Source organism: Parasteatoda tepidariorum, chromosome 9, assembly GCF_982258835.1.
Source record: "Parasteatoda tepidariorum strain Cologne lab strain chromosome 9, Ptep-v5.0, whole genome shotgun sequence".
NCBI classification, from domain to species: Eukaryota; Metazoa; Arthropoda; class Arachnida; order Araneae; family Theridiidae; genus Parasteatoda; species Parasteatoda tepidariorum.
In genome coordinates, this window is record NC_141763.1 from 34824230 (window position 1) to 34896318 (window position 72089).

Here is a 72089-nt window from a genome sequence, read left to right on the forward strand (position 1 = left end):
TCCTGGAAATGTTGGAAGTTACATTCGCTGCTTCGAATATCCTAGAATTGATTAATAAAATATAAAAAGACATTTTTTAATCTTATATCTTAGTATTATAAAAATAAAACTTGCCTCATTAGACTTGAAAGGAGAAAATAAATAGCACCTTTATAAAAAAAAAAGGCTGATTTTTCTTATTCTTCATCATTTTAATCGGATTTTCCTAATGAATATGTATTCTTGGGCAATGAAAAATGTGATAAAAACATCTGATTTAAGAGAAACCTTTGGTAACATTTAATTTGTAATACGGAAAAAAATTGGACAGGATAGTTGTATAGACGTAATATTTAAAAAATATTATATAAAAAAATATATGAAACTGCATATTTGTGTGGTAACAACTCAAAATAAATAAAAATGCAGACAAATCAGTGAGAACATCTGAAATTAGAATCCATTAAAATAATAATAATAATAGTCTACATTTATAATACGCTAACGAAATGAGTGAAATTCTTGAATTGAATTATTTATAATTCTTTTTAAAAGCTATTGGAAAGTATTATTATAATTCTTTTTAAAAAGCTGTTGAAAAATATTATTTTTAATAGTTATAATCTTCGGAACGAAAGATCAATCGTTACTATTAAGCAATTCACGATTAAATTTTTTAGTGTACATTTTCTTGCAGTGTCCTGATCTACAATGAATAATATTTAATTTAGAAAATATCTTTTTTGATTACACAGCTGAAATAACGATTTCATAAAAATTTAAATAAAACACTTTTAAACTCCTTCTATATGAACATGCTTCGCTAATTTATGAGCATAAAGTATAAAAGAATTCCGTAGCGGTTTCCGCGCAAAAAATAATTAAAATACGCGTTATCGTGGCAAAAAAAACTTACTATATACATATATATATATATATATATATATATATATATATATATATATATATATATATATATATATATGCGTCTATCGTTGTCGCGCTTTGTTCTGACATGGGACCTAGAACTGAAAGTTCCCGTTTTATTTCGCACTTTGACAGCCAATTCTACCTCAGTTCTTGAAGCTGCACTTCTAAGAAATTTTTTTAATCATAAATGAGATTTCGATTTTTCATCAGGAGTAAAAGGAGAATAGCGGATGAGAATAGAAAGCTTTCTGATTCGTGGGGATTTAAGTATTTTTTTGAGGAGTTTACAAAGATTTTTACAAGCCTAACATGCAATTCAACTATCAGTCCTTGCAAGGTCTATAATCTAAAAAGACACGAGAGCAAACATTCAACATTTTCTGATTTGCTAGGCAATGATCGTGTAAAAAAGTATGAAACGTTAAATCGCTCCCTTATAGCGCAGAAAGTTTTCTTTAGAAAAGCCACCGCTGGATTCCGTTGAAGGCAATCTAAAAATCGCGGGCCTCATTGCCTAAAGGGGTGATTTTTGAGAAGAACACTTAATGATTGCTGCTGAAAAGCTTTAGCCTGATACTGCCAACAAATTTTTAAAAAATAATAGCCTAAGTAGAACATCAATTGAGAAGGGAATGGAAAATCTGTGATTCGACTGAACAGCTGAAAATGCTGCATCTAAATTTAAATATTTTTCTTTGATAATTGAGGAGTCCACGGACATCACCTCGACGGCACAGTTTTTACCATTTGTTAGAGGCATAATTGACAATTTTGATGTAACCGAAGAATTACTTGGAATGAGCTTCATGAAGAGAATAACAACTGGTGCAGATATTTTATCGTCAATATTAAATTTATGTGTATGCAAATCTGAAAATTTTAATCTTAACAAAATTGTCAGTATTACAGAAGGTGCTTCATCAATGACAGGGGGAAATAATGGAATGGTTAGTTTACATCATGTATATTATGCAACGGATAATCAACTTCATACTGCTTTACCACCTATGGATCGCGTACAAAACGCTGATGTGTTTTAAGTAGTTGGCACATATTTTGCAGAACCAGTTACTTTATGAAACAATTCTAAAACATGGATTTGCTTTTTACCTGTGCTATATACCGTGTCTTTCATCTCGAACTTGTGACGCGTCTCCTTCCTTGTGACGCTTTCATCACTTTGTTGCACTCTTGATGGTTTACAGTGACAATGGCGCGCATTTTACTGGAGTTGCAATTCATATATCTTGAGTTGATTTCATTGAACTCTCTTTTAAGGTAGGATAATTTCATATCAATATTGGATAATTTCCCAAAGTACTTTTTTTATATGTTCATCTGATATTTTAAAATATGAATAAGACATTTTTCGCAAAGACCTGACACAAAAATGAAATTCCGAGCAACTATGTGCACGAGTAAATACAAACAAAGCCGTAACGTCAAAAAAAAAGAAATAGTCACGTCAATGCTATGACGTCAGAAGAGGATCTCAAGACTTCCGGTAGGGTTTCTTCTTTTTATGGATAGATGGTGTTCCAGACGCAAGTGCGTGAACACAGATGCAGTGATTACCAGACGCAAATGCGTGAACGCAGATGCGGTGATTATTTATTATATTATTTATTATATTATTTCTTACATTATTCTTTTGTTGGCAACATGTATATATTCTTTGTGTACTTTTGTGATAGTAAAAGAGTTTGTTCTATGAGATACTTGTTTTAGTGTTGATTGTAATTAGAAACATTTACGTTTACAACCAACATATTTTGGTGCCGAAACAACTCGGTTTAAAATTAAATACGAATCAGATGAATAATTTACGCAGTCACTCTTTTAAAAACTAGCGAAACTTCAAACATCAGTACTACTCAATGATGGAGAAACAAAACGATAAAGAACTTGGCAATAGTCTGGCACTTTTGAAAAGAAAAAGAAGAACAGTGCGAGGTAATGTTACTCGATTTATTACTCAATTAAATTCCGATCTTTCTGCAACCTCTGACACTTTAAATGAAAATGTTGAATATATTAGTCATCGGCTTTCCGATTGCTTGTTAGAAATGAAGAGATTGGATAATGACATTCATAGTTTATTAACAGATGGTGATTATGACAATGATATCATTCAATGTGAAGAATACGTGGATAATGCCGAACTCGCTATCTTTAAAGCAAAAAAATTTGGTAGTAGAAATAATTTTGAATTTAATACGTTCCAATCGCCAGAAGTAACCGTTTCTCAAATACCTGTTACACAAGTACCCGTTATGCAATTACCCGTTTCTCACTCTCACACTGTGAAACTCCCTACTATTAAACTGGATACTTTTCGAGGTGATATTGAACAATGGCAGTGTTTCTGGGAACAATTTCAATCTTCTATTGACGATAATAATAGTCTATCATTAATTGATAAACATGTGTTTTTGCGAGGATATTTAGAAGATGAACCAAGACGGTTAGTTGACGGAATCAGTGTTAGTGCCGGCACATATGAAACTACAAAAGCTCTTCTTCAAAACCGATATGGCGACAAAAACAGAATAATTCAAGCCCATTTAGACTTTTTGGAAAATATTTCGCCAATACGTAATCCCACTCCTATTGCATTGAATGAAGTATTTATAGAATGCAACAGAAGACTAAATGCTTTAACGGCTTTAGGAGAGGATATCAACGCTTACGGGCGAGTTTTAGCTCCAAAAATTTTACGTGCCTTTCCGGATGATATTTGTCGCCGATGGATCATTTACGCAAAAAGAGAGAAAATATCTGAAGGTGATATGAATAAACTAGTGCAATATTTATCTGAAGAAGTAGAAGGTGCTCTCACAACACTAAAAATTCGAGGTGAGCAAAACTTTAATTACACATTTAAAACATCTACAGCAGCCTTGCATGTGAATTCTAAAAAGATTAACCAGACTAAAAAACCATCTCCATTTTGCCCCTTGTGTGAAATTAACGGTCACTGGCCGCAAGATTGTACAAATATAACTGATATTGATACTCGAATCCAAAAATTAAAAACCTCTGGTAGATGCTTCCTGTGTACTAATCGTGGCCATAGTATAAAAAATTGCCTTCGCAAAGATAAAGCGTTCTGCATAAGATGCAAAAAGAAGCACCATGTCTCTATTTGTAGAAACAACAGTTCAAATCAACCTAGCCAATCTATTTCTACAAATAACATAGATACTCGTACACCTAATTTTACTCACTTACAGACTGCTCGAGTATATATAACTGGCCCAACTGGCATTACTAAGCTTACAAGATGCATTTTAGATTGTGGAAGTCAAACCAGTTTCATTCATTCACATCTTGTAGACTACCTTAAATTAGATGTTATTAGCTCTGATTCACTTGAAATTCATGCATTCGAATCATCATCAAATCAGGCTCAATCGAGACGCAAAGTAAGATTTAAACTATCAAGTATTTGGAATCAGTCAGAAATTTATCTACATGCATTTGAAAGTCCTAATAGATATGCAGTTCATCCATCAGTTCCATTAGAGATTGCTTCTACGGCTCATAAGAAAAAATTTAAACTTGCTGATCCGAATGACACCATTCAAGAGATGCCTATAGAAGTTTTAATTGGTGCAGATTTTTACTGGACGGTGGTGAATTCTGAGATTCCTTTCAGACTTTCGGAAACAATTGTGCTCATTCCATCAATCTTTGGCTGGATTTTGTCTGGATCCAGATCTCATACATCTGTCGCTTCTTTATCGTCAGTTCATAATATCAGCATCACATCACCATATATTTTGGATGATCAAGTTAGGAAATTCTGGGACTTAGATACTTTAGGTATTAAAGCCATGCAAGACAGAGAAATGTCCATTCGCAATTCTGAAATATTGGAAGACTTTCGCAGTTCTTATGAAGTCCTAGAAAATCGTCGTGTTGTTAGATTACCTTGGAAGAAAGACGTTACTCTTTCTTCAAATAACTATCACGTAGCATCAAAACGCTTCAATACATTGTGCAAGAAGCTCCAAACAGATCCTAGCTTAAAGGAAATGTATATTACACTCATTGAAGATTACATAGACAAAAGGCAAGTTGACATAGCACCGGAAAATCATGATAAAGAAGAAAAAAGCTATTACATACCCCATCATGTAGTCATTAAAGAGAAGAACGCAGAAATTAAGGGACGAATAGTGTTCGACGCCTCTTCTCACACACCAGGCCATCCATCATTAAACGATGTTCTAGAACAAGGTCCCAACTTACTTCCAGAAATTTTAGCCACTTTATTACGATTTCGTCTTCACAAACAAGCAATTATTAGTGATGGAAGTCAGGCTTTTTTACAATTAACCTTGTGGGAAAAAGACAGATGTGCTACTAAGTTCTTGTGGTTCAAAACTAGGAAAAATGATGATGAACATTTGCAGCTAGAGAATGAAATTGTGGTCTATCAATTTACACATTTGCCCTTTGGATTAACCAGCAGCCCATTCCTTCTTTCAGCTACACTTGACGAATTATGCTGCATGTACTCCAACATTTATCCCACAGCAGCTAAACATCTAAAAGGCAATATTTTCATGGATGATTTCGTTGTGGGAGTTGATTCAGAAATCGAAGTGAAGACCCTATTTCACGAAATGCAAGAACTCACGAGTCTTATAAGCCTTCCCTTAGCGAAATGGAGTACCAACTCACAAGTTTTGAAAAACGAATGGAAGAAAGAAAAAATAAAGTTTAAAAGTAAGACTCAAGTCTTAGGTGTTCATTGGGATACAGAAGAAGATTCGTTTCATCAAAATATTAAGGAGCATGACCGCGATTTATTTAAGGAACCGGTCACTAAACGCTTACTTCTGAAAACAATCTCAAAGATTTTTGATCCCTTGGGAATTTTCTTACCATCTACTGTAATAGGAAAAATTCTCTTTCAAGAAAAATGGCTATGCGGTATTGAATGGGACGAACTTTTACCCCCATCTATCGCATCAAGGTGGTCAAAATGGATTATAGACTTACCACATTTAAACAACATTCGAATCCCCAGATGGATTGGAATATCTTCTGCTGATGTTACCATTCACGTATTCTGCGATGCTACGGAACGAGCTTACGGAACAGTGTTATATGTACGATTCACAGAAGATACTAAATTTCATGTTCGAATGGTTTGCAGTCGTAATAGGCTTTCTCCTCTGAAAAGAATAACACTTACCCGCTTAGAGCTGTTAGCCGCATTATTGAGTGCTCGATTACTCCATTATTTTTGTACAGAAACTAAACTGGATAGGAACGCAGCGACACTTTGGACTGACTCAACAGTTGCCTTAAATTGGATACAAGGTGATCCAAATCGTTGGAAAACTTTTGTCTGTAACCGAACGAACGAAATTCTCAATTACACAAATCCAACACAATGGCGGCATTGCCCTGGCAATGAAAATCCTGCCGACCACTTGTCTCGTGGTGTTGCACCAACAGAGCTTAAATCATTGGATCTTTGGTGGCTAGGACCAACCTGGCTAACACAATCATCAGAGTTTTGGCCTTCAAAACAACTGAGTTACGCTAATCCAGATATTCATGCTGAACTACGTAAACCATCTTCTCAATCTTTATTGATAACTCCTTACCAACCTCTTATTGATATATTACAGTTCGCATCGCTCAAAAATGAGCAAAAACACCCTTTGCTTCTTGATGGTTCTCATCCTTTTGTACATCTTTTCATATACCACACACACGTGAAGCTTCATCACTTAGGCGTTCAAATTGTACTTTCAGAGATTCGTTCCAACTTCTGGATAATACGAGGACGTGAAGCCATTAAACGAGTGCTCTATAAATGTCTACCTTGTAAACTCTCACAGGCATCTAGAAGTCAACAAATCGAAGCTCCTTTACCAAGGGACAGAATTACACCTTGCCTTCCATTTACTACTATTGGCATAGATTTCGCTGGCCCACTTTATGTTCGTAACTTGAAACCTTTAAATACAGCCTATATCGCACTTTTCACTTGCTCAACTACTCGTGCCGTACATATCGAATTAGTCTCTGACCTCACTACTGACAAATTTCTCATGGCCCTAAAAAGATTTGTAGGCAGAAAAGGAGTTCCTCATACAATATACACTGACAACGCCACTACCTTCCATGCCGCTAATAAAGAGCTATCCATTTTATGGGACAACTTAACATCATCAACAGTTCAACAATATTATGCCCAGACGGGAATTAAGTGGAAATTCATTGTTGCACGAGCGGCTTGGTGGGGAGGATGGTGGGAACGTTTGATCGGACTAACAAAAAGATGTTTGCGAAAATCTCTAGGTCGAACCTTGTTAGATGAAGAAGGTCTTTCTACAGCATTAGTTGGTGTTGAAGCCGCATTAAATAGTCGATCGTTAGTTTATGAAAAGGGAAATGATGATCCTGAAGAAACATTAACACCATCCCATTTTCTTACCGGTAAAAGACTTACAACCATACCTTCACAACCTGCAGCATCTAGTAGAAATCTCCCGACCTGTTCAACTGATCATTCCTCTTGAGATTGATCAGGGTGGGGAGGATGTTCCAGACGCAAGTGCGTGAACGCAGATGCAGTGATTACCAGACGCAAATGCGTGAACGCAGATGCGGTGATTATTTATTATATTATTTATTATATTATTTCTTACATTATTCTTTTGTTGGCAACATGTATATATTCTTTGTGTACTTTTGTGATAGTAAAAGAGTTTGTTCTATGAGATACTTGTTTTAGTGTTGATTGTAATTAGAAACATTTACGTTTACAACCAACACAGATGGTGAATTAAATGACTAGAGCAAGTTTAACTCAATAAAGCCTAATGCACTCTTTTTCAATTTTTAATTAATATTCGATATCATAAAGTAATTTTCTAAATTACTTTACGATTAAATTACCTACCTGAAAGCGATTATGCATTTATTTTAAAAGAAAAAAAAATCGTAACATTTTGGGGCGCAATGGAAAACTAAAGAAACTATCAACATATAAAAGTATATGAGATACTGAAGAAACGTTCTTTTACAATTGTATCTATATGTTATTTTATACATACATGACAGCCGTTTCGCACAACATTAATCTTTCCCAAAACCGGATAATTCCCAAGCCAATACCGAATTCTGATAAAAATGCACGTCGGAGAGTTTTTAAATCTAGACACAGCTCGAAATGCGTGTTTACGAAAATAGACTTAGTCATTTATGAAAATGGACATCGCATTTGATTCCGTTTTTCAAACTTCTTCTATGAGTATTGTTTTCTTAGAGACAAAAACACTAAAGAATCTAAATAAATTCGTATTGTGATATCGCCCATTTTCATAAATCACTTGGTACATTTTATTAAATTAATCTATTTCATTAAAAAAAGACTTTAAAAGACAACTGTAAGTAATCAAGAGCTTTAGCTTTTACAAGAATGCCACGGGTGCTATAAATTTATAATAGTGTTTTAATTTATGTTGTAGAAATTAAGAATCTTAAGACTCACTTTATGAATGTTCTGAATACGAAGACATCGCTTTAAGAGTTACAGCTGTAAAATGCCTAGCCATCCCCGACATCCGGGACCTTGTCCCATATTGATTATGCTTAGCGTTTAAATACGCAAGGAAAAGTAAGTGCGTAATTCCTCGTTTAGCTGTTGAATTTCAGTTGGAAATTGAAAATGCGTATTTTTTGCTGTGTCCGTTTTCTTAAACAAGCACTTCGAGCTATGTCCATTTTTGCAAACACGCATTTACAGCTTTGTCCAGTTATGCCAACACGCGTTTCGAGCAGTGTCCATATTTAGAGACACCCATTCCGAGTTGTGTTCATTTTAGCAAACACGAAAACTGCGTCCTGATTTAAAATTCACCGTCAGAGCATGAATAGCACGTGCTAAATATCAGTATGAAATTTTTATTTTTATTTGTGGACAAAAATATATAAAGGATTTATTTAACATACTGTACTAAATATTAATTTTGATACCTAGCATGAGTAAGTTGTTATAGGCAAATATCAACATAATATAATTTGTAAGTGAGATAATTTTTCTCCTGATTATGCACATTAAAGTAAAAATAAATAAATAAATCCTAGTTATAATGAACACAAATTTTTCTTTATAAAACATAATTTTTTATTGCAAGACAGGTGGTGCTCACGGTGAATTTAACTAACGAGGAATTATCACTGTGGCGAATTGTATTCTCATAGAATGAATTATTCCCACAAGAATACGTCGACGCATTATTATAAACTGTTCCACGACTGATTGTGTCCACGCAGATCTGTCACCCGGATGAATTGTGGGCAATCAATTGTCCAACATCAAATAGTGTGCGACGAATTAACACGACATCGTTTACCTCTTATAAGACAAATTTTAGTCCCGTATATTTTAATATAATTTTAGAAACCTGTACGAATCAATGTAAAAAACAATAATATCGCTCATGGGTCGCAATAGTGGAACAACTAAAAAAAAGCACGGGTTTTGGACTAAGAACTGGTGTAAATATGAAAATACACATTTTTTTCAGTAGCAATACTAGCACAACTCATAATTCAACTTGAAGGTAATCTTCGTTTAAGCAAACTAAAGCAATAACTTCTTATGCATTTTCCTTAGCAATGAAAACTTTAAACCCACTTTTCTCAAAACATGATTTTTTGAGTTGTGCAACTATTGCAGCCCATGAGCGATATATCACATTTTTAGATATTAAATATAAGTTAAAACAAAACAAATATTTTGTGGAAATAATAGAAGTTAATCATATCTAACTATTTAAAGTGTGAAACGGATTTTAATTACATCATCTTTCAAAATAAATATCTCAAAAAAAGAAAGATTGTACAAATCATTTTACAATAATAATTCCTAATCTCGAAAAGTGCTAATCAAGTACTGCTTAAATTTGATAAAGTAATTATTTTAAAAATTGCTCTTATCAAGGATGCAACGTTACAAGTTTTGTGCATTAATTTTATCTGATAGTCTTATGTCGTGGATTAGGAAAATTCATAATAGTAATCCCTTTTCCAGGGATACAATGCAGATGAGTTGATAAACTCAAATCCTAGTTGTAAATTTTTTTGCAGCTTAGTACTTGGATGATATATTTGACTAACAGACTACGTTATATGTATCATTGAACTTGTTTATGACTGAAATTCTCCCTTCATCTGTCCGAAAGTGAAAACATAAAACTTAAGGAAGAGATGCATGCGTAAATATAAAAACTTCATAACAAAACTCGATTTTAAATTGAAATTCCCTGATTCTAATTATGCATCTAACGATTGATCAAGAAGGAAACAGTAACGTAGAAATATGATGAATCGTCATGGGTAAAAGAAGTAAGTTTTATGCTAAAATCCTTTGTCATATTCATAATATTTAATAAATATAAGTGTAAAAAGTTATTATTAGATTCAGAAATTTATGAATATATATCTTATTCTTTTTAATTAATTGTTCTTCTAGCTTAAAAAAAGTGTCAGTAACTTGAAGGGCCTATCTCAATACAGTGACGCATTTTTCTCAAAGTTGAAATCACCATAAAATTTTTGAAATTTAAAATCGGAGGATTTGTTTATAGTAATATTCCTTATGAAAAATAATATCGTTTTTGCCCATAAATCGGAGGATTTGTGTGCAAAATCGATATCAAACATCGATAGGTTATATCGATGTTTGATTCACCTTTATCACCACTTTTAAAAAACCGTTGGCAAACCTGTATAAACTCGTTTACCCAAAGACTCCATGTAAAAAATTAATTTTTGCAATTGCTTACTAGTTTTCATTATTTAAATTATTAATGGTCAAAGATTGTTAACAGTAAAAGGTACATAAATTTTAACGTTATTTTTAAGTCAGCAATTTTAAATCACGAAATCCATAATTTATACGTAATCGGTCAAGTAATTCTTGAGAAATGAAAATTTAAAAATACGACTTCTTTGAAATTTGATTACTCAGACGCTATTCAACCAATTTTACTCAATTTTTTTTATTTGAAAACTAAGGGACCAAAACTATTGGGACAATTTCTAGATTGCGGCTATTGTTTATATTGTTGAGGGTCAAAGATTTAAATCTGTCGGGGGAAAAAATATATGTTTAATCAGAAAAAGTACGTTTTTGTATCTGATTTCATAACTTAAAATATTGTTTGCACACATTAATTATCTTATCTAAAGTTAGCCCCCGGAACCATAAATGATATATCTTATTAGTGATATATCTTATCAGATCAAAAGTTAACTCTGAAGGCTTACAATGTATTGTTAGAGTAGGGCTATGTGCTAGAGTTCAATACTCTAGGTTCAAATCTAGATGATGGTTAAATTCGATTCACATAGTCAGAAGTGCAGGTGAAATTATCCTCAGAAGTGAAGGGTTAGAGTCCTTCGTTTCGCTGACGTAAAAAGTTTTCGATTATTTTTTCAATTCTGAACCAGACCTGAAACAATGATGCTTCGTTTGAGATAATTTCCTAATCCTTTTTATGAGATTTAAAAGCTGAGTAATCAAGTTTTTTTTATACGTTTTGCCATGATTTATAATATTGCAATAGCTAATAGAAGATGTTACCAAGCAAACTTTCGAATAAATTCCATATCTACTGTTGCTCATTTGTCTGCGGACACGTCCTCGACGAAATATTTACGAAACGTGGAAAACGTAGAATCTAAACATAGAAAAACATGGATATACCAAAGACAAATAAGAACATAGAAAAATATGGATATCGCCTAGAAATCGCAAATATTTTCTGGTAAAAAAGTGACAATGTATTTTGTGCCATTTGTGTTATGGTGCTTATTCTTAAGCCGTAAATAACTTTTGATCTTTTTAAGGAAGTTGTATAGTTGAAATTCAATTTCTCTGGAACTATTCAACCGTTTTCGCTCAAATTTTGTATTTTACCATGTAAACTGACATACTTTAAACTGACGTAAAAAGTCGTATACCTAACAATTCAAATTTTTTCGACTATTATTAAATAAAAGAATTAGATTGTGAGCTAAAAATTTTAAATTCTCTAAAAAAGTTATCTAGCTATGGTGAAATATGCTATAAGTAAAATTAACATTAAGAGATCCAAACTTGGGAACGCTCTGACCAAACTATGGGGACCATATTTCCCAGATTACATCTTCGTCTTCTTCGTCAGCACTACGACTTAGTGCAGGTCAAGGCTTTCTCAATTAGCTGCCCCCGGGCAGGGCGACTTTGAGCTAGATTTTCCCACCTGTTTATTCCCAACAATTTCAAGTCCTTCTCAACACTGTCCAACCATCTTGTAGCTGGTCTCCCTCTTCTTCTAGTTCCTTTCAATTTTCGAAAAAGTAAGTTTTACCCCAGTTTTCACCCAGCCATCTGATCTTGAACGCCTTAATAACCCTCAAAATATTAAGTAATCTATATTTATTGTATATCTCATGATTATATAAACTTCTCCAAGCATTATTTTCCTTAACTGCTCCAAAAATTGACCGAAGGAGCTTTCTTTCAAAAATGAGTTGTCTATTTTCCTCTGTTTTATTAATTGCCCATGTACCATATAGAATAATTGATCTGATTAAGGTCTTGTATAGATTTACTTTTGTACCAATATAGAGGAATTTCGATTTTAATTGGTTCCTCAGACCAAAGTAGCACTTATTAGCCATCAAAAGTCTGTTCCTAACTTCAGACCTTATTACATCTACCTCCTATTTTTTGGGTATCAGAAATCTAAATCCGTCAAAAAAAGGTATGTTTGTTCAGAAAAAGTACGTTTTTGTGTTTGATTTGATTAAAATATCATTCTGCACTTATTAATTAGTATATTTGAGGTCACCCCCTCGACCCATTAAGAGAGTTTTAGAACTTGAAGATCCGATCATCAGATCAAAAGTTATTCAGGATGATCCTTTTTTTTCTTCCTTGGCTCACTGTGCGTCGAATAATTATCGAAGTTCAATCACAAAAAAGTAAAAAATCGTTATTCAATCAATTGCAAATAAAAAATTATAAAAGTCAACAATTTTGAAATTTTTATATCGATTCCTGCTTCACTTTTATGCATGCAATAAAAATGAGTACAGACGAACTCGTTTATTACGAAGGCAGGGCGATGATAATAATTAACCCTGGTTAATCATTATAAACGAGTTCTATTGCATAAGCCTTAAAAATATAATAATTTCTTCATAGTACATTTCTATAACTTTTTTTTTAATAAATATTAATTTTTTTAAATATTTAAGTAGTATCGATTCAAGTAATTAAGAAATTTTTTCAATTCTCTTTGTTGTTTCAAGTTAAAATAATTCTTTCGTGTAAATATATATGGCTGATAATTGTAACTTAAATCGAAGACCACCTGTAAGGAGATTTGATCATCAAAAACAACCTACGCTTTAATTCATCCTTCCAGAATGTTAGAATTTTTTTTTTCTTCTTAAGATCAGTAATATTTACTGAAGGCTGACAGACTTAAGGTGATGCTTATCGGTTATCAAAAGGGAATAATTTTTCCTTATTCTTTGCAATAATCGAATGTGACAGATGAACTGATAAAAACCGGAAATAAATAGTCTTAAAAACATTTGCAACTTGTCTTTTCTCCTTAGAAACACAATATTCCAAAGGATACAGAATTACACAAAATTGCAGTCTTAGATGAGAGAGTTTACAAAAGAAATTCTATGAAATGATTTAAGGATATGATTATTTGAGAGCTAAAGTCATCGAGTTCGTATCTCGAGCAAGTTGCTTCGATTCATATTTGTTTACTTTATTGAGCGTTGCTGATGAAACATTACCGTGAACTACTCGAGTATTTTTTTTCCGTGAAAGATACGGTAATCGATTCAATCTATTTCATTGCATAATTTTATTTATTTATTTACTTATTATTATTATTTTTGATAGAAATACTATAAGATTTCTAGCCCCGTAATGATATTTCAAACAAGCGTGCTATACTACTATTCAAAGCAAAAAAAAAAAAATACTATTTCTATTTGGGAGATAAAGTCTTCCAGTTGGTATTTCGGCCGAGTTGCTTTGAATCGCATTTGTTTATTTAGCGTGGGTAGTGCAGGATAGAAACCACTGGAATATTTTCCCCATAAAAGGTACTGCAATATATTTCATTATTTAGTTTTATTTTTTACGATAATATATTACTGTAAAGTTTTTAGTGGTTTGTTCGTAATAATAAAATTGCATATAAGCATGCTATTACTACTATGCATAAAATCTAAAACTCTTACTATATTACTATAAATATTTAAACGATATTCTAAATCGTTGGAATTTTACTTATTTTAAATTTAACATTATTATCAAGTGGGTAATTTCCTTACTTATCAACTAAATATTACTGGTTTTGTATGATCAAGTCTTAATTGTCCAGTTTTTTTTACACGGCTCTAGTTTATATTCTCTAGTCTGAAATATAAAACTTCATGTTGTTAATTTTTCAATTTTCTACTTACTACACATCATTGCTTGTAAAGGATATTAACTAGTCTAAAATATTAAGTTTCAGGTGGTCAATTTTCCGATTTTCTACCAAATGCACAGCTTCTTGGGATATGATCTTGCAATTAAAAAATGTCACTTCAAGTAGTTAAATTTACAGATTGTACTTGGATATCAATCTGAATAATTTAAGGCGAAATTTAATTTATTTTTATTTAAAATCTAACCTACCTTTTACAATAATGTTAAGATGTTCTTATATTTAAAAAAATTATTTAAAAAAAATATTGAAAACAAGTTTTAATCTTAAATTTAAATATTGAAATATTTGTTATATTTTATCTAGTTATTATTTATTTATAAACGAATTTGAAAATACACTCTGTTCTTTGTCGTCAGGTTTAATCATGAATAATATACCTTAATTTAGTTCAAGTTGTATGTTATATAATTAATAAATCATGCTAAATTTTATTTACAATATTCTGTAGTTACAATATTATTTAAAGGTTAAGTTAGAGTTTCCCATCCTATGAGTCGTCAGAGCTCAAAAACAACCATCAATATTTTTATTTTAAATTTTGTTTATTTTTCATGCGTTTAAAGTAAAACATTGAGACAAATTTAATCTGTTATTCAAAATAACTCCTATTGCAATTCCTTAGATTCTTTCAACCATCTGTTTAGTCACTAGAATTTCGAGAAACAGATATTCGTTGCCTCAAACGTCATAATTAATATGAAAAATTACCCAGAATAATTCATTCAAAAAAATTTTTTTGGGTCGGTGTCGCTTATTTTCAATTTATAAGATTGAGATGCTCAGGGTTACAATATCAATTTAGTCACTGACAAGAATTATTTCTAATTTGTCATAATTTTACTTTTTGTAATAAATAAGTGATCACTAATATTGTAAATTTATTTTATAAGGAATTATTTATTAAAAATTTGCGAATTTAAAATTATATATGTTGCAATTTAATTAAATAGTGGTAAGTAAATAAATATTTGATTCATAATTTTGTTACTTGGTTTATTATTCAAAGGAGAAAAAAAAACAAATATTATACCCGCAGTTAACTTCAAATATAACGCAATTTTTATGTGAAATCAACTTAATTTGCTGAACATAAATATAATTTTTTTTTTAAATAAATTCATTTTTCAAGTGATTTTGACTACCAGTATTTAGAATAGAGCTATGCTGTGACTATTTTCTTCATTCCTTTAATTTTTACTAAGTACCTAATTAGATAATAAAGAATATAACCCTCAGAGTTAGCTACGCTGATTCAAATCATTTGAATAAAATAATATAATATAGAAATAATATATATAGATATAATAATATAACAGAAATAAAATAATAATTACGACTGAATAACTGATACATTTGAAATGTATCAGTTATTCAGTCGTAATTATTATTTTATTTCTGCTGAAAGAGCTGGTTTTCCTTCGGGCTTAAATCTGTAAAATGGGAGTAATGGACTTGATGATTAGGTAAAGGCCATGTTTGACCTAGGTATCCAGCTCCATTTGATAGGTGAATTTGTGACTAAATGCTTAGCAAAATTTGAAAAATTATTTTAATTGTTATTTCCTTACCTTTAACGCCGTGGGGTGTTGGAAATTCTTGATCACTAAATACGGTTTTTTTCTGATTGTATTAATAATAGCAAATTATAATTTTTGTGTGTCTCAAAATTGCTGGAACTTATTCCGAAATTTAAGACATCATTGCTGATAATCGCAAAACTATTTTAGTCAACTTCCAGTTTAAAAAAAATTGTTAGGTACAAGTTTGTGCTTAACTATATATTTGACATATAAGTGACAAAATCGAAGATTTCAAATAAATAGTTTGAATATGCTAGAGAAATAAAAAGGGCACAATATATATAATTTTTTATTAAAATAAATCATGTTTAACTGCCATTTCTCAATAACTGTTCTACTGATTTCTTTCACACATTGGATTTTATTAATAAAAAAATGCATATTTTTAAACAGTGTACTATTCTTTCGACTATATGGTAAAAAATTTCCGATTGTTAACACTTTAATTCCTTGACCCAAACTTTTTATTAAACATTTTTCATACTTTTTTCATTATTTTGTATTAATTTATGTCAAAATAAAAGCAAAATATTATATTTAGCATTTTAATTATTTATGGTTATGAAATACAGCACGAAAAATCGCTGTATTTTTCTGTTTTAAAGGAAAAACCTTCCAGACAAAGCTCACTTCCAAAGAATAATTTTTCAAAAACAGTTATTCATCATTAAAATTTTATTAATTTAGAAAATCAACTAATGATAAATTTTTGAATATGAATGAAAAAAAATTTTTTTTTCAAACTCCCATTAAACCCATCTGCATTAAAGGGTTGAAAAATAAAAAGTAATTATCTTTAATTGCATTCCCATTTTTCGCAGCTTTAATCGTGTTTTCACCTGTAGATTTAGAAAATACCATCGGGAGAACGTACCCTACTTTCAAACCACTACATTTAATATCTTATCATTTGCACCTGGTCTACTACACTTTAAAGGAGAACTTGTAACACATTTATGAATTAATTTTCACTCAAAGTAGTTTAATTTTAGCTTATAAATTCTGTTTTTATTAAAAGGACCAACACTTTCATGAGGTTGTTCCCAGGACAATAATCAAGATTTTTTTTATTTAAAAAATCAAGGACTAAGTTCAAAGGACTCCATCAGCGCATCAGATGTTTCTTTCAAATGCATTCAAACAATTGATTTCTGAAATGATCACAGAAGATACTTCGTGTGAAGTAAACATTTGGTTAAGGATAAAAAAAGGTTGATACTCATTAACTCCCCGTACTCAACAGGTAAGATAGAGATAAATACCCAAAAAAGAGTGAGATAAAGTTTGCTGCGTATTTGTTTTCTTAAGAAAGCATCAGTCCTTGTTCAAAGAAAAAAAGGTGATGATGGGCATAATTTTAAGTGAGGACTGCACTAGAAAAATCCCCAGGTGCTAAGAAACGTTTCATTTCATTTCTGCCGAATGTTTAAGTTACGATATCAGACCTATCAGCATTGGAAGATAACAGATTTGCTGATGACCTTTAGGTAGTTTTCAGTGGTTAATTTCTGTTTTTGTTTGTTATTGTGGTTGATGTTTGCTATTTGTGCAATTAAATAATAAATTTTTTTTAGAAATTTCGTTATTGGAGATTTTTTGTGCCTTTGCTTATGAAATAAGTTAAATTCATGATATAAAATATCAGATTCATCGGTGTTAGAAAATAAGATTAACTAATGACCTTAAGATGATTTTCAGTAGTTGCTACTATAGTATTACATTTTTTTTTTAAGTTTCGCAATTGAAAATTTATAATATAATTTGAAAAATAATATATTTTGGTAATAATATGTTTGAAAAAATAAAATATTTAAAATATAATATATATTTTGGAGATTTTTGTTATGTCTGTAAAATTAATTTATCTTATCTTTCTAAGTTTATTAGAATTGTAAAAGATATATCTTTATAAATTAGATCTTTACAATTATATCTTTTAAAATTGGATTACAAATGTCTGACTTATCATTATTGAAAGATAAATGAATTGATAATATTTTGGTAGTTTTCAGTGGTTGGTATTTATTATAATATATTTTTTATTATTAATTATCGTCATGAAAACTAAATATGTATATAATATTTTGGAGATTTTTCTTATGTTTCATAAATAAGATTAATTAATCATTTCTTTCGAAATTTGAATATCTGAATTCACTATATTTTGTGAGTAAATGTCTTACCATTTTAAATATCTTAAAATGTTCTTTAAGCATATTTTTACGCTTTTGAATTCTTAACAAATGCCCGACTGTCTAATAGAAAAGAAAACTGAAGAATTTTTGTCATATCAAGAATAAATTAGAAAACACTGTTTAACTTATTTTTTTCATTTATCGCAGATTATAATAGCTAAAACATCTAGTTAACTTATTGAAATTGTAATAAATATTGTATTTAATTTTATAAACAAAATTAAAAGATTGTTTCTTTAATAAAGCTCGGCATGTAAATTAATCTCAGATGTAAAAATATAAAATTATTTTAAACCTATTTTATATATTGCAAGAAATAAGTTTAAAAAAATCTCTTGAATCCTCGTTAACTATACTTAAATCAGTGTTACTCGCAGACTACGAAAAAAGGTGGATATTTTTATTATCCTTCATTTCTGACAAATAAAGTGGCATAACTTACGGAAAATGCTCTTAATTTTTATTAAAATTTAGATTAATGATAACAATTGAAATTTCAGAGTTATTAGTTATTTTTAGACTTCAGTTATAAAAAAGTATAAGTTACTTTTCAGTTTCAAAATAGCAGCTAACTTTTTTTTTGTTCTTTTCAGGGCGTAAAGGGGAAAAATTATCACCTCATCAATAGTTTCTAAATAGCCATGCTTTGGAAAAAAATATCTATGAGTTTTGAACTGTTTGAGGTTGATGGTGCTACTTACTAGTCAAAATGACTATCACTTATTCGCTAGATGTAGCAAACACTCGTTTTTGTGGATTTACAAAACTTTTAGGACGATGGAAAGGGAGTATTTACAAGATTTTGTGGAAGGAATTCATAGTTTTTTCACTAGGATACAGTCTTCTCAGTATTATCTACAGACTCATCCTTGACGAGGAACAGAAAAGGTGAGTTAAATTCATCATAAATCATTGGTTTTAAAGTATGCAATTTCAGCTCTTTCAGATTAACTATACCATATGATTGAGATACTCAATCTGTGGTTTACGTTCCATTTTTGGTCCGTGAGATGATTTAATGTCGTCTGGAAAAGTGTTATAAAAAAAACCCGTCTGAAACGTTTATTGAAATTAGATTCTCAATTGAAATTGATTTTCAGCGTAACAATATCATAGGATAGGGAAACTCAATCTGACGTTTACGATTGACTTTTGGTTCGTAAGATGATTTAATGTTGTCAAAGAGTGTTATCAAAAATAAACGTCGGAAACTTTTATTGAAATTAGATTCTCAATTGAAATTAATTTTGACTTCTTTTCAGCCAAAATTTTTAAAATGAAATGCAAAATCAAGGGTGTCGTGAAGATGAAAATTCGACCACAGTAAATTGGGCACTCTCAAGATATCTTGCAAATAGCTAAAATATATTCTATTCATATTTAAATGTCTTTCGAAGGAATAATACCCTTTTGATAAATTTTTCTCTGACGCTTTAGAAAAAAAAATCTTTTATTTTATCATATTCAAATATTTATCAATAATTGATTTTGTAAATTAAGGTTTTTCAATTATTAATCAATAATTGATATTGTAAATTAAGGTTTTTCAATTATTTATCAATAATTGATTTTGTAAATTAAGGTTTTTCAATTATTTATCAATAATTGATTTTGTAAATTAAGGTTTTTCAATTATTAATCAATAATTGATTTTGTAAATTAAGGTTTTTCAATTATTAATCAATAATTGATATTGTAAATTAAGGTTTTTCAGTTACTTATCAATAATTGATATTGTAAATTAAGATTTTTCAATTATTTATGAATAATTGATTTTGTAAATTTCGGAGCTGAATAACTATTTCTTTTCGATCTAAATAAGTGCAAGTTTGAAAAATTGTTTGGAAAAGAGACGTGTTTCGAAGATTTCACCTTTAACGCAAGAAAAGATACCCGTGTTTCATGCTGTATTTCATAACCATAAACTATTAAATTCTCGATATAATATTTTTCGCTTATTTTGACAAAAATTCTGAGACAAAAAGTTAACCCTTTCGAAATATTTCCTTTCGAACTATAAGACAAATATTTATTGATTATATATAGATTAAAGGAAATGCGTCAACAGCATTTTATTTTACTTACTATTATAATTTTATTGCTTTCTTAAATATTTGTTGGCGTCACAACCATAATATTAACCCTAATTAATTAATATGTAGATAGAGGTTAAATTTCACTGATTTAAATGTGTGTGGTTCGCCATAAATTTAATTAGGCTTCTAATAGTCCATAGATATGAAAATGTTGAGAATCACTGTCATTGAACCCATTAGAAACCTTAAGAAAATTGGTGTCCAATATAAATAAAAGCTAATTATTAATGAGTCGGGTAAATTATAATGAAGTAACAAAAATAGCTGAGATTTCTGAGTGTTGGATATCATAAACGGGTTGCGGAATAAAGCTTGTTCTCGTTAGTTCAGTTCATCAAAATATTTCAATCAATTTTTAAAAATTAATAGAGATTGAGGTCTTCTGACTCCATTCTCTTGAAATGTTTTATATTTGTGAATTCATTAATAACAAGTCTCCACTGCTATAATCTGTATATTAGTTTCCTTAGAATGACTACAAAACGCATTTATATGACTAACTATAATTTTTCAGTGAGATCAAACGATCCAGTGAGGGTTTTGGAGTATTTTCAGTGTTTTAACCAAAGATTTGAAGTATTTAGTGCTTAATGATAACATAACATCTTAATCAGAAATAGAATAACAATTTTTTAAAAATATTTTGTTTACTTTGTTCTTATTTAAAATGGAATCCATTTTGACAAAGAATAAAACAGAAATCTATTGATTCACCCTTCAAATTATTAGCATTTGTGTTTTTCAATCAGTATGTGTGCATTGCATATCTTGGAACGCAAAAATATCCAAAAACATGCCGATTATCAAGTGCTATTGTTTATTTAAAAAAAATTTTTTTTTTTAACTGCAAAAGTTTGCGATCATTATAATTGGTAGTTTGATAGGGGAAAATCATAGTGATATGGAGTTAAATATACTCTTTTTGATTTATAAGGTAGTTACAATGTTATCAAAGTAATTGAATCATTATCTACCACTAATTATTTAAGATTTTATTTAAATGTATTATTACTAAAACTCGTCGACATGGCCCAAACCATGATCGTGACGTTACAGCTCTCAGAGATAGTAACTTGCTCGGCACAACAAATATATATTTTAAAGTGGTAGTTTATCAATTGTGATTTTTGATTTAATAAATTCAATTTAGTAGATTTTTTTCCACGACTAAATAATTCGTAAGCATATATAATTCACCACTTTATTGTGCTTATGTCATGCCTATACCTTTTAAAAAGCAAGCAAATATAGTTAAATATTTGCAAAAGTTACTTAGTAGTTACATCCCGTTTTTTTTTTTTTAATTATTTTGGCGTGTCCGGAGCACTTGGCATCTCTGAGCTCTGTTTTCCATTAGCTTGACTTATTAGTTTTCCATTAGCAATGGTTAAAATGTGCAATCACGTTGACTTAATGCCCAGATTTTTCCTACCTAGCTTTTAATGCTTTTTCCCGCTAACACTAACCGTGCCTTTTCTAAAGTTTTCATCTTTGCTTTCGAATTCTGCTTTTTTCCTGTCAATTTTCCGGAAAATTTCTTAAGTTTTTAATAATATTATTCGTATAATATTTCTTTACAATATAGAAGATCTGCAATTTTTTTTTAAAATTTAACACTTCCATTTTGCCACTAATCTTTTCGTGATTTCGAAGAATTCAAAGAAAGGCGTGTGAATAAGAAAGTACTTGTAAGGTATTTCTAACGAAAACTTATGTAAGGAAGTAATTCTCTAGGAAAAGATAAAATAGTTCAAAGTTGTAATTGCTATTAGAAAAGAAATTTAAAAAAATGGAAATATTATGAATAGAAGAAACGGGAAGTAAAAAAAATAACGAATCTGGGAAGGAATTAATTATTTCAGAATCAGAACATCTAAAATTCAACCAGGAGAAATAAATAAATTATAAATAAGTTAAAAAGTACATACTAAAAGAAATTAAATAAGAAAAGAACTGTAAAAATAGTCAGTTATAAATAAATATTCAAGAAACAAAAAAAGGAAATATTTGAAATAAAACTAACAGAACGTACTTCAATTCTAACTACCTAAGAAAAAAAAAACATGCAAAAAAAATCAAGAATTTGTTCGATGAAATATGAGAATAGGCTTCAGTGTTAAATAGTTGAATTTTGACCTAACTTTAGTATAACTAAAATTTTGCACTTTTTAGGTACTTTGAACGAGTAGTTCTTTTTTTCGAAGATTTTATTGATCTGATACCTTTGTCTTTTGTGCTTGGATTTTATGTGTCCCTTGTCATTGGAAGGTGGTGGGAGCAGTTCGACGCAATACCATGGCCAGATAGGTAAGTTGAGCTGTTTGTTATGCATTTAGTACTAAAAGTACAGATATATCAATTTAAGAATAGATTTAGATGTTTTAAACAAAAGTTACTTTTGAATGCTCAAGATAGGTCTAAGCAACTTCAAGTAAACTTCGAGGCATAACTCTTTTTTTTATAAATGCCAGAGCATAACATTTTATCACGTGGTTAATGCAAAGAAACCTGTCATACATTTCATTTTTGAAATCCATAATGACGTAGAAAAGGATTTAACGTATTTATGACTTATTCTACAAAATTTAACATTTGTATATAGGCAGATCTTTGATTTTTAGCTTGTGTCGCATACCGTGTTCCCTCAAAGTTCAAGGCTGTCTAACTACGCACTAAGTCATGTCTCTTCACAACATTATAAAATTAATTTAAAACATTTTTCATAACATGGCTTTAAAATTTTGATGAAAAAATAATACTTTGCGATTTCTCATGATACTAGCCAATATTTGTAAAATTGTTTCATAAAATATCTCTGAAGGCAAATTTTGGCTGATACTGAAGGTAAGTATGAAATACTTTACAATGTTTTGCTCAACTCTCATGAATGTTAGTGCATGCCAACTTTATTAGTCCTAAAATTAAGCTCTAATGTTTAACATATACTATATACCAGAGTTGGCCGTTGATTACAGTAATCGATTACAACTGTAATTGATTACAGATAATTACGGCTATGTAATCAATTACTTGTAATCACGATTACAAGTAATCAATTACTTGCAATCGTGATTACAGCTTTCAAAAAATTTTGATTACAGCTGTAATCATGATTACAATTTTGATTACAGTAATCAATTACTTGTAATCATGATTCCAAGTAATTGCGATTACAAGTAATCACAACAGAAACGATTACGAGTAATTATGATTACAAGTAATCAAAATATATGATCACATGTAATCATGATTACATGTAATTGTGATTACTTGTAATCAAACTATACGATTACAAGTTATTACGATTGTATAGAGTCAAATTTTTTATGTAAGTATTCATGTGTTTACATATTTTTATGTACATGGAATGTACGCACGCATGAACGTACAATTTGCGATTCCTATACATACAATGTATGCACAAACGTTGTTTGTACGTACAATATTCATAATTATATTGTAATATACTTAATGCAATGCGCATATGCTTAGTACATATAATTATGCATTTATGATACATGTACGCATGTATGTTAGTTTGTACAAAAAGGCAATGTTTTGTATCTTTGTATACATAGACAATGTATGTATGAACGTATATGAAAATAATGTTTATGCGTTTGAATGCTTTTATGTACTTAAGTACATATATTGTATAAATTTACGATAATAGCACGTATATACAATGTACGTATGTATATAAAATTGTACGTATTTACGTACAATATGTAAGAATGTTATTTAAAGGTGCAATATATGCACATAGTTGCGTAAATAAAATGCGTACATGTATAGATGCATATTTATATGTACATCGATATATGTGAACGCAAGTTATGTACGTATTTACGTATGTACTTGTATAACTACATACTTTGTTAATACTTATGCGCATGTTATGCATGGATGCACAAAATAATAGTTATATGCACAATGTACGCATGTTCATACAACGTATACATGTTAATTACAAGTAATGTACAAATACATGCGTACATTTAAATATATGTAATTACAATATACACATACATTGTGCATACATTAAAAAAATTTATATGAGTAAAGTTATTAAAATTTGTTTTAAAATTTATTCTAAGGCATATGAAACTCGACCTCATATTTTTTAGAAAGGAAACGATAATTTTATTTTGAATTTCTGAATATTAATTCCACACATAAAATTTACCGTTTTTCTTACCATTTAAAAAATTTCTATGAATTATGCATTATGTTATAAAAAAAATAAATCTGTATTGTCAAACATTTCATGAAAATACCTGAAAATAATTTTTTATTCTGAGAATTTCAAAATGAGAAAAAACAATTAAAGCTGAAAACTAAATTTAAATATCGTTTGATTTTGTCATTTAACTTGCTTGAGTCATTAAAAGTTAACTTACATGCATTTTATTTATTGCATTGTACACATATTTAGACATAAATGTAATGTACATATGTATACGTGTAATGTATGTACGCATGTACAATGTATGTACATACATTCATGTATTGTACGTGCATATATAGTACAAATAGATATGCATACATGGAACATACGTGTATTGTACATGTGTGGATACATTCATTGGACATATATACATTGCTCCATATGCATAGATAGGGATAGCATGCATGTACACATGTAAAATTTGTACGAAAGAATTATGCCCAATATATTTATGCACATATGTACTGTATATGTACATACATATGTACATTATATGAACATTATATGTTCATTTCATCATATGTACATTATATGAATATACATCTGTACGCTATATGTATATACATCTGTACAATATATGCATCTCAAATGTGTGTATGTACGTACGTTATGCATGTCGAATGTATGTATGAATATATGTAAAATATAAATACGCCCAATGTACGTACAATCGTACACAAATGTATTATGCATATTTGGATACATACATTGAGCATGAACATATTTTGTATATGTACATAAATACACTGGACATGCATATCATGTACATGTATACATACATATATTGTACATCCTACAGATATACCTATATTGTACATGCATACATATATTATACTGCTCATAAATAAATTGCACATGCATGCAATGGACATACATTGTACAGACAATGCATGTATGTTCGTACAAACACAAGTACTTGTATATACATGCGTGCATGAACATAGATATACATTTTACATACACAAATATTTGCATAAAATGCATATATTCATTGTGTATAAATGTACATGTCTACATTGTTTGCACGTACATACGTAATTATTATCTATATACATACGTACATATATTTTATACCTACAATATAAGTGTATGTACATGTGTGTGAAACTAAAATGTCTGAACATATGCACTAGATAAAATCATATGTACATAAATTTTAGTTACATTCATTTGTACGCATACAAATACGTACAAAATGCAGTACATGTTAATACGTGCAAAATGTATCATTATAAAATACATTCTACTATCTACTGTAAAATATAATCATTTATAAGAATACAATAGTCTTGTAATCGTGTATTTAGATTACATGTAATCATAATTACATGTAATCATGATTACATGTAATCATATATATTTTGGTTACTTGTAATCGTAATTACTCGTAATCGTTTTTGTTGTGATTACTTGTAATCGCAATTGCTTGGAATCATGATTACAAGTAATTGATTACTGTAATCAAAATTGTAATCATGATTACAGCTGTAATCAAAATTGTAATCATGATTACAGCTGTAATCAAAATTTTTTGAAAGTTGTAATCATGATTACAAGTAATTGATTACTGTAATCGACTATGTAATCATGATTACAGCTGTAATCAAACTTTGTAATCACGATTACAAGTAATTGATTACTGTAATCAATATTGTAATCATGATTACAGCTGTAATCAAAATTTTTGAAAATTGTAATCATGATTACAAGTAATTGATTACTGTAATCAAAAAATGTAATCGATTACATTTTTGGCCAACTCTGCTATATACTACTAGCTCTATTTTTATTAGTCATAGGAATCTGAGTTTTTAGCAAATAATAATACTGAAAACTGTCTCTAAATAAAACACAAAATATTACTGAGTGATATTTTTTGCAATTATTTTTAGGATATGCTACCTGATCAATGCGTACGTGCATGGAGCAGATGATAGAAGCCGAATGATACGAAGAACATTGGGACGTTATTTGATTCTGCTACAAGCAATAACTTTTCAAAGCGTAAGCACGGCAGTAAAGAAAAGATTTCCAACCACTGGTCATCTAGTTGCAGCTGGTATGTTTGTTTTATTTTTACATTTTATGCATCAACAACTTAAAAATCGAATAGAGTTTTTAAATGTCAAAACAGGTTAGGAATCAAAAGAGCTTTTTCGACTCATATCACCCTCTGTTTCAAAAGACGGTAATTCTATTATTTTGGACAGATCAGTAAATCTTGCTGGGCATTAAAGTAATCTCTGTCGGAAGTTTCATCTTATAAAATGACAAAGCAGATCCATATACTTCAATTTATGGAACTTGATATTTTTGTAGTTCCAAAGAGCAAAATATATTTCCAAAAAGGCAAAATTTTTTGCTATTTGTTGTTTCATTAAAACAAATCTTTAGCAATAGTCCTTGTTTGCTACAAATATACAAAAATTTTTTTTTACTAATGCCCACCTGTTTTAACATCCGTCAATTCAGGCATATGCCGGGCGATTTTGTTGGCCTCTCCTTCAGGGCCACCATATTAGGTGGGCCAACGTCGCTCCCACAGTGAGGACAGATAGTACTGAGAAGGAAAGAACATCCATGCCTTGCCCGGGATTCGAACCCAGAACCTTTCTGATTTAAGGACAGTTCCCTGCCCCCTACACAAGCCGGTCGGCTAATATACACAATGTAGAATTGTTTGAAAAATAATAACCAATTTTTAAGTTATGAAAATTGACAACTTTATGAATTGACAAGTAAGAAGTTTTAAGGTATTAAAATTTATTTACACTATTTTTTTTCTCCAGAAAACCGCTTTGTTCACACAAATTCATAATCATTCTCTTTTTTTGGTGTCAAATAATTTCTTCTACTGTATTCAAAATATTCTCTTCACTTTATTTTACCAGTTGAGAGAAGAACGAGAAAATGTAAATATTAGAAAAAAACTGAAGAATACTGAAAATGTCATAAGCGTACAATAATCTACTGCAAGATTGAAACTCATTGAAATAAAAAATTCAAATTAATAAAAACAAAGTATGGAGTAAATATCAATAATAAGCATTATTTAAATGTAAACTAGAATAAGAAACGTATTCATTAGATAAGGTCTATCTAAAGATAATATTAAGTTTTATTTTCAATGTCTTTTAAGGTATACCGTGTTTCGATAGTTTTAAGTTAAGTTTTCTAGCACGTTTTCAATTTCACCAATCTGACTCACTCATCTCTTTCAGGATAGAAATCTGTAACTCTCCCTAATAGTCAGTGAAGCCACCTTTTCTCCTCCCTACCAATTAAGCAACTTATCCACCCTTTGATTTAGTCGTGTTTTTTAGGAAGAGATAACCGGAATATTTAGTTCGAAATCTTTCTTTGTTCTGTCTCTACATATAAATGTATGCATACCTTTTATTTATATGAGCATTGTCAATTTTATTCAGATCAGGTGCATCCTTGACATTGAAATCTTTAAGTAAGGTGGTAAAGCTCTCTAATCATATTCTTCTGATAAGTTTGTTAAAAGTCTATTGTTAATAATGTATTAACAGCCACAGATACGAGTCAAGAGATCTGAAGGATTCCGATTAACCTCTCCCAGAATCCTCTCCACCATGGGGTAGATGGTGGGTTGAACTTTAATTTTTTTGGCAAACCTCAGACTTTATTTGAATTTTTATACAACCAAGCTGTTTTGACGAAGAGTTATTTAAACTAGTAAAATTGTTAAGAGTATTGTAAAGTATCCTACATCTTCTTTCTATAATCTATCTATATTATATAAAACGCTAATACGTACCTATGTATGTATCAATAAAACCGATGATATTTCTTTTCTCGCGCTGGCAACAGTTTTCATTTTTAATTGATTGGATTCGGCGCGCAAGAGCGCGTAGTGAGCAACCAGATAACAATAACCAGAGTGAGCATTATCAGGTTGTTCAATTCAGATTCATGCTCTAAAAACATGACAATATTTAATTTAAACTCAATTAGGAATTAATTAATTAATTGAAGTGAGAATGCTTTAAAAGGCCGCTGTTGAATTGATACTTTTCTACTGGGAGCTACCTAAACGTCTAAGTGTTTGTATTGAATGCATTGAATTTTTTTATATTTCGCGTTTATTTACGCATTGAATTTTCACGCTTTAAAATGCAGAATATTAGTGAAGCAATATTTGATAATTTATTTTGCTAATATGTTTCTTATTTAGCTAATGTTTTGATTTTTTCACCATGTACAATCTAAATAGCTAATATACTTTTTTAAAAGCCAATAAGAACATTGGTAGAATTCTTCTACATAAGTACAATACTGTGTCTTTGATGATAAAATACTATGTCTTTGATGATAATATATTATGTCTTTGTGCTAGAACATTGTGTTCATTGGCGAGCGAGCGCAGCGAGCCATGGTTCACGGCGTGAACCACATAGGATTGCGTAACAATTCTCGGGGGTTAGCGAGCAGGGGGCGGAGCCTCCTAGTTCTACTTAATGCTTGAATAAAATCATTAAATTGAGAAAAGGTATCAGCTCTCGGTGGAAAGTCACGGGAAAAGAGAGCAAATCAAACCTTAATAGATTTGCTACTAAAAAACTGGCCAAATCCACTTCCGATGCTTCAAACATTGCTGATAATACTAAGAATCAAGTTCGATTTCGAGATAAAGGTGGAAATGGAACATCCGTATATATAAGTTTTGTTTTTAATAACGAAACGATTAATTTTCCAACCTTTAATGATCCAATATCTCGTAAAATTGTTAGAAGAATGGGAGTTCCAAAGTGTTAGTTAACTAGGTGTTCTTGTGCAGGAAGTTTGATGGAAGAATTAGCTTTTGGCGTAAAAGCCAGAAATAACTACACATTACCTGAATTGAAATATACATCTGATCAAAAAACGAAGATCGCAAGTGCAAAATATATTTCAAGAAATATAGTTAATGGTGCCCACCTCGACCTTTCCTCAACCTGGCCATGGGAAGAAGGCAACTTCAAAATCCTCAATTTGAACAGATTTGGATTCTGTAATCAAATCTGCAATAAAGGGGATCCTATGTTAGATTATGGAGTTGCCCATTCCACCAAAGAGTAAGATTTACCAAATTTAGTATCAAAGATATATTTTAAAAATTCTGTATTGAAATTATTACTGGATTTTTTAGCTTTAATTTTGCCAAGTTCTTTTAATTTTGGGAAATGCTAAAAAAAACAGCTTTGATAATAAAAGTTTTCAATGAATAGCATCGAAAATTAGGGATATATCATAGAGTGTTTAAAAAGTGTGAGTATATTTTTAAAAAATAAAATTATCTTATATTGATTTGATTAAGAAATATGTTTATTCGATTGTTTTAGGTATAATGACCAAGGAGGAAAGAACTATATTTGAAAAACTAGATGCTCCATATGGAAAATGGTGGCTTCCGGCTCAATGGTTCAGTTCCTTAGCAATGAGAGCCAGGAAGGAAGGTAGAATAAAGGATACCGTTTTGTTAAACGGTTTGTTAGCAGTATGTAAAAATTTTAAGTTTATTACCCAATATATCATAAAACAAAACTCGTCATCGAAAAAAATTGCAACGCGAAACAATTGACATATGTGAGCATAAATTTGGTTATGAAAAATTAAGAAAAGTTCATTTAAAGTTTTATTCATATTTCAAAACGTTTCGATATGTGCACTATTAGTTGCTCGACTGACATCGATACAATAAATCTCTGTATTTTTGTGTATAAAAAAAGAATCTCTGAAATTATAGTTTAAATTACGACTATAATTTAATTAGGTGGCTGATATCAGTAATTGTGTTAATGTAATTCGAATGAGAAAGCGAAAAACTTAAATTCGTTTGCAACATTTTTACATAAGAGTAACCATAAGTAGAAAAATCAGAGGTTTATAAGTCTTAAATTCTTATGACCCTGTGTATAGTTAATGTTGATCTTAAAAAAAAATAGATCTATTTATAATTTAATTGATTCATTATTGCCTTGTATACTCTTTATTTTTGCTCTTGGTGTGCATGAGCAGAGATGCAAACTTGCTCCGGACAGCGAATAAATATCATTGAGTGATAGTTTATTAATTGTGATTCCTTGTTTAATAAATTCAATTTATTAGATTGTTATCTACCACTATTTCTAAATAATACTTAGGCTTATATATTCACCACTTTATCATAGTAAACCATGTTTAAAAAGTAAGCAAAATTAGTCAAATATTAGCAAATTTTAATATGCTGTTATTTACCGTTTTTAAAATTATTTTGGCGTGTCCGGAGCAGTTGGCATCTCTACAGGAGTGCTAAAAAATTAGATCAAATTACCGTTTTGTTAATAAACATGCAAATATTTCGAGTTTTTTCAACGATATTTTAAAATGAAATACAGTTAGTATTATCAATTAAAATATTTATATACTATTTTTGTACTTGATGAATATGAGTAAATTTTTATCCGATCGGACTTTCACGTCCTGACATGCAAATACAATTTTAGCTTAATTTTTTTTTCTTGAAAGAATTATGTTTTTAAAACGAATATTAAAACTTAGGAAAGAATGTTTGAAATTGATTTAAAAGAAACCAGTACTGTTTTACTCTTCACCTTTCCCTGCGTGCCATAAATCGATGCCTCACGGTGGTTCAGAATTGAACGTGAATTATTTCGGCTATTGCGATGTTAAACGTTGAATCAAGTTTTACCAGAAATCAAGTCAACAACTAATAAGAATTGCGATTGTATTTCTCACAAATTTTTAAATTTGTATTAAGTGCGCAAGAGTAACAATTATCAATACTTTTTTCGAAATATTGTATTTTTTCGAAATATTATAATTTCTAATTATTAATACTAAGTAAACAAATCCGTGATAACCAAATACGAACACATACATATACTTTCATTTTTATTCTGTTTAATGAAGTAAGGACAATAAATAAGAATTGTAAAAAAAATAATAAAAAAAACTACACTAGAGCAAAAAAAGCTTTTTTGATATGTTTAATTTATATTTGTATATTTTTAGGAATTTGTGCGATATAGAAGTGCTTGTGGATCGATGTTTAATTTTGATTGGATCAGCGTGCCTTTAGTTTATACTCAAGTAAGTGACAAATTCGGTATAAGTTCGCTTACAAGGTTAATAGTAAGTGAATTACTAAGATTTCCATAGTAGTTATCTTTTGTGTGTATGTGCTAAATACTTATTTTATATACCAAATTATTTTTTTTCCCGAATAAATACATAAGAGTGTGCTTCGACAAATTTTAATGTTGTTGCTGAGTGAAAATTAACATATTAAAATTGCACTAAACTGCATTTGCATATCTAAAAATATAAATCATCTAAAACAGTATATAAATGTTATGTAAAACAGTAGCAATCACAATCGAAGTTTTCTAGAAGATAAATGTCTAAAATCTGCTTTAAAATCAACAATGCAGCTGGCTTGAGCTTTCTTTATTGGAGAATGTTAGGAAATGTATCTATTCCTAAAGGCACGTAAGTCTTTTGGGCGAAATGCAAATATGAGTTTAAGTCTTTTGAAGTTGGAAAATTTTTTAATTCCATTTTGAACTGAGGTAAAAGTCTTTTTACTTTAGAAGGTATTAAAGCTGAGATGTGTAAACTAAATTCCCGTTCACACTTTTACAAAACTTCGAACTTTAATCATGCGTCTGGTTACTAGGTCCGAAAAAAACAGCATTTTTTTTCTCAAATAAAACTGGATTCCGATCCTGAGTTGTGAAGCTCTAGATGAGCTTCACTATTTCTAGATGAATCATTCCTCTTAACTATGCCAATCAGAAAAATACAGCAATTTCCTTGTATATCTGTAGTATAATCAGAGGAAAAATTCCCCTCTACATCATTAATTGTAGTTGCATTAGACTCTTTAGCATCATGGAATACCATACCTTATGTTATACGCCACTTTATTATAGTTAAAGCCGTGTTGAGCCCATCAAAAAGTTGCCGAAATTGACTGAAAATCGACAAATTTTACTTTGTAGTTCTCTACCTTTTTTTAAGATGTTTTATCGAATCCAATGCACTTGCATTGCTGTAATATGAAAACTTATGGAGTGTTTTTCATTTAGGTAGTGACGATAGCAACATACTCATATGCTTTGGCTCTGATGGTGGGAAGGCAATACTTAGATCCAGTACGTGGTTACAACAAGCACCAGGCGGATCTCTATGTTCCCATTTTCACCTTATTGCAATTTTTCTTCTATGTTGGATGGTTGAAGGTAAAAAGTTTCTCTGGGGTTAAAGTTTTTGCGAAAAGTTTTTTTTTACATAAATATCACCTAATTCTGTTATTTATAGTTTTATATTAATATGGTGGTTTGTGTTTGTTTTAACATCATGATTGATTAACTTATGTTACATAATCAAAAAAAATCTTTTACAAAGAATAAGAACGAAAAATGTTGCTAATTGCTCTCTTATAATTATTTTATTAAACAGCAATAAGAATGTAAACTGCTGTTATCGTCACTTAATGATTTGGCGATTAACTTTATAAGCTCGCTGAATTATTAAATTGCGATTTTCAACCAATTACGATTGATAACCAATTTTCAATGTACATACTGCACAAGGATTTAAAAGTTTCACTCATAGTTTTATAAAAACTGTCAATAAAAGAATTTTGTGCTTGAAAAACTACCAACAATTTATTAGTGATGCTCTAAACATGACTAATAAAGTAAAGATTTAATTTTTTATATGGATTCATGTATAAACCCTAAAGTCTCTCTACAGCCATTAGTCTTTCACTAAAAAGTTGTTCTGTAAAATACAGCAGTAAAGCATCCCACTGCCCAAGTATCCTGTCGACACATTGACTTAATGAGAGCTATATATAGTTGAGTGAGAGAATTATATAGTTTGAAGATATTTTGTGTTGGAGTATTGATGAAGTTCTGAAATTCCTTGAATTATTCTTTTTTTAGAGCTGTAGGAAAAATCATTATGTTTATCATGTATCAAATCTTCAATATCTCTAGGAAATTTTAGACATGCTTAACTTACAGTTGGGTGGTAAACACAATTCACAAATATGCAATTAGGCAATTCATTTTTTGGATTTTGTACAACACTATTGTGCTCACCAAACATAACATTGGTGGTGTCTGCAGAAAAGTATGTAGTTGCATGTCATTGTTAAGGATTTCTGTTGAGAGGGAATTAAAAAATCCCCCAGCTTCGTTTTTTAATTCAACAAGATTTCACAATTTCGTGTCAGCAGTTTCATCAGCTTTTGAATGATATTTTATAACAATAGCATTATTGCTTTTAACTGATATATCCGTAGGTTCATCTACTATAATTGAATACTTTACTTTCGAAATATCATTAGCACCTGTGATGTCTAAAAGCGTTTTTTTTTCTTCATGTGCACACTTAAAACTTTTATTTGTCAAAGGCATTGCTTTTGCTCGTTTACGTGATAATCTTTTAGCAATTACTGAATCTGGGAGCGAACTTTATATTATGTCCCAAAGATAATCCATGAATTTGAATGGTATATTGTGTTCTACAAAAGCTGCGTAAAATTTTAGCTCCGCGTTTTTAATATTATCTTGCACTGGTGTTGTCAAAAATTTGCATATAGAATGAGTTCCGAAAAATGTTTCATGTGTTCAACATGTGTGTTAGCTTTTACGTGCTGCAAAAGACTAGCTTTACGCGGCATTATAGATGCTCCACAATCTTTGCAAAATGCATTTCCAGTTTTGTCTTGAGATAACGACTTGCTAAACCTATCATCTTTTTCTCATCTTTGACGATATTTTTGTTTTCTAGCAGAACTATTACCATGTCTTGACAACTTCTCTTCATTGTGTATAATAGTAAATTTATTTATTCATGCGTTAAGAATTAAACAAAATCAAGAAGTAAACAAAACAAGGATGTCACCATCTGAATCATCTCAAATAGAGAAATCATTAAAAGAGAGACGCCGAAACAAAAATTAATGCAATTTTATTTCTTTCGCAATTAAAGAGATTTATATATTAATTCATAGAATTTGAAGCTGCTGATTTACTATAACTAATAATGAATGACTCGTTTACAAAATTACTCATGTTCAAACTTCCAAAAACTACTGTAGATGCCTCTTAAAAATATGTAACATTTTGTAATATTTTTTCAAATAAATTTGTAGTATTTTTTTTAAAATTTCAGTCTGGCAATCCTGTGTGGGTAGGTAGATTGGTTGTGGAAAAGCGGATTTTCTTTACGTTAACAATTACTCGAAAGATCTTTCCAATCTATTTCGAGTAAGCCTAGTCCATCAAGTATCAATTCTCTTTAGAGATATATTCTTTCATCATATATTTCATACTTAAAACAAAGACAGGCATGAAGCCATGCAGAACATTAAAAAAAAAAACTAACTAAGCACTGAAGTTGCCAGGTACACAAAAGAAAAATATATCACGGTTATAATAAAATACATAAACAAATAATAAATCTAAGTAATAGACGTAGACAAAAAAGAATTATATTTTAACAAATTCAACATGTGATACGGCGTTGTATTCAATTAACTTCACATTATTTAACATTTTAATTTATGTAGAGCTCAATTATATCACGCCATCTTACTTATAAACGATCAGGTGACATTGAGGTCACATGTCTGCTTCTCAGTGATCGGCTTCTTCTCAAGTTGCAAGTACCCAATTTTAGGAATCATCACTTACTGTACATAAATTTATATTTAAGTCGTTGATCAATTATTTTATTTTCTACGTATTTAAATCTATATTAGGCACAATACGGTTTCTTTAGAAAAATTAGATAGTGGTTATGAAAAAAAAAGACAAATCTCGATTATTTAATGCACCTGTGATCATCACTATTTTTATTTTGTAAAGAAATGTATCCCTACAAAAAATAGACTCCTTGTAGCATTGAAGTGGTATCTTAAAAAAAGTAACTCTTACTAACATCTACAACATTTCAACCATTATAAATTTTCTTATAGATTCATGGAAACCCTGATGTTTTATTTTGTTTCTTGACTGTGTTGATTAATTTAATTTTTTTCTTAAATATCAGGTAGCTGAGCAAATTGTAAATCCTTATGGTGAAGATGATGATGATTTTGAACTTAATTGGTGTTTGGATCGTAATTGTCATGTAAGTGCAATCATAGTTTTACTACTGAAAATATACTTTACTATTGAAACTGCAGAACTGGGATATGGTTTATTAACATTTTTTAATCACATTAAATTAAGGAGAAAAAAATTGTGATGATGATATTAAAAACGAAAATAACATGTAAGTTCAAAAATATTATGTTGCAGTAGTTGAAATTAGTAAAGAATCTTGAATGCCACATTAGAGCATCATATTCAGTGTCACAGTAATAAACAGATAAATATCGATGAAACACATTTCCAACGTAGACACCTCCACTGTCTTCTAGATTTTTAAATACTGCATCATACCCTCCAACTACTACGGTATTTCCGTGCTTTTAAAAAATGCAGTTTTTACTATTTTTGTGATTTATTAAATAGAATTTTGTTCATTATTACATATAATAATTTAAACTGCCATATTAAAGATCATATAAAAAAGAAAGTTATGTTCTGACAAAGGGTTTTAAAAATATCATTTGTTACAAAATATTTATTTTAGTTCTCTATCAAAGGAGAAAAAAATTTCGCTTCAACTCCAAATTTCTTATTGGCTAGTTCATTATTATTGATTTACTTTATACCTCATATTTGTCGCCAATTTTAAATATTATACTGTATAAAGATGAACCTCTAATGTAGCATCGAAATTTGTTTCCTATTCTCTTGTATTTGTGAGTTTTAACGTTGGCTTTTCTCTTTTTATTATATTCATTTTTCATTATTAATTTCTGCCCTTATAGGTAGTATTTGTCGTTGTGGATCAATTTCATGCTAAACATCCGAAGTTGCGCAAAGACAAGTTTTGGGATGAGCTACTACCAGTATTGCCTCAAACAAAAATATCAGCCAAAAATATTGATAATCCGCAATTGGGATCTGCTTTCAATTTAGAGTGAGTTGAATAAATATATATATAAACAGTGGTGCCCTCAACCGGGAAAAATTAAAAAAGTGGAGAGAAGTAAATAGTTCATAAGGCTGTTGGATTCAATATAATTGTACGAATTAAGTTAGTTTTAACATCTAGATATATTTCCTTTAATTTTTTGGTACTTAAAGCTCGTAAAAAATTTTTTTTTTTTATCTTTCCGAATTTAAAATTTTTCCCGTTTGAAACTACCTGATATATTCATTTTAATTGCTTATTATCTGCAAAAATTAAAACTTTTCACACATTCCGCTGCTAATTTTTGCTTCATACTAATTGAGTTTATTATCTAAATTACTCCGCTGTGAGAAAATAGATAAAATTTGGTTAAGATAAATTGCAATGATATTACACTGTTTGTTCGAAAAGTCTCTGGGTCTATTAAAACATTTATTATTAACTCTATTATTATTATAAATTATTATTTATTGCTCTATTATTATTATTCTCTAATTACTTATTATTATTAACTCTATCTAATATACATATTTTCTTTTTTCATTTAATACTAAAAACAAATTATGCTTGGAGCAACGCATATGGAAAAAGCCCCTTCCGTTTTGCTGATAATTATCTGCGTTCTAATAATGGTTTAGAAAAATTGCGGTTGGATCTCTGTGAGACAACATCTAATGTTCTTTGTGATTCCGATGGTAAGGATCGCATCGCACAAACACAAGATTTTATGCCTCTAAATCTTAATTTCACCAAACAATAGAACAATAACTAAATGTGTTGAGATAGTTGCAACATTCATAATGACTTATAATTAATTTTTAAAAAAAATATGATAAAAATGCGATAAATAAATAAAATGTTTATTTGGAGTATAAAATATCCGATGAATCTGTTTAGAGTAGTTTAGAATTTAAAAAAAAAACTTTTGCATTTAAAATAAATACTAACCAGAAACGTTCTGTTAACTGGATATACTTTCGATTTCAACGTACTAATAGAATTAACCAACTATATCTAAGTTTTCATCAAATTATTTTCTAATTGTGTTGATTCTCTATTGTAGAGTCCATCCAGCTGATGCAGAATTCCTTCCAATGGATCTTGTGTTAGAAGAAGACAGTGATGCCAATATGTACCCTAGTGATTCTGTAAAGCAAGGGGCTGGAGTACGTTACAGACCGTCATTTCTCGCAAATATTTTCGGTTCTAATTTCGGGCAGAGTATACGTCGAAGATCTACCAAGTCTGAAAGTACGAAAGATCCTCAAGGACACACTAATCCAGCATATACTGCGACCATGGAAAGATTGGCACAACCACGTGGAAGCACTCCTGCAGACAGCAGAAAATCAAGCTTGACAAAAAGAACTAGTCCAGCGCACAGTCGAGCTTCAAGCATATCATTTCATCCTAGCAGCATCAGCCGACACAGACATAAACTTTATGATGTCCAGCAGGCTGAGAATAACAATATTCCCAATGGCAGTCTTCCGGACTGTGAAGGAAGTGGAATAGTGTCAGCTATGGCAGCAGCCATGGCCCCAGTTGTGGCTAATTTTAACGAAAATTCAAATCTAGAAGAAAAGTTGGAACGGGATCAGAATATAGAATCAGATCCGAATCCCCTGACTTTGGCGTCGATTCCAGAGGAACCTTCAAGGGTCGTTTCCGCATTAAGTTTAGAGCGCGTTGATGAGAGTGATGCTAATTCAACCACGCAACTCGATGACGTGCAGAATTTAGTCGCTGAAGCGAGTAAAGTATTAGAAGAACTTAATCGTGTCGTTAAGTCTCAGGGTCATCGCAAAGATTGTGAGTTAAAAGGATACGAATCGTGCTGTTCTCTCGGCAGTGATGACAGTTCTGAAGATGAATATACGCCCGATCAAATACAAGCTGCTCAAGATGAATACGATTCCCATTCTGTGACTATTGATATGCCCAAAATTACGACTCAAGATGAAGATGGATCGCCACATTCAGTGCTATAATCAATTTATGACTTCGACAACTTTTTTATTTTATTCATAGTTTTTAACTGTAGAATTCAAAACACTTTTCTCGTTCTGTTTTTTAACTTTATTTTTACTATTTGTATTAACAACCGCAACTTAGCATTGAAGTTTAAATTTTGATCAGTTGTTCTAATGAGTTAATAAGCTTGCAGATGTAAAATCTACTAACCGGTTTTAAAACAAACGAAAGTAATCTAGGGATAAATTAGTATTCCCTCGAGGAAAAAAACTTAAGCTATCAAAAACTGAAGTAAGACGACTTGTTAATTTCTTTGTAACAGTGCCATCAACATGTTTTACATTTAATCAAATTAAGTATATTCAATTATTGTTACAGAAACTTAAACCAGTTGCTATGGTTGTAAGCAAATTTTAATCTATATTTTTAAATACATATATTTTTCAAGATTAAATATATAGATTTAAATATAAATTGAGTTAAAATGTTTTAAAATTAAGTGAAATGTTTAGTACTGATAATTCTTATGTAGAAACAATGTAAATGTCATTGCTTCATTAGTACTAAAAATGCTGTTTCTGAAATACAATGATATTTTAATTTAAAATATTTGAAAATAGACAGTTTATATAATTTGTTTACTTTAATAAAATTTTCAGTCGGTGTTATTACAATATTTTGAACTAAATTTTAGGATGTTTTATTGAAACGAATACAATGTTTTAAGTTTCACTTTTGAATTTGTTGGATGAAAAACATTCAATGATTTTAATCTATTATCTGTTTGTTGTATTATTATTTAGTGAAAAGATAAAAAAATTTTTTAATTGTTTCAGTTTGCATATCAAATATGTATTAAAATATTATTATTTGAGTTTTATGCGTATTGAAAGTGTATTACTCACTACGTTTGCAAATCCCCGGTAATTTACTGCGCAGTTGCTATAGAGGGCATTACACTCTGATTAGCATATATAGTTACCAAATACACCTTGCTGCATTAAAAAAGTAGCCTGCTGACTTGGCAACTTTTTTGTTAACCATTAAATGAGACGCATAGTAATAATTCATCATAACTAGGAGACTTCGCCCCCTGCTCGCTGGTGCTCGCCAACCCCCGGAACTGCCTTCGCAGTTCATTTCGGATTGCTTCGCAATCCAATGCTCGCTTTGCTCGCTCATTGGATACGTTCTTAACGTCTAGCTTTTGTATACTTTTTTGAATACTGAAGTTCCGAAAACTTTTCACTGTAGAAAATTCTAAACCTGTACATTTCAATATTAATTTGAAATTGCAAACAGTTCACATATTTCTCTTAATCACACTATTCTAAATTTCAGTTCTTGAGAAAAGTAACTGTTGTAAGTTTTGCTTTAAAGTCTTTCCCACCAGAGGGCTAAGGCCATGTGTTGTAAAACAATATGAAATAGTAGTCTGCCACTGAACGCCGGATGTAAAGCATCGGCTTTGATGAAGATAATTTTGTATTTTTAATTCTCTGAAGGGCGCCACCCTAATAATATGGAATTTGTAAAATAAATGTATCTATTTTTGATTGTTGATGAAGCCCATCATTTTGTGTTTTCATCAGTGTTTAGAAGCAGAACAACTATAAGTTTTTTATTTTATCACAAAAATATAAAATGTATAAAAAACAAAGAAAAGAGTAAGAAAATGAGTATAGTCATAGAAAAAGTTAAAATTATAATATAGTATTTATCAGTTAAAATAAAACTTTTTGTTTAAGTCATTGCTAACAATTTAAATTTCTCCGAGGTAATTCTAAAGTTTAAATTAAGATCGTATTGTTAAGTTGAAACACATTATTTTTAGTTTTGATGTCAACAATACAATTCGTCCTGCAGTGGACTGATCGTTAAGACACGGTTCCCAGCAGATCACCGAAGTCAAGCATCACTGACTGCGGTCAGTGGGCGGGTGGGTGTCCACTTGGATCAGTCTGCGTAGGGATCGAGGGTGTGCGGTATTGGTCCTCGTTAAACTGTTCTACCGTAAAGTGCTCGACTTCGCGTGCAGGTCGTCGGGCTACCGAAACGGAGGTGCCACCCCCTCTGCAGAGGATCAAAATTGTGATGGCATGTCTTCGGATCATCCTCAGGGATGTTTCCAGACCGTCGCCAATAGCCCATTGTGCAGCTCTATTGCGACGTAAATGAACTACAACAACAACAATACAATTCAATTTTTCACAAAAACGGTTGTTTCCATTGTTAAATTCAATGTCAATAATTCAAATTTTTCTGAGGCAACTCTTGACCTCTAAATATTTTTTTTTTTATGTACACATTTCTAAATGCCAGTATTCAACCACAAAATAACTTAAAGTCCTCAAATTTAGCATGAAGTTGTAAAATGTAATGAAAGAGGGCCATAGCAATAATGAAAGTAGAAGTAAAGTTAGTACTGTAAAATTAAAACAGTATTTTTAATCAATGAACTTAGTTCTTCAAGAAGCAGTTGTAAAAGTAGGTTGTTTATTTAAATCTTTTTATAGAATTTCTTTAAAAACACAGTTGTTAATTTGGGCATTTGGCGATACAACACTTATAGAATTGAAGGATTTGTTACGTCAAACGCTCAGGTATCATAATTTTGATCTAGTTGCGCTTCCATGTCATTTTGATTTATGTTGTTAAGTTAACTTTCAAAAAATTCTATGGCTGGCAACAGCATTTTTATTTTTTAAGTTGTTTATTTTTATTTCTTTTAGAATTCATTATTTTTTTTAGCGAAATGTTTTTTAGCCTAACAGAATTCTTTGCCGACTGTTTTCTCTATAAATGAAGAAAATAAAGTAAATATTTAAGTGTTGTGAAAAGAATCTTATTTAGTTGTACAAAGTACTTCAAGCCAAAATTTGGGAGCCACGTAAGAGAATTATACATATTAGATCTGAAACACATCATTAAAAGACAGAATGCTTTATTGTTTTCTAAACGTAAACAAAACAAAGCAAACGTTGCCATCGGCGGAAAAGAAATACAGCCAAAATTTGGGAGCCACGTAAGAGAATTATATATAATAGATATTTACAATGTTAAATGGAAATGATTTCATTTGAATTTTTACGTTTCTTATTATTATTTCGCAAAATTACATGTTTACTTTTTAATCCTTTTCACCATAGTTATTACCCCTTTAATGGGCCCTTTATCTCTAGAAAAGGTAAATTAAAGTATTTGTGGAATTGAAATTGTTTTAGGAACAGTAATTAATATTTAAAAAAAACTTATTTAGTTTATAAAAAGGCCATTTTTTTGGTGGTAAGTATATTTAACATGACCTATTAGGAACTTAATGACTTTTATTTTTCTTTATTTATAAAATAAATTCCTTAAATGCTACAAACTTCAAAAGGAATTATGTATTTTATAACTTTTATACGTTTTTTAAAAGTGACAAATGGTTACCAATTTTATTCAATCTCACTTCAAGAAAGCTGAAGTCATTGAAAAATGGAAACCTAAATTAAAAGTGGTAAAACGTGGTGGTAAGTATACTTACCACGACCTTCAAAAGGGTTAAGACTATTTTTTTTTGTTAATATCTATAAGATATGGCTCCCAATAGATAACCGGAGACAAGCATCACAGTGAGCGGGTGGGTGATCGCTTTAATTTGCATGGAAAGGACCGAGGGTGTGTGGTATTGATCCTCATTAAATTGTTCTAGTGTAGAAATTCTCGACTTCGCGTGCGGGTTCTCAGACTATCAAAGCGGGGGAGCCATTCCCTCTGCAGACTGTGATGTTTCCCAGATCGTCGCTAGCTCATCTCGCTGCTCTGGAGTGACGTAAATAAAGTACTGCGACTACCTTATTTTTATACAGTTTAGTATCCGCAAAATAAATAAATATTTAAATTTGTAAAGCATGATGGGAAAAAAAGAGATTCATGTGACGACAAAGTAAAGGAAAAGTATTCCTTGATATGTCTGATTATTACATAATCGGAAACAATATGGAAGCTGTTGAAACAATAGTCTCAGTTTAATTGGGATATTTGTACAAAGTCACGAAATACAATTTTAACATTCCTTTAACAACATTATTAAATACAGGGATCGCAAAATTGTATTATACAAAGTAATATCGACATAAATTTGGCGTGCTAAATTGCTTTTTTTATCCACTTCAGTACCTATCGATGTGGGTGCTATTAGTTTTTTGATGGATATCTAAACGATAAATATCTCACTCTTAGTGTCTTAAGGAATACCTCAGGATTTTTATGTTTCGATCGCGGCTGTGATTCGATTTTTAAGGTGACGTTGTATTCAATGTTCTTTATGTATCTCGTGAAGAAGTCCATATCGGATAAGAGCCACTGAAGGAGGAGACCACTGAATTTGGGCCATCTCATTTTTTTCTAAAATTGAGAAACATCTCTTCTAAAGCTTTTCAGTTACTTACTATTCCCATTTAAGCACACACATGGAAAAGCTATTAACGACAATGGCGATTATTTTAACGTTAATAAGAAAATGATCATAAATAATTTATTTTTAGTTGTTATAGTTACTTATGCCACTGGACAATACCAGTAAGTGTGCTTGAAGTCATGCAAATATTTGAGGCAGAGAATGCGTTTCTTGTTTTTTCAGTGGCGCGATCTATGGCCGAGAATACGACTTCAGCTACACATACGTCACAGCCTGTTTTGCAGTGAGGACCCAATCATACTCCATTCATTCATCCACAAATCGATTTTTGCCATCGGATATATCGCTGGTTCAAAACTAAAACACTTCTGCAACGTATTGCAGAAATGTCGTTTTAGTTTTGAACCAGCGATATGTTATGATTTATTCTCAACATCACAAAATGGGTCAGAAGTTCAATATATTCTTGTTGCAATTTTCATATTGAAGAGTTATGCACATTTGCGATGTGCATAACTCTTCAATGTGAAAATTGCTATCAATATGTAGTTTCTATCAATATATAGTTCTGATAATGAGAGCAAACACAGACATTGTGAAGTATTTTATCAAATATTTTAATGTGCTTTGGGTGTCAACTCGGCAAACTTTGGTAAACCAATTTTTACTTAAGGGTGAACTTCTTTAGACGGGGCATAAGATGTTCTTATTGAATTCAACAAATAACATAATTATAAATTTTTTTTTTGAAAGTTTGTTCAGAAGAAACTTTGCGAATAATCATTCTGTCAATTGCCAGCCAAGAAATGTCACCTCTGTTTTAATTATTTTACAGTAATTTTGCTCTTTTCGTTTAAACATTGCATTGATCCTTTTTTAATTTATAATATTTGATAATTCAGGATCACATTTAATTTCTAATTTTTTTACAACAGATTTTATTTCGTTTGGTATCTTTAGAAGATTTTTAGTTGCTTTATTGATTGCTTTACTTAACGATTAGTTTTATTTGAATTCCATTACAATTGAGGAAGCTCTTGAATCGGGTTTACCATCTGCAGAGGATTGGCTTGTTTTCTATATATTGATAGAACACAGGTACTTTCTTTTGCTTTGGATTCCTTTATTCATTGACTGCTATAAATTTTTTCTTTCTTTTTTTCCATTTCTGATACTTTTTTCTCTTTTGAGGATCTGTTGCAATCTCTGCACGACGACGTGCCATTTCTTTTCTTTGTTTGTGAGAGACATTTCTAAAAGAACAAAATTCAGATTTTTTAAAATTCTTAACATAGTATAACACTATTTAAATGTTAAAGAAAGATTAGTTGTTTGTAATTTAATTGAGAAAATAAAGAATTTAAGTTTTAAACTTGTAGAATAATTCTGTTATAATATGATTTAGAACATGCAAAGGAAAATTTTCTCAAGTTCTTAATGTTACAAGAAAATCTAATGATAATAGAAATGCTTACTTAATTTAAATAAAATAAATAATTATACATACCTTTTAGCATAATACTAGTTGAGCAGAATATTATAAAAAAAATCTGAGGTTTGGTCTAAATACATACATTTTTCTGCAAAACAAAATAATTGATTTGAAATGTTCTAAATGGAGTTGATTTATGTCGCAAATAGCTTGTTCTAGCTAGAGGATCTTAATGTATTAAACCATTCTTTGTCATGTAAATTTAGGACTTTCTCATTTTGTTTTCAATCTCAATAGCGTAGTCTAGAACTTTCATCAGTATTGTAAAATTACCTCTTATTCTTTATATTTTATTCTGTGTAGTTTTCTTCATTATCCCCTCAACAACTACTATAAAGCTTAGTCCTGAAGTAATGCAGCCTTACTCTAGTTTCAATTCTTATTCCCTGTCTTTTATTTAGTGTTGTTTTCTTCATTATCTAGCCAATAACTACGGTAAGCAAAATGCCGAAAGTAATCCTGCTCCTACTCCAGTTTCGATTTCAAAATTTTCATTGATTATGCCAGTTACCAAGTCACAGCAACTGCTGGTGTAAAAATCTTTTGCTTACGGCTCTTAGAATGATGAAGACATTCTGGTCCACTTATTGTACCAGCCATAAGCAAAGGGTTAAATAATGTTTCGAATTTTTTTATGGTATTCCATGATTCTTAAAAGTATTCCATAAACCATCAAGTTTGATGCAATCGCAGGACTTAGATAACCATATAGAGCTTAGATAAAGTGGTGGAATTCGATACTCTGTTCAATTATAGGAACAGGTTTTTCTTTCCATAACAGAAGCCATTCTGTTTGTTTCAGTAACTCCTAATTTTATCCCATTATTATATGTTGAGAAACTTTAATGTGGTTGATAATAAGCTGATGCCTCTCCGAGAACAGCCATCACTTTAGAATACATAATTCAAGGAAGGAAAAAAGCAAATGTACTTCTCCAAATCCTCAGAGAAAAACTTCTCTGATATTTATTACAAAAAAATTTTGTTTTTCTTTAGCAATCTTCAGTCGGTGACGAAATACTTTCTTTTGTTGGCCTTTGAATAAATTGAGTGGAGGTTCTTGAAAAACGTTTGAAAACTCGGGAAAAGAAAACATTTCCCCTTCGTGTTAAATATTCGTATAAGTTTTTAATCTTCTTCCCAAATAGTTCTATTTTGCTATTACTTGTTCTTTCTAACGTAAAATTTTATACAATATGAAATTATAATAATCCTTATATTAATACGATTCTATTCCTGACTCTTCTATCCTGGTCCATTTCACGAAAAGTTAGTAAAATATGGAAAATAAGAAGTCATATCAGCGATACGATAATTTTTACCGCCCTACTTAATTTTCTGGAAGAAAAATAATCTCATCTTTTCTGAAAATCTATTTCAATTCTTCCAAAATTTGATAGTTATTAAGAAAATAATGGCTAAAGTTTGGAAACCTGTGGTCTGAAATATTCGTTAAAAATGAAGTATTCATACAAAAATAACAAAGGAGAATTTTTTTTATGGCTTAAGTAAGAATTTAACCAATTTTAAAAGTTTTGACATTTCATGATGATATTGATAATGATTTTTACATTTTAAAGATTCGTTATGCTCGACGAGAATAACTTCCAGCACATTACTCACCCGACTAGAAACAGCCTTAGCCCAAGTTAAGAAATTAGAACATTCTCAGAATCGCAAACAATGTTTAACGATTGGAATGTAAACCACAGTTGTCACTGATATAGAGCCCTATTAGGTTTTGGGAGTGGTATTTTGGCTATATATTCAACAATCAAATAAGCAAACTATTTCCAGTTTCTAATAGTCCCGCAGTGGACTACTCGTTAAGACACGCTTCCCAGCAGATCACCGAAGTCAAGCATCACTGGCTCCGGTCAATGTGCTGGTGGGTGACCACTTGTATCAGTCTGCGTAGGGACCGAGGGTGTGCTGCATTGGACTTCGTTAAGCTGTTCTACCGTGAAGTACTCGATTTCGCGTGCAGGTCGTCGGGCTACCGAAGTAGGGGTGCCATCCCTTTTGCAGGGGATCAAAATTGTGATGACTTGTCTTCGGATCACCCTCAGGGATGTTTCCCAGACCGTCGCCAATAGCCCATTGGGCAGCTCTAGTGCGACGTAAATGAACAACTCCAGTTTTTAATTCTGTGTCAAATTTCGGCGTATCAAAAGTGTGATGGGAGTTTGCAACCATAGTTTGCTAGATTAATAAATAACTAACATTAAACTAGATTAATAAATAAAGGTTATCACCAACAGATTAAAAATTGGTGAAAGCTATCATTTACCTATTTTATCTGTTTCACTTGCATACTCACCTTATCCAAACTAGTTGATCTACCTTGAAAACATTGCATGTTTTAATTCAATTTAGTTCAATTTTAAATTCAGTAGTACTGATTTTGAACCAGCAGCCAATGACAATTTTTATAGATGTTGAATCTGTTTTAAAAACTTCGCTTTTAGGATGCGTAAAATAGATAATTTCTCATATTTGGTAAGGAGCATCAAGTGTGGAAAAATTTTTTAGTTAGTCCAAGAGACATCGCGAAGCAGATTTTTGCCATTTATTTTCGCTCATAGAATCTAGAATTAAAAGAACCCTCTAAATATTTAGAACTGTTTGAATCATTTTGACCGATACATTTTTTTTAAAAATAAATATATTAAGGAAAATAAAAATCAAGTCTTTAAAGTTAGTTCGTAACAATAGTTCTTTTGTAAATTGAAAGCTACATTTTTATTGAAAAGCATATGATTTGTTTTCTATTTTAATTCAATTTTAAGTTAATATTATTGCTTTGTTTTTGATTAAAACGTTTATGTGTTTCAAAAATATTTATCTCTGTCTTTAAAATGCGTGAGGGCTGCGGCTGACGCCGTTGTTTTGGGTGTTCAACTTAACGTTACCAAAAACTATAAGAATTCGAAACTTGAAATTACAAAGGTGTGTAGAAAGTGGACAGGAATTACGATGGCATAAATTTTTTTTCTCCATTATTTGTTCGTGAAATATTGACTGTTAAACTTGTTGAGGAAAAAAATATCATACGGTAGACCTGTAAATAACCACTAGCCCCCCGCCACGTGACGGGTCAACAAAAGTGGCAACTTAAATACAACCTGTTACTTTTCCCAGTTCGTTTTTTTATGAAAATTGTTTAATGATCGTATAATCTAATGATCGATGAAAGTATATCAATGCAGAAAGAGAGAATCTGAAAAACAAAACATTCATTAAAATGCCCAATGTCGCTATTCAAAGTTTTTGATCCTTCAGAATCCATCGACTTGTGGTCATGAAAGATTCACGAGGAATAAGAGTTAAGTTTTTTAACCCTTTAATGGGCCATTTATTTCTAGTAAAGGTAAATTAATTTATTTTTGGAATTGAAATTGATATATAAGAATAGTAATTGATATAAGAAAAAATATCTCACTTAGCTTGTAAAAAATTAATCTAAATTTTAATACCATTTTTTTTGGTGGTAAGTATATTTAATACGACCTATTAGTAAATTATTAACTTTTATTTTTCGTTATTTATAAAATAAATTTTATAAATGCTACTAACTTCAAAAGAAATTATGTGTGTCTTATAACTTTTATACGTTTTCTTAAACTAGCAAATGGTTTCCAATTTTATTCAAACGCACTTCAAGAAAGCTGAAGTAATTAGCAAATGGAAACCGAAATAAAAAGTGGTAAAAAAGTTCACCCTGAACTTTAAAAAGTGGTGGTAAGTATACTTACCACGACCTTCGACTGAATTTTGTCAATTTATATTATTTTGATTCTTTAGCTTTTTATATCTGCATATTATTTCTAATACAATTTTTTTTTTAAATATAATTTAATCCAAGCTAAAAAAAAACAGTTTGCAAAAATTAGCTACGAAACGAACAGTACATATCATCGATATCAGACACCGACTCATAAGGTTTGAGGAAAAAGTGGTTAGTAAGTAACTAGAGTCTACAGACCTTTTAAATATAAAATGACATTTATTTGCTCCTACCTGAAAATTTAAATTTTCAGATTGGAGCATTTTGCTTACTTTTCTTTCTAAACTTCGCTTGATTCTTAAATGAAAATTTAAATTTTCAGGTCTTTCAGACGGGCCTCAGGAATGCAAATGCAGAGTTGAAATTTGGCATGCTGAAAGGGCCACATTTGTTTATAGACTTAACTAAGAGTTTTTTTTTTTTTTAATTTCCAATATGTTTCTAAGTTAATGAAATTTTCGATACTGTGTTGCGAATTTTTTTCTAAATTTACTCCTTTACATTTTGTTTTGCTGCTGAAAATCGATAAAACTTAAAATTATAAAGTTATATAGAAAAGTATACGATGGAGTTTGAGGGAATTAAAAAAATTACGATTAGTTCAAGAATCAATCATTGTTACATTTGTAGTAAAAAAGAAAACATATTAGTCGAGCTACTGACCCTTTAAATGTAACTACAGAGTTGAAATTGAATAAGTTGATAGGGCCATTTTGTATTAATTTATACGAGTTTTTTTTTTTTTTTAGAAATTCCCATTTGTTTGAAAAATATCGCAAATTTAAGTGCTTTTTCATGATTTTTTTAAAAACATTTTTTGCTAGAAATATTGACTATTTATCGATTTTTGTAGAAATTTTTTTTTCTTTCACGAGATCATTACTTTAGTAACTCGAGTTCGAATATATGTCAATCGAAAGTGGTACAAAAAAAGAGGGAAAGATATTACGTGTTTCCAGATCTTAACATTCGTAGCAAAACTTCAAAAATAAAAACATTAATAAAGAACGATGAGAATCACTTCCCATTTGAATTGTTATAAGTTTCGTCAACGAGTAAAATTCATTCTCACTCATATCGTTTATTGAGTCACACATTCTGTGTTCTTAAGTTTTAGTTCAGGTGATTCTTTTTCAAGTCCAGGTAATTTTCCATTTGATTATGCTTAATATTTAACAAAAGTTTCTTAGATAAGGCTAATATATTTGTATATTTTAGAAACCAAAACATTCTGTGTTTTCATGGAAAATATTGACGTTTAGAAAGAAATAAACAATGAGAATCAATTTCGGGGGTTGATGAGCGCAGCTAGCAGGGGGGAGTAGTGTCCTAGTCTCATAAAAAAATGAGTTACATTTTATATTTAAAATCTAATGCATGCAACACTTTAATAGGTGCAAACTACTTAATTTAAAGCTTTAAAAGAGATAAATACGTACTTAAAAATTCTGCCAGCAATTATGTGTTATAAGAACGCCAAGTATATCAGCTGTCATAAATAATAAGAGATAAGACAAAGTCCTTAAAGTTTTACTTTTACTGCTTTCTTTATATTGTGTTCATTATGCATGTTTCTAAGAAATCATGGGATCTAACTCTTATTTTATGTGAGTATCTTTCTTACTAATGTTTTTTTTATTTTCGCTGCGTATAAATTTTTTCTAAACACAAAATGAAGCTTATAGTACCAGCAATTATTATTATTTTAAATAAAGAAATATATAGACATGTTTATATAATATAAGCTACTGATATATAGCTCTTATTAAATAAGTGATCCGAACAGAAATTTGAAACAGAATTCTTTGGGTTAGTGAGAGATGGGTACGGAGCTGGTCTCAATAGTAATTCTTATCTATGTATCAATTTACTATAGTCTTGCTTGAGATTAGTTTTGTGACTTGCAAAAAATATTCGAAATATTATTTCTTTTAATACAATTTTTTTAAAATTTTTTTTTTGTGTACGTTTATATCGCAATACAATAAATATAATTATTGGAATAAAGAAATTTTTTTAAAAATATTCCTAATCGATTAGCTAAAAAATGGGAACAGAGAATTTCATTTTCGAAATTTTAAATGAGTCCTCGTATATTATATTTTTCAATAATATTATAATTGCATTTGAATAAATATTTGATTGCATTAAATTTGAAATCAATGAACCAGACAAAATAATTCTTTACATTTTTATAATTGATCGCATTTTTTTAAGTGATTTTTCCGTTTCTCTTTTTTTTTCAGTGCATTTTTTCGCCGTACATGAACATAAAAGTTTCCCTGTGTTCGGTAAAAAATTTACATGATTACTAAGGATAATGCAATTGTTAAATTTACGAATTATGAAAACAAATTTACGAAGATAAAATATTAGTATAATTCACTTTACAACCAGATAAATTTTAAACTCGTTAAATTCAGAGTTTTTATAAATTAATGCTAAATATATATTTTTCCACTTTATTTAATAAAAATACTTACACAAAATAAGAGATTAAAAATGTAGTTTAGTGCCATTTGTAAAATAAATTTCTTTTTCACTTCCAGTTAGAAAGAAATTGATGGATGACTAATACATTTCATGTGCAGTTATCTGTAGACATAACATTGCTCATTTTTATTAAATATCTCATCTTATTTACATAATTGCGTCTCTGTATAAGATTTTCTAACATACGAGTCAAATTTTAGTTTTAAAATTGAATTCAAGGACGCTTTGGCTCAAAATTTTTATGAAAGATATTTTTCATACTTTAAGGGCAAACTCTTTCAGATTAGGAAATCAGTTAAAAAAAAATTTGAGAAATATCGGCATCGTAATCATTACACGATTCTAGTATTCGCAATTTTATATGCATGAAAATGGTCTTTCAAAAACTTCATAAATACTTAAAAATTTTTGAAAAATTACTTTGATGGATAAATAAGTTGCTACCTTTGAGCATGCATCAAAACATTGGACAAATTTTTCAAAAAAACTTTCAAACTATTAAAATAAGCTATCTAGTACTGCCGTTTAAGAATATTATCGTTCTTTTGGAACCCTCAAACTATCTTTAACTTTTAATTATATATACATAGTTACACTGACTCAGCTAACCAGCTGACTCATGTCCAAAATTGGCTCTTTTTGGTTAGAAAAATATATTTTTTAAAAGTATTAAATAAATAAAACCAAGAAACAAGCAGCAAGATATCCTCATCGGCCTCAAAAATATTCACATGGAAATAAAAGTTGGCATTAGTCAAGCGTTCCAAAATAAGCGCCAATTCTCAAGACTTGCCAGACATGAATCAGAAGAAACAAAATAGTTTTATTTCCTTCTGCATATTTTTGAGGCCAATAAGATTTTAATCAAGCAATTTTTTAGGTAGTCACGGAGAATTTTTACTACAATTAATGCTTATTAATGTTTAGACTGAACTACAAATTTACTCTGAAATTGATTTCAAGTGAATTATATTTAAACTTAAATGCTGTCAAAATTTAGAACTGTATTATGCTCCCATCTTTTGAGAGCTGCCTGTATACTTAACATCTGTTCAGGTTACCTAATAACAAAAAAAAGACATACTTAAAATTTTGACATTCCATCAAATCGAGCCCTTTGGATCACTTCATTTAAAGTCTATGAGAAAATTTCTTATTAATTTTATTTACGTTAAATTTAGGTTCTCGCTCTCAACAAATCGCAGCCCTGCATAAGTCTGTAACTATAATTTGATATAGGGACTTAAGTTAGGGATTATGAATTTAAACCTTAATATCTCTCATGGGCTGCAATAGTGGCAAGAGTTTTGGACTAAGAACAGGTGCAAATATGAAAAAACAAATTCTTTCAGCAGCAATACTAGCACAACTCCTAATTCAACTTAAAGGTAATCTTCGTTTAAGCAAACTGAAGCATTTCTTATGCATTTTCCTTAGCAATGAAAACTTTAAACCCACTTATCTCAAAACTTGATTTTTTGAGTTGTGCCGCTATTGCATCCCATGAGCGATATATTGTTTTATATTGATGTTTATGAGAGAGGTAAGAAATTATTCAAATTTTATTTATTTATTCTTCGTTTATAAGCAGTTACAGTGTATTTTATGTTGTTGTTTTTATCTTTAGGTACGACAATGAACAGACTCTTTTACGGAATCGTGTATGACGTGAGAACATACAGAGTGGAATAAAAGGTTAGATATTCCACAACTGCAGCGAGATCTAAATCAAATTCAACTGTTGATATTTAATAGCATTATGACAATTTCGTATTCACTGGATGTGGCAAAAGCCAGATTTTGTGGTTTGGCACAGCTTTTGTTACGATGGAAAGGTGGAGTTTATAAGATTCTTTGGAGAGAGTTCTTACTGTTTTGCATGGCATATACAGCTTTAAGTGTCACCTACAGATATTACTTGAGTGAAGAGCAGAAAGTGTAAGTTATACATATATAGTTTATTGTTATATAGTTAACAAATTATAAGGGTTTTATGCACGAAAAGTGGCACATATCCCTCAATGTAGAATATGCGAAAATGAACTAATTAAATTTGTAATATGGGAGACGCAGAATGTACTATAATTTAGCGAGTTCATTGCAAATAAATACTTTGCAAAATCTCCTAATGGCGTAGTAACTTCCTATTTGCATTCTACGCTGACACCAAAATGGAAACTATTTTATGTAATTTAAACCATTTTAAAGTAGCCTTCCTACTCTCACTTCTCTTTTTACAAAAATAGTTTAAGTTTTTAATATAGTTGTATGTTTCTCATTTCACATATACCTCTCTATTAGACCAACTTGCTGTTGTTTTGGCATCAGCTCAGGCGCTGTCCACGTTGAATACCGTTCCGTGACATTCCCAATAGGGTCGCTGAAAGTTAAAAACTTGAGGAAACCCCAAGGCTATGCGCTTGGGTGAAGTGAAGTGATTGCTATTTTCTTGATTGCAGTTTAGTTGGTTTATATTTAGATTCCGATTCTTTTACTGCCATGCACCTCGAAGCTTTGTTTGCATATCATACAGGTTATTGTGATAAATTCCTGGAAACGTGATAAATTCCTTTAAATAAAAGTCAAGGAGAGAGCTATGACTAGAAAAGCAATTCCTACAATTAAAGAACGTCTAATAAACCATTATTGGTTTATTAGACTGACTAACCAAGTAACATTTAAAACACAAAGCAGGGTAGCATAAAATTAAGCTACAGATCCGTAGAAAAGGATGTGTTGGTCAGTCCTTGTCGGAATCCTTCAGAGATCTCTTAATCGAAATTTTTTTCCCGATATACAGGTATTTGATATTACTGATCTTTATGTGACAACTTTAATTTATTATGAAGGAAATCTCTCTGTTTCTTCATTAGCAACTCGTATAATTTTTAATTGCGTGATTGGTTTTATATTTTTAAGATTGGTGGCTCCTTACACTTTTAAAAAGTAATTTTTGGAAGACTTTACTCATACTGACAGCAAAACTTAAAAAGCCAGGGTTTTTCAATCAAGCAAGGCAACTAAATACCCAAGTTACAGCTACTATAAAAGAAAGTTTGAGCCTTGTATACTGATAAACGAAATTTCTTATCATGCTTACAGTTAAAATCAAACATAGAAAGGTACATAACAACTTGTTTTCCTTTAGAAAGTTATTTAATATTTAAAAATGGAAAAGATTAATCTGGATCTTAGAACCTAAATTTGATTGAGGACGATAAAAACCCATTTGAGAGGCATATTTTGTTTCTCTTTCTATTAAAATTTCTTCAAGTTATGATTTTAAATATTAACATATTTTAATGCTTGTATTGCAACAGTATTTAATATCCTTCATTTGTAAAAAGATAAAATATTTATAATTATTAAAAATTTTGATGAAAATTATTTTTTTTCCAGAGTATTTGAAAAGTGGGTGATCTTTGTGGAAACTTTTACAAATTCTATACCACTGTCATTCGTACTGGGCTTTTACGTTTCTCTTGTTATTGGCAGATGGTGGAGTCAGTATGAAACAATTCCTTGGCCAGATAGGTAAGTTCAATCAAATAATGATATTATTATTAATTAAATTCTAATATTATTAATAAATTTTAATAGTATTATGAATGCATTAATTTTTAGCATTAATTAGTGCTTTTACACATTTTTGAATTTAGGATTACTGAGTTCATAATTCTTAATCAACTAATAAACGTTTCTTCATTCTATCTTAACTAAAAGCTTTATTTACTAATTTGCGTCATTAAATGACTGTAATAATTTGGTGTACTTGTTATTGTACATTAAACTTTATGTATTACCGTGGAACGTAAATCTGGTAGATCTTCTATAATCACACGAGTGTAATTTAATAATGCTTTCGATGTTAATGTCAATGCATCTGTACTCAAAACTAACAGGCTATGCATAATCTGAAGTTTCTCCGATTTATAAATATGTTTAGTCAAAATAAATCTAATATACAGTATGTCCAAAATAAAACACAGCCCAGAAAAGCAAATGGTCAAAATAAAAAAGGAATGTATATTGAAGACAAATTACCAGAAATGTTAAATTTTGTAATCTTTCAATTGACAAATCGAGCGCGCTTAGCTAGATTATTGAAGAGATGAATTAACATTTGTGGGAAATCATTTTTGATCTCATGTTCGATTTTTGCCTTTAGTTAGGTGTTAGATGTTGATCAACTTGCGTATCAGACTTTAGGGAGGTCACAGCTCGTTTGAAATCAGGTCGTCCCATAAAAACTTCTTCAGGAGAGACATGGTTGACCCAGATGTATGGACAGTTGCTCAATTCTAATGAAACCATTGACATCTATCAGAGCATATAAATACTCTGCAAACAATTGCTCTTTTTTTGATCGCGTTATTTTTGTTTTTCTGTGGTTATGTGAGGAATACTGTATAAACAAAAAAAAAATAATGTCGACTGCAAACTGGAATTAACAAAAAGAAATATTTTCTAATTTGACAATATACGTTTCAAAATGTTCATACATTATAAGATACAAATAGTAAAATCTTGTAATTTTCACAATATTCTTAGGATAGCATTGAGCGTCAGCTGTTATGTGCAAGGCAACGATGAGAGAAGTAGAATGATTAGGCGGACTTTGGTTCGTTATGCCATTTTAGCGAAAGTGCTCACTTTTCAGGCTGTAAGCACGTCTGTAAAAAGAAGATTTCCTAGCACACAACATCTAGTTGCTGCAGGTTGTATAAACTTATTTTGATTCTATGTATATAAAGATTAAATTTTATAATAAGAGGCATAGCTTACATTTTGTCCAATTTAAGATTGTACTATTTCATGGAATTCCTTTTTAGGTGTGTTCCATTGAGCTTAATAACGTTTCAAAATTGTTTAAAAATTCTATTTGTCACAATTTTTACGGATTATATACTACTAACTCGACACTTTCCAAAATAAGTCGTTGAATTTTAAAACTTAAAGTAATTAAAAAAAATCTGAAGGGTGATTCTAAACACACTCTGTTACAAGTAGACGATAATTTATGTTCTGGGTTTATTTTTGAAGAAAGCGAAATTAACTGGGAGACATTAAGAAATTAAAAGAACGTAAAGGCCTGGTTTCTTAGGACAGGTCGGCGTTACGAAACGTCAGCTTGAAGCAAACGCTAACCCCTGATTGGTCAATTTGTGAATTACACAGCATACGTCATCGAACGCTCAGCATGAACGACGACTGACGTCCGAATCAAGTGCAGTCGGATTACAACGTAATGTTGTTGTTGTTGTTACTAATTCCCATCTGGTCTGACGGAGTCAGACCAGATCAATAAATCCGTTGACATTTAGGTGGTCTGAAACTAAAAGGGGAGAGGAATGAATGTCGTGTCGTTCCAGTCCAGCCCTAAACAGTTCAAGAGACAGTTGACAACGTTATGTTAACGACAGAAACAATGGCGGACAACATCCAACAGAGCATTGAAATCAGCCAAGAGTTTGATTTTAACATTAAACATAGCTTCTTTCTCTTCTTCCTTTATGTAAGCTATAATGTGTTTTCTCTTGGAATAAGTCGTTATTTGTTCTCTAAAGCACTGGTTGGCAATAACAAAATCAATACAAATTCAAAATAAACATTTGTTTAAGTTATTAACGCAAGCGCAATGCAAGACAAGGTCTGCGTTGGACCGACTGCTCACGCTGGGCTAACAAAACAGTATTTTGTTGGTGTCAGCGGTACGTCAACTTCCCGCTGGCGCCCAGAGAAGGCACTTGTCTTAAGCTTAGCTCATTGGCCGCCTGACTGCAAATTTGTAGCCTTCAGCCTTCTTCTCCGTGCTGATCTATTGAGTATAATTATTCTCCAGTTACTCTGTCTTTGTATTGCAAATCCAGCTCTGGACAGTCCTGCTCAATTTAGGCATGTTTATTACTTGAACACGTATTGGTTTAGTCAGAAAATTCTTTTGGCTTTTCTGTGATCTTTCTTTCGAGCAAATTGTTCTGCTACTTTTGAATGCTTATAATTGAATAGTTCGTATTTTGAAGAGTTCTCTGACAAGGAGACCATACCAGCAAGTAAGACGGTAATGACAGTGAGTTAGCAAAAAGATTTTGCTGATTAAAAAAAACTTAAATCTTTAATTCGTTTATTGATTGAAACACTTACTAAACAAGAAACAGGTTAATTTTAAACCATTTTGGGGTTGTCTTCATAAATGTTCAAAAGCATGTTCAAGAGTTATTACTACATCGCATAATAAACAAAGAGAATTCAAGAATTTATATTTATAATTTTTCTGTAACAAATGTTATATTATTGCAAGTTCATTTTCTATACCTTAATAAATATTTTTTAGGTACAGTAAATATTTATTTTATAATATTTTCACTTAAAAATATCATTTTATGTAAATATAAATGCATTTATGATAGGGAATTTTTCTGAATAATTCGAAGGACTCATTAACTTCTAAAATAAGGTAAATGAAACAAAAAAAAAACTCACAATTTGCAAATTATTAGACACACGTTTCTCAATTGTTTAGTAGATATAATTATTTAAAAATTCTTCTCATTCACTGATTTTTAATTTTAAAGTTTTATGTTTAGAAATTCAATAGCTTTTATGCATAAACTTAAAGATGAAATCAAAAGGAGGATTATAGTATTTTTTAAAAATTTAACACAGACTTCATAGTTTAAAAAAACTGCAGAAGCATAAATTACTGTTTCATATTAACCTTAAATCCCGATTGATCTTACTTTTTAACTGTATAAAAAGGATACTTGTGTCATTTTGAACAGTCGATGAAGAGAATGTTAAAAGAATTTTACATCGATAAAGTATTAGGTTGAACTAAATTTCAATACTGTAACTATTATCATAATTGTATATTGTTCGTATAGAAAATAAAATCTGGTTTTTCCAAATGCGCATTACAGTAAAATTATTCTGTTACAGGAATAATGACTCAAGCAGAAAGAAGCGTGTATGAAAAAGTATCATTCCCATATGGTAAATGGTGGTTGCCGCTACATTGGTTTACAGCTTTGGCGACAAGAGCTTTTAAAGAAAACCGAATAAAAGATTCAATCTTACTCAACGGATTATTTAAAGTAATAAATTTTGAAAATAATCTAATTCAAAGGTTTCTAAACTGTGTCTGACTGGGTATATCAATAATCTGTATAATTTACGTGAATTTTTGATTTACAGAAATTTCTTAATTCTGTTATATTCCATATCACTATTCTAATTATATTCAATTCAGTTTTAATTTCATATCACTATTCTTATTATATTTAATTCTGTTTTAATTCTATATCCTTACCTATTCCACAAACACAGTTCAACGAATTTATCAAGAATCTGAAAATTCATACACTTTTAATAAAGACGGAATCGTTATTTAAGCTATTTTTTATTGTATATACGTTTTTTTTTTTAAAATCAAAGCATTGATTTTTTTTTTAAATCAAGCATTTTTTTTTAAAAATCAAAGCATGATAAAAGGAAACATAAACAAGCTGAAAATGAAATAAAAAGTAACTTCAATTACTTATGTAAACAAAACAATTTAGTTCCAATTCCGTAACAGCTTTCATAAGAACAAAACTTAACGTATAAACGGTGTTATGAAATAACACATGAATTTTAAATAACAATATGGGAAGAATAAGACAGTTTTTTATTTTTGTCAACTTAAAATTTGTTAAAAATAACAATAGAAATTTATTTAAATTTTGTAAACGTTTTAGTCATGGCGATGGTGTGTTTTTATTAAACATTTGAAACCATTTAATTAATTTCCATTATACTTAGCCATTAAGTAAGTACTTCGTAATCATCGGTTGTGACATTTTTTTCAAATTTTTAAATTATGTTTTGAGCTTTAGCATCATTAGGATTTTGTAAAATAAATAATAAGCAGTTTTCAAGCTGTAATTCTGTAAAAAAATATTGTATAAAAAGCAACGTATATTCTGTTTTGTGACAGCTATATTTTGTTTATTTTATATTTTAAGATTAAAGTCTTGCCGTTTGAAATATGTTTGTTAAACAGCAGACGCAAGAATTTCTGTCATTATAGAAACATCAAGCCATTACATGCTGACTTTTCTATATAGTAAGTCTACGCGTTAAACCGACGAACTGTTTGTTTACGTATGGGACTGTTAGTTTTCGATAATGATTTAACTAACTGTATTTTTACGTATCGATCTAACTAACTGTATTTTTACGTATCGATCTAACTAACTGCATGTTTACGTTATCGATCTACGTAATACGATTACGTAACCGTGTTTATTTATAGAACTGATACACGTAATTCCTGCTCAGTATATAATTTATTTAGCATAATAGTTAGCTTAACTCTTTTAAATACAATTGTCAATCAGTATATTGATTTGAATAACTTGCATTATTCAATTTTCAGGAAATACTTGATTTTAGAACATCCTGTGCTATTATGTTTGGTTATGATTGGATCAGTGTTCCGTTGATATACACACAGGCAAGTTATAACATTTTTCAATTTCCTTTATTCCATTAAAATAATATTTTGACCCGATTATTCTTCATACTTGAATTATAACTGTTTAATGAATGAATTAGACCGATGAATTAGATCCACCAATACGCTAGCCAACCAACCATCTAACTTTTTGGTATATTAAATTTTATTTCCAGCTATTTACTAAGATTTTCAATGAAGTAGGATTTTTTGGCTCATTGTATTGTTAAAGTCTTTTTTAAGTATCTATTTCATATTTAAAATGTGATTTTTTGGAGAAATGAGGCAATTATTTAAATTAGTATTGCTGTAATATATTCTTCTCTTACTTCATATCCAAAGACTTTATTCGAAGCTTCTGTCACAAATTTGACACATCCTTCCATGGGCTGAGTCTGAACTTGGGTATTTTTTAAATGCGTGTAGTGTCAGAATTGATGAGTGATTTAATCCTTTCACATCCTACGGGCCATATATGTCTTAAGTGGACTGTTAAGCTAAATAGATTCCATTTAACATTAAATTTGCATATTGAAGTCTTTCGAATGTTCTTTTTTTATTTGGATGGTTGGCAACATTTGTAAAACTAGCATGGCGGTATAGCCATGAAGAAATCGCTTATTTGTGAAGACTTATGCATCATTTTGTGAAAAAAAATAACTGAAATAGAGCTAAAAAAAGTGAGTGCAATAATATAAATATCACCTATATTCTCTCATGTTGTTTTAAATTATAATTTGCATGATTATGACACCTTATCGTATTAAAAAACCATTATTACTTTTCCAACTTGGGTACTTTTCCAACTTGGGTATAACTTGGGTATTCCGAAGAGCCATTGCATTATGACCCCCCTGTTAATAACGTGTAGGACCACCTTTAGCCCTCAAAACTGCTAGCACCCGCCGTGGCATTGATTCCACAAGGTGCTGATAGGTCGCCAACTGATCCTGCAATTCCCTCACATTGCGAGGGGGTAGCGTGGCTGCACGAATTGGGTTTTCCAAGTAGGACCACAAATGCTCTATTGGATTAAGGTCAGGAGAATTTGGGGGCCAAGACATGACTTGAAAGTCACTGGAATGTTCCTCGACGATTCGAAATTCTTTTGCATTAGCTATTTTTGATCACTGATCGAAATTGAGATGTTTTGAGGTACGTCAATGATATTTTTCAATGCAATTGTTTTTGTAGAGGTATGTGCCTCACGACACCTTCCGCTTCATCTGAGTTAGACTGCCAATTGGCGACGATAGTTTAATATCGAATAATTATTGGTGATGTTCTCTAGATACTGCACAATGATTGTTTACAAATAAAATTTTGATTTTGCAGGTGGTAACTATCGCAATTTATACATATTCACTTGCTTTGGTCATTGGAAGCCAATACTTAGACCCATCTAAAGGATACCCAAACCATGAAGTTGATCTCTACATTCCATTTTTTACACTACTACAATTCTTTTTCTATTTTGGGTGGCTAAAGGTGAGTAGGTATGGTTTCCTACATTATAAAGGAATACGTTTGAGAATTTATAAATGTAATAAATTATATCTGAATATTGTAGACCTATTTTATATCGCAGCTCAATAGCTTTCTTTTTTTCCATTACATTTACCACTAACAATCCAAACACACCCTCATCAACTATTATTATTACACTAATTACATTGTTATCTAGTGTTCAAAGTGGTAAGGACAAGTTTCTACAATTCTGTAAATCATCCTTCCAATTGCTCACTGGACATGACTACCTTCAGGCACACTTGCACCGTATTTATCTTGCTGACTCTCCTGACCGCATTTTGTGTAAGGAACATGTAGATATGAATGGCAAGCATCTGTGGAACTGTTCCGCCCTCAGAGATGCTCATAGTTCTTCTTATTTCCAGACAATCTCCACTCCCGGAGATACTTCTTATTTGTTTTGGACTGCAAGACTCTCAGTAACACCACCTAAGAAAGTTGTAAGATCAACGACTGTGGAAAACATTGTACTAATATTAGTGTTTTTGCTTTTTAATTGCTTATATCATTATTTTTTTGCCTATTATAACATTTAAAATAAAGTTTCTAGAAATATATATTAACATGGTGCGTTGCGTTTTTAAAAAGTGCTTAAAGGTGCTTATTTTCGTTTTTTAAAAGCCCTATAGGTGCTTTTTTCATTGGGTGTTTATAATAAGTACTAGATATTCCCTTTTCGAAAAAAGAGATTTTTTTCTTTACCATGTCGATTTTCGGCTCGCATTATGCCAAAGGCCTGGCTTTCACATTGTTCTATTGAAGTTTTCACAATTCATTCAACCACAATCCATTTTTACCTGTCGTCGGTCCAAAGCGTATGAAAGCAGCAATCATTTTGCATGTTTTATGAAATTCTTGCGAGTCCGCATGTGCGTCTACTGAGCTGAGTTCGGTGAGATTCTAGCACTGTCGTGTGTAACTATTCTGCATTTTGCTAGTTATTCTCAATTTCAGGCTTCATTTTCCACCCTCATTTTTCGAACCGAAAAATCTCTTGATCTTCTTATGGTGGCTAATATAGTCAAGAAAAGACTTCTTTGTTACAAACTAGTAATTTTATCATGATCACGTAAAGTCTTTCCATTTTGTTAGTGTATATAGTGCTTAAATATATTTTTTAAGTGCTTGAAAAGTGCTTAAAAGGTGCTTATTTTTTGTTCAAAGATTTGGCTACGCACCCTGATTAAGAGTGGTGTTAACAGAACTCTGTGTATCATTAAACTATTATTATTAAATTATTATTTCATTTTTTATATAATAGTTGCAATATCTACAAAGAGCTTTATACAATAAATAGTACAGTATAAATCAACTTTGCAGGTAGCTGAACAAATTTTGAATCCATACGGTGAAGATGATGACGATTTTGAATTAAACTGGTGTCTTGACAGAGGTGTTCACGTAAGATTATATTTTAATTTAAGTTTTAATTTATATTTTTTCCTTTCTAAAACTTTTATGTCTTGTTCGCATAAGTTTGAAAGTGTAGCGAACCATGTTCAGATGCTGAGCTAATTAAACATGATATGGGCTGTAGGTGGTTTACTTTTCTCGGATAATATAATTAATATTAGTTGTTCATAGTTTTTTAACAAAGCCAATTCATATGTGCGCGAAAAAAATAATGAACAGTAGCAATCTTGCATAGCAATTAGATTACTTTTAAGTTGAGACTATTATTATATAGTAGTAGGTTCAGAGTCTTTTCGTTTAGAATTGTACAATACAAAAGAGATCTATACAGTTCTTTTAAAGATACTATATGCTTATTAATATCTGTGAGTTCCTTTCTGTTTGCAGTGTCTGGTCTATACAGAAGATCGGAAATGCGGAATTTCTCCCATTTCCGAAAATGCCGATTTATTTTTAACTAATGAGAAACTCGATGTGTCGCAAACGATTAATACATGAGAAAATATAATTAACTTTGTGCCATTTTTGAACAAGGGCATTTTGTATTGATTTAATATCAGGTCATGAAGGTACACAAATGCCAACAAATATTTTGCGAATTATAATTAATCACTATCACAAGAATATCAGCAGTAACTTTTACATGTAAATATTTTTTGACATTATATTACAGAATAAACACACCTGCGAGTTTCGCAATTGGAGCCCCTTTCTTCTTTGGGTGACAATGAGTGAAAATGGGCGGCAAAGAATAAGTGGAGGTAAATTTCAACAAACGCAAGGAAAATTTGTTGAAATTTACCTCCACTTATTCGAGGATAGAGCGTTCGCCTTCCAATGCGGCGAACCGGGTTCGAATCCCAGTCGATACGAATTTCGCATCCGGCTTGCACCGACCTCAGTGCTGACGTGAAATATCCTCAGTGGTAGACGGATCATGGGTTAGAGTCCCCTTACCGCCAGGCTAACCGAGGGAGGCTCTCGTGGTCTTCCTTTCCATGTAACGCAAATGCGGGTTGGCTCCATCAAAAATCCCTCCACGAAGGGAAATTTCTCCCAATGCTCGATCCAGGAGTTCCCTTGTTTTCTGGATAGGGTTCAAAATTACAAGGCTACGGAGTTGAACACCAGTAGTACGACAAACCCATAAAATTCGGTCGGTAAAAAAAAAACAGAGGAAAAAGTCTAAAATAAGAGGATCCCCAGCATTGTTACACTGCTAACAACCGTAATACCATATCCGTATCCTGGTAACCATGTTGTATTGTTATCCAACCGCAACACTGATAATTCCAACGAGTTTCCCTCCTTTCCTTACCGTTTATCACAGAGCTTTTTAATCTGATTCACTATTTCTTCTCAAACTTGCTTAAGTAATCTAGGTGAAGCTATTCCCCCTAAATGTAATTTCTCATTTAAATTTAAAACTTTTTTTTAAACATTTTATGTCATTCTTTAATTTGTAATTGTTCTTCTGTGTCCTAACCCCTGTCTTTTCAGCAAGCTTAGTGGTTCTGCAGGGTTGTAGGATTGGGCACTAGAAGTGCGCGGGACCGCACATGCGTCTTCTGGGTGACGGCTGTGTGATTTCCGTATCCGAGGGGGCCCGAGCCCTTCGGACCTCCAGAGTGTATGGGATGACGATTTACGCAGTGGCCACGAAAAGCCGCAATCCCGCTTCGCTGGCCACCTGCGGTGACCGAACACATGGATAAAGAAAGGACGAATAGTGGATCAAAAACTAAAATTCATTGATATGTTAGGTTAGGTAACTTAACTAACCGACCTCAGATCCTTCATTGTCCCGCAGTGGACTGATCGTTAAGACACAGTTCCTAGCAAATCACCGAAGTCAAGCATCACTGGCTACGGTCAGTGTGCGGGTGGGTGACCACTTGGATCAGTCTGCGTAGGGACCGAGGGTGTGTGGTATTGGTCCTCGTTAAACTGTGCTACCGTAAAGTGCTCGACTTCGCGCGCAGGTCGCCGGGCTACCGAAGCGGGGGTGCCATCCCCTAATTGTGCTGGCATGTCTTCGGATCATCCTCCGGGATGTTGCCCAGATCGTCGCCAATAGCCCATTGTGCAGCTCTAGTGCGACGTAAATTAACAACAACAAGATCAAATCCTTCATTGCCATGCATTCTTAAGACATACGCCGCACTTTTAGTTTTCAGTATGCAAAGATCGTTTTTCATTTGTAACTGGGAACTTGATTTTCTTGAAAAGGTGCCAATTTATATTAAGAAAGACAAAATTGACTCTTAGTTCAATGTGTGTAAACTTGTTTAAATGATTTTATTTCTAACTTGTGAGTTCTTCTAATTTTTCAATCAACCTTTCTCTCCGTTTTCCCTTTATTTTTTATTCGTTTCTCGTCTTTTCTTTTTCCCGTTCTTGTTTGAAAATTTTTCACACTTTCATTTTCACACTTTATTCACACTTTACCGACCATTTTCTCTCACGGTAACCTACCTACCATGGTTAACTGCCTGATTAAGAACGGTTTGTTCGGTTCGAAACGCGTGTCTGGGCCATCAGAGCATGAATTACAATATGACCAAGTTTATGAAAAATTGTTTAAAAACACTGTTTATTTTTATGTTTAGAATGAGGAAGCCTCGTTCATGTTAATTTTTTTTACCACTTTTACTAGTGATCAAAATGTGACCGATATGCATAAAATATATATTGCTTATATGTAGACGATATGCATAAAAGTGAAACATGATTGGGGTCAAGATTAATTATTAATTTGCGAAAGAAATTCACTTAATTGTTTATGTAACACAGACCCACTTTTATGAAAATTTAAATTACATAACTTTTTCTTGAACCTTCACAAGTTTACGAGAAATAAATAAATAATTCCAAGAAACTGAAGTGGTGAGGTATTACCTGATCAAACTTCATTCGCTTCAAAATATATAAATGTGAAATTACAGTCGATATGTTCCAACGCTTCGAAAATAGGCGTCCATTTTCAAGACATTGCCAGACTCGAATAATAATAAAGAAACAAAAATGATTTGAAATAGAAACGTTAAATTTAAAACGAAAAATGGAAAACTATTTCAATGCTGATTTCCTTGTTAACGACATCAGTTTCTCCCCGCCTCCCTTTACTCGTAGAAATGCATTTTATCCTGATCTACCTCTCGGCTACTGTGATTTTTCTACTTTTGTTTCCCCGCTTTATTTTTCCATTTTTCGTTGGCAACTTAACGTTTTTTTTTCGTTTTTTTTCTTTCACATGGCAGGGACTGAACTTTATTCTTCGCCTTAAAAGATGCCGGAATTGTTTCTAATTTTGCGTTACCCAGTGGGCACCTGTGAAACAAAGTCACGGAGGCGAGCTACATTACCCACGCCATACTGCCACAAACCCGTTCATAGGGTGGGCCACATTCACACATTACACACAACAGAGGACAACACAAGAGAGAAACATCCATGACCAGAGCGGGATTCAAACCCGCAGCCATTGACTTCGCAGTTAGGCGCGCTAACCGTTCGGCCACCTGACCGGCACTTAACGTTTTTATCTCAAATTATTTTTGTTTCTTTACATTCACGTCTCGCTAGTCTTGAAAATAGGCGCTTATTTTTTAAGCTCTGGCTAGAATAATGTCAACTGTTATTTCAGGTTTGTATATTTTTGAAGCGAATGAAGCTTTCAATCAGATAATATCTTCATAAGTATGCAAGCGAGCAAAATTCTTGGGTTCCTACTCTGATATGGACAAAGCCGCAGGACAAAAAGGAATTCGCTAACCTTATTTGAACTACTTTGATGTCGATAGGTTTTCGGTTACTGACATCAAATTATGATCTGACTTCAGTTATTTTAAATGAATTTGTTCTGATCATTGTATTTTTAGTTCAATAACTGTTTTTATATATAAATATTTTTATGCTTTCCGTTCGCAGCTTTCTTATATTACAGTGGATCATTTGCGTATGAAGCACCCAAAAGTTGATAAAGACTACTTTTGGGATGAAATGGAACCAGTTCTTCCGCAAACCAAAGAATCTGCATTTTATAGTCAACCACAGTTGGGTTCTGCTTTCTATTTAAAGTATGTTATACGTTTTTTTAAAAAAAGAATTAAATTACATCTGATTATTGAGCATGCATTATCTGCGTCTAAAGTACAAACATCGAGTTTTAAGACCGAAAGGTGTTTACAAACCAATAAAAATACCAAGTTTTTCAACTATTGAGGCGAGCTTCGACATCCAAATTCACGCATCCTATTCTATTAGTGAAAATTTATCACATTTGAATTTGAATCAATTTTATGAAAGAAAGGTAATTTATTTTGATATATAACATTTAAAATTAAGATATTTTTTTATAATGTTCGAAGTCGAGTGTATAGACATGCATGAATCAGGTAGGGGAAAATGAAAATGCTTTATTGCTTGTTATTAATATTGAAGTTTTTCTATACGTTCCAAAATCCACTCAAGACTAAAGCGCTTCGCTTTTTGTAATAAAATATTTATAGAAAGTTTTGTTAGATCCCTAAATATGCCATAATTGTGCGATAAAGAAGACAAACCTTTTTATTAACGCTTTTTGTAGCACTTTTTCCTCCTCATTTAGTTCAAAATATCCATATATATTATAGGGACATTATTTTAACACTTCTAGAACGCTTGTTTCTATTCTTATTGCCTACTTGATTAGTGTGCTTTTGTTTTAGTGTTGATGATGCGGAATATCTTCCCATGGATTCTTTATTCGAAGAAGATGAAGAGAGTAACGTATACTCAAGTGAGTCAGTTAAAAGACCTCGAGGTAGACCATCTCTTTTGCAACGAATAATGAGTACTAAACTCAGCCAAAGCCGGAAAAAGAAATCAATTCGAAGGACTATAAAAAACGAAACAAGCGTCAAAGGAATCGTTAACCAGGCATTCGATTCATCTTCTAGCGGCCATATCACTTACCGCAATGCCACAGGTGCTACAAAGACAACGAGTTTAAACAACGCGGTCAATACATATGTAAATCAAAAAAGACCAGTGAGTGCACCTGTCTATTCAGATAGCATTGTATTAGATCGTAAAAGGCAAAATTGTCTGCAGAACGAAGAGAAACAAAGAAATACCGAAAAAGTAGAACCACAACACAACCCAGATGAAATTAGTATCGCTATAACACGATCTATAAGTGTCCCAGCAGAGGCTGATGGTTCGGCAGATGCTGAAAACACAGATAATTCAATGGAAAGTGACATTGAACCGGATAATTTGATGCCCTCCATCGTGGAAGAAACTTCGCGAGCTACGTCTGCAGCTAGCATTGAAGTGCACCAAGATGAAGCTAGTACTAGAAAGCGCCTGGATGCGGTTCATGATCTTGTGGAAGATGCAAATCGAATGCTGTTAGAGTTGAAAAGATCCATATCAGCTGAGCATAAAGAGGGTGACTTAAATGCTGAAAAAACTGAATCAATAAGCAGCACCGAAATTGATAATGATGATGACTCAGCTTGTGCGAAAGAGCAGAACTCTAATGTAGAAACAGCGGAAGTTGTTATTGAAATCGCTAGAGAAGAAAATCGGTCGTCAAGTTTTCTGTAATTAATAACCAAAATGTTCTTAAAGATATAAAATATTTTTGTTTTAAATTTGAATGTAATATATTTTAACCTTATGTAATATAATTTAACCTTATAAAAAACTATGATTGTAAGTTTGAAATCCATGTAAGAGCTTTTAATTCTCCTCGAAACAAATCTATTCTTTTCCTATGCTACAATATATACCAATTTTCCTTAAGTATAAATATCGAAACAAATTGCATTGATAATTATTTTTTTTAAAAATATTATTAAGTATTATATTTTAACTATTAAATTGTGAATAAATTTGATGAACGTCTATTCTACATGCACTAGTTAATATATTTTTTTTTTGTAATAATAAAAGGAGTTGTTAAGTAAAGCGAAAGGAACACCATGTATTTATTCTTATGTATTAGTCTCACGGTTTTCGTACCAACTCTATTATAACCAAACAGTATATAATAATTTTCAATTCAGAAATTGTAATGTTGAAACTGAAAAATGATCAATTGATAACAGTTCTTATTGTAACAATGCGCTATACTAATCCTATGAGAAAAATTCTTTTTTCACTCATTCTTCCCGAACGGACAAATAAAAAATTTTTTAAATGGTTTCTAGATCTAGTGACTACAATTGACCATTACGCTCGAACTATTCCAAATATCTTGATATGCACTTTTCGTCAATCATATTTGACTCTTTAAAGCTAATGCTTCGTTCGGCTTATAAGCTTTACAGTAGAATCTTCCTTGTCGAATTTGTGGCTCTCGCTTTCAAATTTTTGCGACAAATTTTTCGATTTCTGATTTACTTCCAGAATGATTTCGTTCACTTGAATCCATCATTTATTGTGGTACTGCTTTGCTCAATTTTTGAAATTAGAGCCATTTTGTGCGTTCATTACTTGGAAAATGTTGTAAACTCTTTTTGTTAAAACCATTTGAAGCCTTACGCGTTTTATAGAATTTGGTGCTAGTTTGAAAGAGTTTCTAAACAAATTAGATAAAATTTCATTTACATATTCAGATAAATAATATGATATTAACAAATCATGTATGAATTATCTTTTTGTTATAAGTTATAATGTATAAAATCTTAACTATGTGTCAAGACGGTATTTGTTTTGTAAAAATAAATCTTGTATGCAACTACGATTTTTTTTTATCTATTTTTAAATTTTGTGTATATTCTTCTCATTTCTGACTTTTGGTTGTTATTTAAAGTTTCAATGTTATATATTGTTTCAATCAACATGTCATTGTTTGTTTTCATATCGTTGATTCCAGTTGGCAATTTTTGATGTCATCTTCAATACAAAAGTGTTAAAAAGTCTAGCAAAATAATAAAAACATATTTTATTACAGAAAGAGATACACTTTAATATTATATCAAGTGTACCAAAACTGCGTACTTTGTAATTTGGAAACCGTATAATCTCAATTTATATGAGTAACATAAAAAGTAAAAATGAGGATTCAAATAGAAATGTAATATTTTGTGATTATTGAAAAATGTTCGCCATAAAATTGACTTGAATTATGAAAATTGATATTTTTATCTGAATAAGCAAATATTAGCAACTATGTTTTTTACTCTTAAAGTACATGCGTCAAAGATATGTAAATTACTTTCATTTGATCGAAGTAATGTTATTCCTTAGAAATTTTAATTCAAAAAAGTAACTCTAGAAAATAGTTCCTTTTCTCCATTTTTGACCGCTAAAATCGATTTTCGTTGTCAATATTGTAAAAATAGTTTATGACCACTGAAAGTGCCATTTCCAAATGTTGAAATTTGCACTATTTATTAACATTTACGATTAGTTAAAATGAATAATTTTGCTTTATGAATACAATAATCAAACAAATTTATGATATTACATTTTGAAACTTTTATTTGAATAGGCATTATATTTATTAAAATAGTATAAAAATTAAAGCTCCAAACAGTGAAGTTTTTCTATATCATTGTAGGCGTCAGTGTGATTAACAGCGAAGACATAACATCTGGGTGGCGAAGAATTTGAATGTTTTTTCTCCTTCATATTCGCCTCCCAAGCAGCTTTATTTTTAACAGGTAATTTCAGAAGAAGGAATGCGTGATAGTGGTTTATTGGTAATCATTTCTGAAGAGGTTAAACAAATTATTAACCCTGCCGTTTCATCATGGTCAATTATGTTTAATTGAAACATCAAATAGGAACGCAATTATCCATACTGTTACGTTGACTTTGAATGGCGTGCTGTTTTTAATTTAAACTTTAAATACCTGACATGTTTGTTATCAAAAGAATACATTAAATATCTTAACTAAGTGTTTTATAATTATCCGAAAACTTTCGATATTAAAAATGAACATCATTTTCCTCTCTATTTTGAAATTCGTTTTTCACGTAAATTCCGTTAAGTAACCTCTGCGGTACATGAATTCTTTTTAAAATTTAAGTATTTCGTGAATTAGTATTTTGGAAACTCAACAAAGTATTTTCAGTGGTTTAAAAATAATGTGGTCTTTCATAATTATCTGAAAGCTTTAACTATGAAAAATAAGCATCTTACTAGCAATTTCTTTAGCTACTCGACAGCATGCGAATAATAAAATTTAGTTAAAATGAGTGTTTACAATAGTTTATCAATAGTATAACTAAGCGTTAATTTGAAAAATTTCAGATATTAAAAATAATATACGTTTTTTTAATCAACTCGTGAGTGACCTTACAGAGAATTAATTTTTTTTCTTTCTAAAACTGATGTATTTCGTAAATTAATACTTTAAATAATAGTTAATCTTATTGTTCTTTAGCAAATAAATGGTAGAAATAGATTCCTCATAAAATGTAAAAAAACAACAATAAAATACCATACATTTAGAAAAAGGAAACTGAAACACATAACATCCTCATTTATCAGTATGTGCTAATTTAAGTGGAGTTTAATGTAAACTTTTACAGGTGTGAAATATTATTTTACTTTATGCAGATTTAAAAAAATCCGCTAGACTAGTTCACGAGTTGTAGCAAAGTGATTCGTTGAGTTTATAAAAAAAAAATCATAAGTATGTTAATAGTACGTTGCGACCGCACATAAATGTGAGTAACAAATAATTTCCTGACAAGTTCATTTTTTTCTCGGAAAAATACTCTCACTGGGAAAAATAAAAATCAGTGTATTGACGAAACTAAAATTTTTCTCATGATTTTTCTTTAAAAAAAAATTTTAAAAAATCAAGCAACTTCTCTACAAAGACGAATTAAAAACAAGTAAATTGTTTAATAAAAACAAGTAAATCCTGATTTGTTTCTCTTGCTCAGTTAAAGTTTTTCTCTTCTTCGCTTACGATGAATGACCACCTCAATTAACATCGGCGAACAGACGTTTTCCCACATTCATGATTATATGGACAACCGAACACAAATCAGCTTATTCAATTGAATCATGCGAGATTAGGAAATTCTCAAGCTTCTCGGTAACAACCACAGGTTTGAAAATTCGATTGAGTAAGACAAAACCTCTTCTCACTAAAATCGAAGATATCAAGTGAAAACAAAACTTCTAGGTCTTTTAATGCATACAGTATACTGGCTAAAGCAGTCGCCATATTTTACAATCATGAGTCGTAAAAGTCTATATTTAGACTCGCTTAATAGGCCATGGGACAAGTGGATAAAATGTTTACCAATCCGTTTATCAAGTCCGTTTACCAATAAGTTATTTTGGTACACTAGTAAAAAAAGAGCCGCTTTTTTCAGAAACATTAACTTCACCAAAAATTACTTGCGCATTATATTACAATTTGGAGATGGAAAATCATTTCCGGCACTTTAAAACTGAAAGAAAGGATTAACTATCACACTAGATGGCGCTCTTATAAATTGAATTATTAAATAGTGCAAATGAAACGTGCAAAATTATGTTGTGATTATTTTATTTATAATTTCTCTTATATTTAAAAATAATATTTAAATACAAAAATTTTGAAAAAAAAAATTAGTTCTATAGCAGAATATAAAAATAATTTTGTCCATCAATGAGCTAACAGCATCAGTTTTGTTGTACTTAAAATGTCTTTTTACTCTGTTGTTGACTTCGCAATGACAACTTCATCTTGTTTACATTTCCGAAGAAAGAAAAATTGTGCAATTCCTACTACATAGAATTCTAAACAAAAACTACTTATTTGTAAGAAAAGTGGCTAACGTCAGAATGATAAAAGAAAATTGTGTCAGAGGAGTTAAACATTTAGATTTATTCGAATTCAAATCTGGGACATCACAAAAAGTGTTATGCTCAATTAACTGATAAGATAGGAATATCCAAGGCTAAAAA

General features: G+C 30.8%; 3 protein-coding genes across 6 annotated transcripts; all 3 read left to right on the forward strand.

Moving 5' to 3' along the window:
* Window positions 1–3182: 3182 nt before the first annotated feature.
* Window positions 3183–7454, forward strand: LOC139426871 (uncharacterized). Its single transcript, XM_071186988.2, has one exon. The coding sequence runs from the start codon at window positions 3183–3185 to the stop codon at window positions 7452–7454; it is 4272 nt and encodes a 1423-aa protein (XP_071043089.2).
* Window positions 7455–10146: 2692 nt separating this feature from the next.
* Window positions 10147–39448, forward strand: LOC107453046 (bestrophin-4). 4 transcript variants are annotated; one of them, XM_043048704.3, is made up of 10 exons: window positions 10147–10287; window positions 18822–19116; window positions 22497–22631; window positions 26445–26611; window positions 29901–30055; window positions 31573–31650; window positions 32649–32801; window positions 35626–35706; window positions 36455–36606; window positions 37664–39448. In XM_043048704.3, the coding sequence occupies exons 2-10, from the start codon at window positions 18938–18940 to the stop codon at window positions 38589–38591; spliced, it is 2028 nt and encodes a 675-aa protein (XP_042904638.1). In that variant the 5' UTR covers window positions 10147–10287; window positions 18822–18937; the 3' UTR covers window positions 38592–39448. The 4 variants fall into 4 exon arrangements, with proteins under 4 accessions (XP_042904638.1, XP_042904636.1, XP_042904637.1 ...); XM_043048702.3 differs by lacking the exon at window positions 10147–10287 and adding an exon at window positions 13385–13785; XM_043048703.3 differs by lacking the exon at window positions 10147–10287 and adding an exon at window positions 13930–14061.
* A 10278-nt stretch (window positions 39449–49726) lies between these two features.
* Window positions 49727–68916, forward strand: LOC107453047 (bestrophin-4). The gene is made up of 10 exons (XM_016069713.5): window positions 49727–49862; window positions 52376–52686; window positions 54148–54282; window positions 55300–55466; window positions 57688–57842; window positions 59165–59242; window positions 60578–60730; window positions 62093–62173; window positions 66116–66264; window positions 66895–68916. The coding sequence occupies exons 2-10, from the start codon at window positions 52508–52510 to the stop codon at window positions 67775–67777; spliced, it is 1980 nt and encodes a 659-aa protein (XP_015925199.1). The 5' UTR covers window positions 49727–49862; window positions 52376–52507; the 3' UTR covers window positions 67778–68916.
* The last annotated feature ends 3173 nt before the right edge of the window (window positions 68917–72089 follow it).

What these genes read in the sequence shown, in the direction of transcription:
- LOC139426871 (XM_071186988.2), top strand. Translation starts at nt 3,183, where the DNA reads ATGCAATTACCCGTTTCTCACTCTCACACTGTGAAACTCCCTACTATT.
- LOC107453046 (XM_043048704.3), top strand. Translation starts at nt 18,938, where the DNA reads ATGACTATCACTTATTCGCTAGATGTAGCAAACACTCGTTTTTGTGGA. An exon ending in CTTGACGAGGAACAGAAAAG is followed by an intron (nt 19,117 to 22,496) that starts GTGAGTTAAATT and finishes TGCACTTTTTAG; the next exon opens with GTACTTTGAACGAGTAGTTC. An exon ending in GCAATACCATGGCCAGATAG is followed by an intron (nt 22,632 to 26,444) that starts GTAAGTTGAGCT and finishes AATTATTTTTAG; the next exon opens with GATATGCTACCTGATCAATG.
- LOC107453047 (XM_016069713.5), top strand. Translation starts at nt 52,508, where the DNA reads ATGACAATTTCGTATTCACTGGATGTGGCAAAAGCCAGATTTTGTGGT. An exon ending in TCTATTTTGGGTGGCTAAAG is followed by an intron (nt 60,731 to 62,092) that starts GTGAGTAGGTAT and finishes TCAACTTTGCAG; the next exon opens with GTAGCTGAACAAATTTTGAA. An exon ending in GTCTTGACAGAGGTGTTCAC is followed by an intron (nt 62,174 to 66,115) that starts GTAAGATTATAT and finishes TTCCGTTCGCAG; the next exon opens with CTTTCTTATATTACAGTGGA.